Source organism: Scardinius erythrophthalmus (genome assembly GCF_964197995.2).
Source record: "Scardinius erythrophthalmus genome assembly, chromosome: 12".
NCBI lineage: Eukaryota > Metazoa > Chordata > Actinopteri > Cypriniformes > Leuciscidae > Scardinius > Scardinius erythrophthalmus.
Window position 1 is genome coordinate 14,324,316 of NC_138232.1, and position 72,089 is coordinate 14,396,404.

Here is a 72,089-nt window from a genome sequence, read left to right on the forward strand (position 1 = left end):
ACAATCGTACTGCATTGTGGGACATATAGGTGCCTGAAGTGTACATATGAAGTAGACTCGCTCCCTCGGTCAAAATCGAGGGAGCGAGGGTCTGTCCATATAAACTTCCCTCGTCCACTTCATGAAGTGGAACGCACTTCAAAATGGCGGCGGGATTCCCCCGAGGGGAAGTGCTTAGGGAAGTTCGCAAGTGCGTGTCTAAAAGTGGACTGGAACGCAGCATTAGTCCCAAGCAGTATTGAAATAGTACACTTACAAGTTTACTACAAGTACACATTGATATTAGTATACTTACTACATAAAGTACACTTAAAAATATACTTGAACATATACTTCATAAAATTAACTTGATGTATACTTCTTTTTCGGAAGGGCTAGGACGTACTTTTGCCTGAGACCATGTGCAGCGTCGGAACTCACAGCTCGAGTTCTTACATCTTTCTTACTTCTTACTCTTTTATATAATGATGAAATATATTTATGATGAAATATGTATAAAATTTCATCTTAACACGTTTACAGAACCACTCAGTGTATGTGATTCTTGCATAGGTGGATGAACGGTTAATGAATGAGACCCAATGTTTTGATTTGTCAAGTGTAGTATGTTGCTGTGTTTGGTAATTTTGAATTGAGTTTTATGCAGTCAGATCAAGGTGATTGGATTAGAGTTGTTTTTTGGCATCTCCATGTAGTCCTGTTTGGTATTGCACCTTAACTTGTCTAAAATGCAAAGAAGCTGTTTGCTGTTGCACTGTAGACATACTATGCACTGTGAATTCTGAAAAGTTTGTATCTCTAACATTTATTTTTATTTATTTTTTCATGGATGCTTTCATGGGTGTACCTAAATTTATGAATTTGGTTATAATTAAATAATCCTTAAATAATTTCCCTTCTGGGCTTCCATAGAAGAAAACGACTGACAGTTATGTTAGTAAAAGTTCTGAGCAGCAAATTCAGAAGCTTGCCACAAGTTTGACATTTTCTTTTAGTTCATAAATAGATAATAAAATGGTAGAGGTTTTGAGAGAGGACGGAGGTTGTAACACTACAATAGTTTATTATTACCTTTCCACTGTAAAAAAAACAACAACAAAAAAACACTAGCCATCATTGGAAATCTGTCCCAATATAATACCACAAAGCTGCAACGTAATAACCGTGAAATTCAATATTGTTCCTCCTGTCTCTAAAGTATCCAAAAAAAACCTGGTTAAGAGGTCAAAGAACAAAGTCTGGTGACCTTTCTTTATTTGGAATGATTCCTGTTATTGAGGTTGTGTTCACACTTGGCATGTTTGGTTCGATTAAAATGAACCCTGGTGTGATTGCTCTGTTCGTGTGGTTTATTTGAATAAGTATAAAGTAAACGCTGCCATCTGATCCCTGGTGCGCACTAAACAAGTGGACCTTGAATCTAACTTGAAATGGCCTGAAAACATGATGACTGTGGGGGGTTTTAGTGAGCAATCAGCTTGGGGAAATTAAAGGTACATCTTTGTGTCTCTGACCACTGTGTACAATCTTGAAGACGGCTGAAAATAAGATTATTTTCATTAAAAATCTATTAAAAAGAAAAGCAGAACCTTAGTTCACAAACCATATATTGTTTAAATTGTAACTGTAAATATTATTGGTTATTTAGTTAATTAATAATAGTTATTTAGTTAGTTTAGTTATTTAAAATAACTATTTATTATTTTGGAATAAATGTAAAAAATGTGTAAAAACATTTGCGTAATATGCAACATATATATATATATATATATATATATATATATATATATATATATATATATATATATATATATATATATATATATATATATATGCATACATATATACAAGACAGGCCTTAATAAGAGAGTTATAATGTCTGTTGAAGCAATTAATACTATTCTGAAAATAAAATCTCATTTTGCAGTTAAAAGGAATTAGATTGAGCATCATAAGCATCACTGTTTGGGTAACATTGACTTGAAATGGAAAGAGTAAACAAGCCATTGTGCCTTGGAGCCTAAGCCCCTTTTCTATATGAGCTGTTGTTGTACATGCTTCTGTTTTAATGTACCCCATGTGTACCAATAGTAATTTGATCATACATACGGTTGATCTGTTCTGCACCAAAGACCTCAACTTGGTTACTCTGCTCATTTCCCTGAAATGTTCCTCTGGCATTCAGTGACAATAGGCCTCCACAGACTGGAATGCTAAAAACTAGATAAGGAAATGCCAAGCATGGCAAATGATGTCTAAACGACTGTCTGACATAACTAATAATGAAGAAAACAGATGAACATCCTCTTCAGGAGTACTTCATCACAGAAACTCACATCAAGAATGCAACCTGCTCTGCAAAGATAACTGCAGCCAAGAGCTGCATCCCATTCACCAGCTTCTCCCTGAAACCTACAGCCAAAAGGAGGAGGAAAGGTGTATGTGATAGAGAGAGAGAGAGAGAGAGAGAGAGAGAGAGAGAGAGAGAGAGAGAGAGAGAGAGAGAGAGAGAGAGAGAGAGAGAGAGAGAGAGAGAGAGAGAGAGAGAGAGAGAGAGAGAGAGAGAGAGAGAGAGAGAGAGAGAGAGAGAGAGAGTGAGTGAGTGAGTGTTTGGGCAGCAGATATGAAAGGCGGTGCATAATGTACTCATCATTTTAGCACGCATGTTTAAGTAAATAACAACAACATCCCAATGGCACTCCACTAGTGTGCACCCACACTTTTGTTCGTTCTAATACAGAATAAAAGAGCAAAACATCAGAATAAGCTGTGTGTACTTGTACATAATGTTTATATTTAAATGCAAGAGAGAGCTAGTTGGCCCAGAAGGAATCTGCTGAATTTAAACATGTAAAATGTTAAATGGAGCTGAAACCTTCCAAAATATTTAATGAATGTACACACATAAGGTGAGGGATTTATAGAATCTTATGAATGACAGAAGTTCAGATTCTATGGAAATCTGCAAAAGTTTATTTGGCTGCAGATTACTTCTGGCCATAGCTATTAGGAAAATGTCAGTATTTGAGAAATATTTCTGAAATATTTTATATTTCTATGAAATATGTATTATCACACTGGAAACTAAACTCACATAGTGAACTTTTTTTCTGCAGACCAAAGCATGAATCCTTCTCCCATTCATATTGTCCAACAATAAAATGTACAACTGCCTAGAGAAGCAAAGCAGTACTTAAGATGTCATGTGCTTGTACTCTTGCCAGCAGCAGGACAGCATAGGCCACACCCGTCAAAGACAAAGCAAAAAGGAATAGAGCCATTTTGATTTTCCCAGTCAAAAGTAGAAATTTATGGAGGAACTCAATGAGCCTCGGCATCTAAACAACAGCAACCTCAGGCACTGCATCTCATCAATCATTTGACTCTAACATGCAGCTTGACAAAAAAAAACAAAAAAACCTTAGGACGGTGTAGGTGCTAAAGAGAATCTTAAATAGCTGTAGAAACATTAAAATTTATCTGCAAAACTGCAAAACATTACAATTGAACTGCAAAACTGCAAATAAATTTGGCAAGTTATGGTTTTAATTGGCTTACAGTACAACCAGTTGAGAACAACATTTTAAAACCCCTTTTTACAAGATGTAAAATAGGTATCTGATGTCCCCAGAGTGAGTATGTGAAGTTTTAGCTCAAAATACCCCACAGATCATTTTTTATAGCATGTTAAAATTGTCCCTTTTTGAGGATGAGCAAAAATGCATAGTTTTGTGTGTGTCGCTTTAAATGCAAATGAGCTGCTGCTTCTGGCACAGAGGGCGGAGCTACAACTGCTTATGTCCTTGCAGCAAGCACTAAAATGTCAGCAACTGTTCTGCCTTTTATGTTCAAACCGGAGTTGGACAATGATGGAGAGACTCAAGAAAAGTGAAAACATGCAGAATGCAACATGACGTTTCTGAATGGTTAGTTGATGAATTTATGTAGCTGATGTGGAGTTAACTATGATCAAGTCTTTTATTAGCATATTCTGTCATGATAATCTATAAATTGCTCGTTTTGGAACTGTTGTAAGATGCCTACAGAGTGACATGCTATTCCATTTTTATTACGTACTGTATTGCAAAAACTGTGAAAAGATGGATGCGACAGCTCTATTACAACAACTCCTCCTCTTCTAATGGACTCACCCCCTTTGTTGCTTTCCAGGGGCGGGGTTTATGTAAATGTTAGGGTTCATGATGTGACTAACCCGGGAGGAAGCTTGTATAGTCCCTATCAGTTGTTTCCTTAAAGGTCCCGTTATATGCCCCTTTTCACAAGATGTAAAATAAGTCTCTGATGTCCCCAGAGTGTGTATGTGAAGTTTGAGCTCAAAATACCCAACAGATCATTTTTTACAGCATGTTTAAATTGACATTTTTTGGGGCTCAGAAAAACAAGCTGTTTCAGTGTGTGCCCTTTAAATGCAAATGAGCTGCTGCTGGACGACACAGGGGGTGGAGCTTCATGAGCTCGCGCTCAGTCTCTCAGGACAATTTCATCTCACGGAATGATGATAATATCATAAACTCTCAGTAACGGTGTTCATTTCGAGTCGGACAATAATGCCTACAGAGTCAGAGTGCTGTATAGAGATGAAACAGGTATGGTTTAGTAGTTTAATTACGGTTATTATAACGTATTTGTCATCTGCTTGTATGTATCCATTATTTATTAACAGCCTACAAGTCTGCTGTTTCGGACCAGGACCGAATGATGATCAAACATGTACTGATGAGTTTAATAAAGTTTATTGTACATCACACAAAAGATGAAGCGTCGGTTTTACTTCAGAAAATCACCGTAAGAGCTGAGTAAACACAGTAGCCTAAGTTATAAGAAGTGCGCCAGTAGAGTTGAGGGAGCATTCCTGTGGGCGGAGGTTAGTCTAAACACGGTTCTGGTGATGTCACTAATGCAGGAAGTAGAGGGGTGTAGTCCAATCGAGCCGTTTTATGTAGTCAACTTCTGTTAAATAAAATATCTCGCTTGGCATTGAACTTTGAGCTTTATAATTTTACAGATATTATTTATACTCAAACAACAACATTACACACTAACTAAAGTTTGAAACATGGGATCACGTAGAACGGGACCTTTAAAAAGCGATTTCTGTAAAATAAAATATCTCTCTTTGCTTTGAGCTTTGAGCGTTGTAACTTTGCAGATGTTGTTTATGCTCAAACAGCGACATTAAACACTAACTAAAGTTAGAAAAGTGAAATCATAATCAACCACCCCTTTAAAAGTTTCTCGGTAACATTTTTTTATGCTGGCCGATATCACTCATCTTGAACTTATACCTGGTAGTGTGGATGCAGTGATATTTACAATTAAAAGTGCAGTAAGCATTTCTGAGAAATGCTGTTGATGTTTGAAATAAACCTAAACAGACACACCCCTTCCTTCATTGCTCCGTCCCCAAAATGCGAAGACGACGACCGAACAACAAGGAATAACAAAAAATGGACATACAACACACAAGAGTAAATACAAGCAAGAGTTTGGCAACACACCAGATCCAGACGAACAATGACACTCAAAACTGTACTGTTACTATAGCTAACATTACAACAACAGCATATCTTGGGCTAGTGAAGCATAGCAAAAACCTGTTACTCATGTATGGAGCAGAAGAAACGCAAGCTCTGCATACGTTTTCAGGCCTTCCTGCTTAGGTCTCTTCAGTGACTAACAAACATAACTAACATATGGTGAGGGGGTGTCTATGAAGGGTCAGATGCTTTCAGTTATGGATGCTACTTTAAAGATGCTTGGTTTGCAGCCATGATTAATTTATTCTAGACTGTGAGCATAAATTTCCAGTAATGAACTACATGAACAGAGCTTTTTTACATTCTTTCGTTTTTCCATTAATTAAGATCACCACCTGCATGTGATTGTTAACAAAAACAATCAAAACACTACACAAAATGGTTAGCCTACCATGTATGTATTTTGGCAGCAATTTGGTCAATTCATATTATTTATATAAATACAGGATATAAGTACAGGATAAAGACCAATAGTGAATTAGAATAAAAGCAAATTCAAAGTAGAGTCTGTATTCTTACAGATGTTTCTGTAATATAAGCACATTCAGCCTAGCCTGGTTCTACCAGACTCTTGTACATTTCATTTGTACAGAGAGTCTGGAATCTCTCCATTGAGAAACGTTTACTTCCTTGTAGGCGGGTTCTCTGTTAAAGTTCAAAACTATTGGATCTGCCCAGAGTCACTCAGGATCTGCCATAGCCAATCGCTAACGTGTGGTCGTGACGTATGTCATGCGCCGAAACCGGCCGGAAGCATTTACAAATTCAAAATGTATAAGGACAGTGATGTATTCAGTCAACTGTCGAAGCTGGGTCTAATCATTAACAATACGCCGCTGCGGTCGTTTCGGATCTGCCGCAAATGCTGTACAGTGATCACCAGGCTACTGCGCGATACGGAAACAACTTTTCTGCCTCCTTCACTTGGTCCTCCATTAGTGCAACAAGAGGGGAGACGACAACAACTATCGGCTTTGCATCCCTATCGTTCCCCTTAGCTAACTCATTCACCACTAGAACTGCCATGGCGGTCATTTTGACCGTTTTGAATTTTATATCTGCAATAACTTTGTTCAAAAAATAAATACAATCCTGCTGGTACCTGACTTTTCCTAAAAGTGTCTGTATTTTCATTTAAAATGTTTTTCATATAAATTACCTATGTAAATTACACATAAGGCAAAAAAACAAAACAAATGAACATATTTACCTATTTCGGCCATAAACGGTCATATTGACCGCACTGAATTTCGCGGTATTATTATACCAATATACGCAACAATAAAATGTGGTAAAAAATACACTAAACATATTCAACAACAAATAATTTAAATGTAATGATATTCAGAACAGAACAAGAATGAAAAAATAACTAAAGCCAAAATGAAATGCTTTATACGCGAAAGTGAAAGTAAGCGGCGTTGGGCTCACGTAACTCTCTAAATAGAATCAAAATGTTTCAACATTTGCGATGTATTTGGATGCTAAACTATTCTTTATCATATAGGCTTTGAACTTCACTCACGTTCCAATATCGACGGAAAAAATCATCCTCTTCACACGCATAAAATGGTACGAATTGTAGCCTACTAGTACTGAGAAACAGAGCAGTGGAATTTTTATATGTTAGGTTGACTATTTTATTATTATATTTTATTATGGCTATAATGAACAGGCTGCAATGCTGGAATATGGTGTGTGTGTCGGCGGGCGCGGGCGCGATCGAACAGTGGAAACATGAAAACATCTCCGTCATTTTGTTCAGGGCATCTACGAATATTATTTATTTATAAATTATAATTAAACTTGTTTAAATGTACAGTTTGGTGTTGTTTTGTTTTTAAAAGACATCCTAATACAATAAATGCATTAATCTCTCAATTGGGGATTTATCATTAAAGATAGAGTTTTGAATAGCGATCAAAATGACCGCTTGTGGCAGTTCTAGTAGTTATGGAATTCTGGCACTTCTAGTGCTGAGTGAGCTGGAAAATCAAACTTTTCCCGAACCCCGTGGGGAGGAGGGCCACAACATCATGGCCACCAACAAAACTTAGCAAACATTGTTCTTGCTCCAGCTTCTGTATATTCGGCAGTTTTGCAACAACGGACCGAATAGCTTTTCTCACATCTTTCTCCGCTGCCATTACTCCAACTCAAACTGACACACTACATCAACGTCATCGTTCTCAGCCACTCCTTCTGTTCGCTGATTGGTCCTCCAAAAAAATTGGTTTCTGGAAACCTAAGAATATACAGCAGTCCCAGACGTAGTACTGAAGGAAAATGAAATTGAGCGGAAGTACGTAGGAGGGCGGAGCCAGGCTACATTCAGCCTACATCCACATCTCAAATCAGAGTCAGTGCTTTACCACCACAGTCCGTTTCCATGAGAAAAAATATTATTAATGACTGCACTTATTTGTGAAATACAGTAGTAATATTGTTTGTGTCTACTCCCCCTCCAAAAATATCCCATTTAATGCATTAACTAACAATGAGCAGGGTTAAGCAACTGTTCATTGTTAGGTTCATGATATTAAATGGTTGAATTCTATAGAATGCGGTCTGTTATTTCCAGCCTGATCTCACGGCAATTCGTACGAATTCTACGAGGTGACTAATTCGTACGAATTCATATGACCTCACTCGTACGAATTAGTACGTTTTTTGCCCAATTCGTATAAATTCATACGAATGACCTACCCCTGACCCCGCCCCTAAACCTACCCATCACGTGGGTTTAGACATATTCATACTAGTGAGGTTGTACGAATTCGTACGAATTAGCCACCTTTTTATCACTCGTACGAATTCGTACGAATTGGTCGTGAGATAGCGTTGTTATTTCTTGATAACATACCACTGCTAAGTATAACACACCGTTGCCATGACAAACAGAGCATTGCTATGGACGCAGGATTCTAACCGTAGCAACAGACTATTTTCTTTAGCGGAAGCAATGCAATCGCTTTTAAATCAATAAACTCCTTTTTAAATCAATATTTTGTGTCAAATTATTGATTTATTTGATAGGTAGCCATGCAATAAGCAGGATAATGTAAAGCGAGGCAGCTGTTAAAGTGAATGCAACACCTTCAGGCTGATTCAAGACCCCTCCGCTTCGCGTCAGGGTCCTGATCAGTCTGTCGGGGTTGTATTCGCTATAACAACCGCCTCGCTCTACATTATCCCTTACTTAGCTCAGGCCCATTAACAGATACACACTTTTTATTTTAATAATGTATTAGTAAATGTTGCAGTTAACATTAACTAAGATTAACAAATGCAGATGTGTTTTTCATTGTTAGATCAGGTTAACTATTGCAGTTAGCTAACTAATATTAAAGGAGAACTCCGGTCAATTTTAACATTGAGCTAATTTTTTGGAAATTTGGAGTGCTGTTAATACAGAGAACAATGACAAAAATCTGTGTTGCCTACACCATGTTATCCTCTTTAAAAAATGTGCACCCTGTTGACTTCAATGGGGCAAGTTTTAAACCTGCTCTTAGCCTCTTAACATCCTTGATGTGTCATTACAAGTGCACAGCTAATGTGAGTGATTCCTTCAGAGTGAACACGGGTGAATCTGACTGCAGTCGATGTGAAAGATATTAATAAAAATGATGTAATTTCAGCCAGCGCACATACCTGTATTTTCTTCTTGTTTTCGGTCGAAGTCCATAGTAATCGATTGTCGAGTTCATGCGCGTGATCATAGGTAACTAAACCTATGCGTGTGAACTCGAAAATTGACCGGAGTTCTCCTTTAACAGATGGAACCTTATTGTAAAGTGTTACGCTACTTTGCATTAGGCCTATATAAACAACACATTCTCATACCTAAGGCGTCACTTTTTGTCACTTTCAACCATGCTTCAATATCTGACGCTCAAAGCACCCTTTAGCGTCCATATGTGACGCTTCGGTTATGGGTAGGTTTAGGCGTCATGTAACTGACGCTTTCGGAAGCGTCAATATCTGACGCTCAAAGCACCCTTTAGCGTCAATATGTGACGCTTCGGTTGGGTAGGTTTAGGTCTGTGGTAGGGTTATGCGTCTCATATGGACGCTAAAGGGTGCTTTGAGCGTCAGATATTGAAGCATGGTTGAAAGTGACGCCTTGGGTATGAGAACGGGTTGATATAAATGTAAAATAATTCCAAATGACACAATCATTTATGAATATGCATGTAAAAATATAGAGCTGCATTACTGTTTCAGATTAATTAAATGTTTAGTGTCACTGAATTTCTTTAACACAGGTAATGCATTCATTTTCATTGTGTTGTTCTGAGTGATTTTTTAAAAGCAAAAAAAGCACTTTTCATTTAATTTATAATCAATTTATAAATTGAAGCTCAACAGTTATGAAACATGATCAATGAGTAAAAAACAAAGTTAATGTGAAAACACTTGACGGCTGGTTAGCATGAGCCCCTGCTGATAGATATTACTACATGCACTGTGGGGAAATAAAACAAAGCAAACAAAAAAACATTTTATGCCCGTTAGAATGGATGGATGGATGGATGGATATGTGCATCTCTGTGTATATTTGTCCCTATACTTGTCTCTATCACTAAAGCCCTCCCCTACACATACTCCAATTCCTACACATTAAACACTTTATTCTCTCTATTAAATAATCTTTAGGCACTTTATTTCCACTTTTTGAATATTTTATATAATTTTTTTAATTTTAAATAAGTGCCTCTCCAAGTTGATTTGCAATGGGAAAAGAGAGAAGAATGAATTTGGAAAAAGGCGTATTTGAACTTGGGTCGGTCATGTCAAAAGCTAACGCCAACCACCTTACTCTCCAAGCCAATGCTCCAGTAACCAGCAGGACATAAACAAGATCGGAAACAAGGGAACTTAGGGGCTGTTTACACGACACTGGTTTCAACTAAAAACAGAATACTTTTTATGCGTTTTAGCCGTTTGTTTACACGACAACGGCATTTTGGGTGCCTGAAAAAGCAAACTTTTGAAAACGGGTTTCAAAGTGTAAGTTTTGAAAAAAGTTTATGTGTAAACAACAAAAATGCGAATCTGTGAAAACGATGACGTCATGCACATGCATATTACGTATTCAATCTATAGTGTTGCATCGCTATCTAATGGCCGGGCAGCAGAATACAACGTTTTTAGTCGTTTTCACGGATTCGTGTGAATGGGGATCGTTTTGACAATGGCGTCATCTGTAAAAAATATTACAGCAAACAAGGCAGGGAGAAATAGTGCAAATGGAAACAAAGTCCAAACTGAATGAAACTGTGACATTACGCCCCCTCCCGGAAAGGCGTGACCTCACACCGGCAGATAAGAGGAGGCTCAGGTGGAGGACGAGAGTCTGGGAGAGGAATCAAAGGGAAAGTCCAGGGTGGTGCAGGTGGTGTGATCCAGTGAATGGCCTTGAACAGGGACAGGCAGGTGGTGACTCATGCCACAGCCAGGACTGTGCTCCATGGTGGTGTCGCTGGAGGGAGGAACCATGGAGGATGGAGTCAGACGGTACCAATGGGATGACCGGAAGCTACGTAGGAGGTGGAGCCCACCACGCAGCCGTTGTAGCGTAGGGACACCGAAGACCTTGGCGGCCACGACAGAGCCACAGCGACAACCCCCTGCTTTAATGCTTCACACATGCAGGGAATATAAGACAGCTTGTAAGATGCAAAGACACACAATTCTTGCAAAGCAGTGACACTAAGAAAATGCATTTTACATGAACCTGTCTTAAAGAATTTGACATTTCATCTAACCCTGCATGAAAAATAACAGCTTACTTGCAAAAGCACGAAAGTTCAATCACATGTGTTGGTTTTAAGGACTAGGAGGGACACAGAATCACACAGACTTTGCCATTCCCTCAGTAGCTCTTTTTTTCTGGCCAAGCACAGCAGTCTACAGTGATGGCTGGGGGGGCCTAAGAACGCTCACTGTTTCCAAATCCCTTAAATATTTCACTCCTCTGACAGAGCTGAACACTGACTCCTCTGTTTGCCTTCTTTGTGCTGTGCATTTGCACCTGTTTCAGCTCTAAGTCATGATCTGTTCCTCTGTTCCTTCTCACTGCAGCGCTTTCTCCCTTTTTTTTTTAGAAAAAATCCTCGCCAGGCCAGCATTATGCTAATTTCCCCCACAATAGTTTAGGTGAAGAAAACATATTGTGTGCTATCCTAGCAAAGACTTCTCTCTCTCCATCTCACGTCCATGCTAATGTACCCTGCAGCTAAAGGCAACTTCTCCTGCTGTTTTGTGTTCCTTCCAGGGACATTTGTTCCTAATCAGGGGAAGGTATCATCAGCATTGTGTGCCATTAGGAATTAAATTAAGAATGCTATTCAGTCCCTGAATTTGAATTGAGGTAGCAGACAGGGTGCATTATAATTCACATTTATTCATTTAAAAAAAGTACAACTATGGAATGAGAATCAATAACTGCTCAAAATGTAGTTTTTACGCCCTTTTTTTGTTTCCCATATCAGTTCAATTTAAAACTTAATCGAGTTGGATACAATAAAGTGAACAGTTACAGATTGGGCATTATGTGACTGGACAGAGTCGGGGGTGATATGACAGACATGAAAATGGCACCCGATTTCAGTTACCTCATGAGCAGCTGTGGGCAATGGTCAATATTAGAAAATGTTCCATTTCTGTATTCCAGAGACGTATATTGAATAATACACAATCAAGAGATGCAAATGTATGTATACTTTTACATTTTCTTTATTATTTGAAAGCTATGTGGTGAACATTTTGGTGCTGTATTGTAAACCTAAAACTTGAACCTTTAAGAAAGCACTTTTATTTCTCATTTTAAAAATATGCCTAATTAGTTGAGAGAAAAAAAATGTTTTGCATATTAGTGAATAAATTTGTGTGACATTGTTGAATTGTAATTCACAAAATTTCTCTCCCTTCTCTTTCTTCTAATCATGTCTGTGCAGTTCTGTCCAAATCAATTGAATTTCTAACCCAGTGAAGGAAGCCAATTCCTAAATTCTGAATTTTGCCCAACCCTGATGCCCACTTACTCACGCTTGCACACACATTTGTATACAAGAATACATAGTGCACAGGGTAGAAAGATTTCTCTTCTTTCTAGAGCCGACTTTTTAAAAAATGTTGCAATAAAGATATTGTTGCACTTCAGCAAAGCTGGCAAGAGGTCATGAACCATAAACGAAATAAAGAGTTATAACAGTCACAAGTCATGCATGAAAGAAGTGTCCCTCCAGAGAAAGAAAGGGATTTGTATGTTTGTGTGTGCTTGAGAGAGAGAGAGACTGCAAGACAGAGAGGGGAGAAAAGAGATGCAAAAGGCACTGAAGGGTGTCAATATATTCTGAAATTGAATTAAAGAGTAATTAGGGAAATCATTACCTGACACTTCAGCATTGGGATTTGGTTAATTTACTGCGCCATCGTTCAGTGAATGAAGTATGTCCTATAAGACTTCTCCTTTTGCCAAAGGTGATAGGCACATTAGATAAAAGCTTAATTTAAATCAGCAGCCTTGACTTATGTCCTTGATGTTGCCACAGACACTATTCCAGGTTAAATTACTGCTATTGAACTGATAATGGTTACCAAGCCGTTTGTTTTATTGGGAACAGAACATACCAAATTTCTCAAACAACTTTGAGAGAAACTAAAGCAAGTAATCAGTAAATAAACAGTTTCATTGGCAGCAGCAAGACCTTGGCCCTGTTTCAGTAGGTCATTTGAACACTTCCTTGTTGACTCTGCCTTGGCTATTCCCCTTGAGTGAATCGAATCCCCACTGCTGTCCTAACTGCCATTCAATTACTCTGATATCTCGGGAAGTAAGTGAGATCAACCATTCGATTAAGGGAGAGTTAACAGAACTTCAAGAGTACAAACTGCCTTGAGACCGTTGTAAACATTTTTAATTACTTCTTTAAAAACAAAACTGACATAGTGGATGGATAAATGACAGATAATTTGCTTCTCCTCATAGATTAATTAGTAGTCCTTTCCTCTTTTAATAAATAAAAAAGATTGATGACAGCAAATTGTTAATTAGTACTGCAAAAGTAGCTGGAACTCACTATAGTTTACTCAAGGTTCAGCCTTTAAATTAAACGAAATATTCCAGGCTTAGTACACAATAAGCTAAATTGACAGCATTTGTTTCACGGTCATGTTTAGTTTCTGTCGTTTAGTGTTCAGTCTTAAGAAATTAAAGCTCTATAGTGTAAAGTTCCACCAGGAAGACTCAATGTTACGTCACTCATTATTTTCTGGTCTATCCAATTACTGTACTATCTAATACCTGGAGTATAAAAGATTGTTACTTACACATGTTTGAGTTTGCAGATGATGACGCAAACATTCACCTCCATCCTCCCCACCACCACCAGGTCCCTGTCCATACGTCCCAGGGGGTCAGCTGTGCCCCTGCCTTCATCTTCAGGCAGGATATGCAGAGTCCACTATACCCTCCAAATGTGAATTACAGATGGGGCCTGCGCCAAAGAACTTTACTATCCAATATTGTTGTTTTCATTTTCTGGTCTATTAATTAATAAATGTCATTGTGATATCATCTTGCTTTCAGAGTCTTTCTGGTAGAACTGTTTATGCAACACTATTTTCAACTAAAAATGGAAAACGTTTTATGCGTTTTGGTCGTTCATTTATGTTCGTTTTATTTTTGGGCCTGAAAACACAAACTTTTGAAAATAGGATTAAAAGTGCAAGTTTTTAACAACAATACAGTTATCATCTATAATTGCCAACTACTGGACTGGCGTAATACAGCATTTTTAATCAATTTCACGGATGCGTGTAAACAGGGATTGTTTTGACAACGTTGACGCCAGTATGCGAAAAACTTGATTTTACACTATCGTGTAAACGTACCCTCAGGTTTCACTGTCACCTTTTGCCTGAGTTCTAGTCCTTCATTTATTGTCATGGTTTCTGATTGGTTGCACACCTGTTCCCTGTTCCATTGATTATCTTCCTCAGTAAGCCCTCAGTTCTCCTCTGTTCATTGTCTCTCGTTATCATTATGTTGGTTCATCCAACGTATTCTCATCCTTGGGCGTCATATACTGATGCTTTTGACATTTCGTCTACATCGAACGCACATGGCACCCTTTAGCGTCAATATGACACGCACAGAGCTTTGTTCGGTTATGGGTAGGTCTCATATTGACGCTAAAGGGTGCCATGTGCGTTCGATGTCGACGAAATGTCAAAAGCGTCAATATATGACGCCTAAACTACAACCTGTGACAGTTTGTGGTATAATGTTGATTAACACTAGGGATAATTTTGACTTATCCCTTGTTTCTTAAAAAAAGTTAAGGTTACAGTGAGCACTAACAATGGAATTCAATTAGTGAAGAATTCAAAATCAAAATTGTGAAAATTATAATTTTATAAAAGCATTTGCATTATTTTTTTAAAAAATATTGGTAGCACTTTATTTTACAGTCCTGTTATCCATGTACATGTTATGCACTTATTATAGTAATTACAATAACTGGGTAATAACAAGGTACTAACCCTGAACCAACCCCTAAACCTAACTTTATATTACTTTATATTACCCATACTTTCTTAGGTAAGTACACTGTAAGTACACATAAGTGCACATACTGTAAAATAAAGTGCAACCAAAATATTTATTATTTCAACTATAAATCCGTTTAAATTATATATTTTTACACTCGCTTTAAGAGTTTACAGTGTTGCATTGTCAAGGTCTAAAACTGGATATAACTGTACACAGAAAATGCCTCGCAAAACATGTCTTGTGGCTATTGAAACTCTTTTTTAACATTTACAAATTGGCCCCATTAACCTTTGGTTAATCAGTATTAATCTATAAATACTGTTGATTGAGCTTAACTTGTACTAAACCCGGAAAATTCCAAACTCCCAACCCCTAATGTCCATACCTATGTTGTTGAACTTAATGATGAAGCATTTTGTGTTCCGAACTGTATTGTAACAAGTATGAGTGCTATCGGATCACTCGTAAAATATTGTTTGTTTTCTAGTCACAATATGCATAGTGCTAGTCTGTTAAGGACTTTTTTTTTTTTTTTTGGCTGCATGGTAAAGGATAGCGAGCCAAACCAAGAATGCTGCCAGTCTTTTCATTTACAGAGATTACTTAAAGACAGATGGCAAAGAAAGACGATGTTCAAACCAAGATCTTTATTAAACGGTCCTTTAATAACTGATCCTTTTTTTTTTGTCGAGATTTAACGATTGTTTGAGAAGATTATGGTGTTATTATTTTGATCTTTATTCCAAGAGAAACATTTAATCTGCAATTTAAGCAGGAAAAGCGATAATTATGTCACATTTATTATAGATTTAGATGTCAGTATTGTTTATCTTATTAAAATATATATCTGCACTAAACAAATATGCAAATAAATAAAGAACGGTTCTTACTTCAGTGTTCATAAAGCAATTCACTGACTTTTGCTCATGAAATTGCCACTTACTCGTTCTAGTGCAATGGTTCTTAACTGGTTTTGCTAAAAGACTTAGATTATACATTACAGATGACATTGTGACCCCACACAGTACCAAACCTCATAGCAATTAAACCCAAATGAACAGTAGCCAGGGTTATATTTTATTTATGTTGTGTAGTTTTATTCATTGTTTTGAGGATGAGAGCACAGTCAGACTGTGTGACACTGGAATCTGGAAGTGACAGATGATTATGGACCAAAAAACTGATTTCTGATTTGATTGAACAAACAACCTTTGATGTCAACAGTAAATGATGGCCAGAACTTTCTCCTTATGAGTCCATATGATTAGTTTCAGTTTAGTATTTTCATTTTTTCCTCTGTTGCACAAAACTCTGACCCAACAGTTGAGAACCACTGTTCTGTATATCCAGTCATACGTATCTCAATTTCTCTCTATTGTCATGCTAATAATGAATCTATGAACGTACCGTATAAAAAGGAAACTCTGGAGCTATTTGATATTTTCAGACTGATGTCCACGAGGCTAACCCTCTGGACTGTGCCATATATCAAGGAACTTCTACAATTCATTGTGCTGCGATATGCCATTTTCTATCAATGACCTGTACAATCAGTTCATTCCCCAGACAAATGCCACCAAGTCCTATTTAGTCCACCTTATTCAAGCAAAAAGTCACGCCGCAAGTAAGAAGGGAAAATTGCGTTGCCTCTCAACCATGACAGAATCTAATATCAAGATGGATCCATTTTGAGGGCAGAACATCACACAAATAATGCATCTATTTAGTGGTTTATTAAAAAAAATAAAAAATCCATTAGCAAATGACCTGAGGTCTGGAATGACAGTACTCTCCTTTTTATTCTTTCATCCATCTTTTTTTATTTTATATATTTATTTATTTTCCCAACAATAGGTTGACTTGTTTCATTTGAATTCTTTAGATTTTTTTTCTTTGATAATGCTTTCTATTGAGCTATCTTTTTTAACACACAGTTTGTCAGATATTGTATCATCTAGAGGGCAGATGGGACAAACATCATACAAAGCTAAAGTATTTGTGCATTACATGAAATGTAATTAAATTGTTCATCTACCACAATCTAAGGGGCAATATGATTGGATGCTTATGGAAAGTTTATATTTTACAAAGGTGCTATTTAGCATTAAAATATTAAAATATAAAATAATCTATGCAGTGATCTTTTTAAGCTTTTACTATAAAAGAAAAATCAAAAATAATACAGAGATTTAACCAGAATGAATAAGAAAATAGAATCATAACCCTGTATTTGTACACTGAGCTAACAGAATTAAGACTTTATGCTAGTTTTCTCCCCTTTTTTGAGGCATACTGGCATTTATAAACCAATTTTATCTTCAGGATTGTGATGTTTGCAAGCTACGTAGCTGTTAAACAAAACCACTTACAAACTTGCAACGTTGCGGATTGATTTATGGGCCTGCACATTGACCACCTGGCACTGAGAAGGGAGGGTTAATGTTTTTTTTTTTTCAGACATCATCATTAGACATTTCTAGCTGTAGCAATGGTGCTTGTTACTGTGAAACAAAGCTCATATGTCAGAGTCATTAGAGAAGGAGAGCATGACACTGGCTTGGCCTCATCACTATTCGGGTGATTCATACAGCCAGAAGAGACACTCTGACACTCCAGCTACACATGCAGCGACTGCGACTAAAGCTTCACACACTGCTTATGACAGTTAATAGCCTGTGATACCTCATGGTGCAAACATACTGCATTAATAAACATCACTTTTACCTGGTTGCACGTAGTTAATATGTAATGGGCATCTTCAAGCTAATTATCAGTATTTCATGTTTTCGTAGTAGGCTACTATTTACAGAAGCCATTATGGGGCAGAGTGAGGGAGAGAGAGAGATGAGCAAAGAAGTGAATAAGCATAATGCATTCAACGAGATATGCAAAAATACCCTGCCTCAGCTGTCAAGACGGTAGCTAATTAAAACATTATCTTTACTTTGCTTCCTTGATTACTCTTCACCAGCACATCACTGGCTCCATCAAGGCTGCATTTTAAGTGAATATTTACCTGTTGTAATGACTTCCTGTCTATGCATTGATAAATGTCCCTGCTTTGTCGTCTCAAACACTGCCACGATCCAGATCTCAACTCCGCCTTCAGCAGCCGACTGGTTTTAAAGAGTGCTGTCTCAGCTTTGTCAAACAGTTGTTTTCTGCACAATCCACTGATCTTCTGTTGGTCCTGTGGATGTCTTCACTATACGCATCATCTGCAAATATCTCTGCAAAAACGGTGCTGATATTTCTCTCACTCTCTCACTGTGAGGACTTGATTTGATTTTGTCTTTGATTTCTTCCCCTTCCTTTCCTCCCAAGATTGCTCATTTCCTCACACGGTCGATCACTGTGAATCAATTGGAAGCCAATGTCAGACTGTTTCTACTCATTCTTGTGTTTAAAAGAGATGTCAGCATTGTCAGTTTAGTGTACTCTTTTGATAGTCTGTTTTAATGGTAAACTTCTACTTATTACAAACATAATCATTGCCACTGTTTGAGATAATATACAACATTCATCTGTCTGGATAGAGGTTTTTCATTTTAATTGATCTGAATTTATCTGCTTTGTGCAACCTTATGGTTATAGTTTTGAAAAGATTGCAATTATTTATCTTGGAAATGTTGATTTGTGCATTGTGCATAATAGCCTAATCCAAAGAGACAAGCCACCATTGCATGATTTCTGTTTTTAAATACATAGCAAATGATATGTGATATTATATTATATACTATATTAAACCCACATATTTAATGTAAATCATGTTGGTTCATTTTGTTGCAATATCGCAATTGTATTTGTTTGTAAATTAGTTTTTCCAGTTTCCATTTTTTCCATGTCCCTCCATGAAAAAACTGGCAATTTATTCAGAAATATTCTATAGAATAAGAACCTATAGGTTCTTCTTAATTTTTTTCCATTGTCTCACCAAAAGTTTACAGTGAGACCATAATGAAAGCTAATCCCTCACATTATATACTGTGTATATATATATATATATATATCCTGAGAAAAAAATATTTTGTTATCACATTGTTTAGAGCAAAGGAAACAAATGGTAAAAAAAAAAAAACATTTTTGAAAAATGATATTTTATTAAAGCAACACTAAGGAACTTTTCCTCTTCGCTCGCCCTAAAGGTTGGAAGCGGAATTGTCCATTGCCGCTGCATCGTTTCGCTGCCCGCAGCTTACTGTCGCACGCACGCTCACTGTTTATCCAGCACCAGCTTTGGAATGAACGATGTCCAAAGACAAGGTAGAGTATGTTGCATGATTTCATGAAAGTATGATGTATTGCGACATCAGAAACGAAGAAAAACTAAATAATGACTATTGTAACGCTTGACGTAAAGCAAGTCTAATTTGAAGAAACGCGACCCGGTTTGGCAAACTTGCATAGTGTGGTTATATCAGATATAGGGACACAAAGCTAATCCAAAAGTGCCTTTCACCCTGTTATGACTTGATGAACCACTGATACGATTTTGGAAACATTATTTTAAGGTAAAAAAATGTCCTTAGTGTTGTGTTAATATGTTATGCTATGTCCTCTGTAGTGGACACCAGGACTCAGTTGTTTAAAAAAGAAAATGACATGACATTATATGTATAGGCAAAAACAATGGGATTTTTTTTTCAATCACCAATACATTTTGGGGTTTCAGGATTTATTTGAACTCAAATTTGTATAAAGATGATTCTCAACTATGTTATGAAAGATAACGGAATGAATTGAAACACCATTTTACTTTATGCAATATGTGGGTAAAATGGCCATAAATGAATATTTCCATTCAATGCAATGTATCTATTCACTGTATCTAATGTGCACATCAATGTGTTCTTGGAGCAACATTTAATGAAAAAATAAGTGTAATAATTGGAGCAATAATTAGCAACATTTTAATAATAATATATCATATTTCATAGGAATATTATGTATAATATATAATATTGATGTATAATTTATTTCCATATTCACTTGTTGTGTCTCCCAAAATGCCTGATAAATATGATTTAAGTCCTGATGTCCTCTACAGTGGGCATGTATGAAATCAATGCCCTGTTCTGTAATAGAAAGTCATTTTTTGTTTTGAAACCCCATAACGTTTTCCTGATATATTATCATATTTCCATAAGAGTGCTACATTTGATCACTAAATTAATGTCAGGCATTTTTAAAGACCAAAGATAAGTTGTTTTTCATGGTGAAACCTCCAAACATTTGGTATCTCTGAAAAGTCCTGAATGTGCTCTTTACAGGACACTCAGGTCGTGACATGTATGGACAAAAGTATATTCCTGGGTCCCAGGAGTACAGTAAGCCCAATAGGCCTAAATCTCAATTCAAGCAATTTTCTAATAGGCTATAGGCTAGTTTACGACTATCAGCTAGACTATGTGAGTAATGATGTGTAGAATTAATAATACAATATAAATCTTGCAGCTCGAGTAGGCTACTATTTGTATCATAAATATCCCATTCATAAATAAGCACAATATTATGTTCATAACAAGCACATAATGTTCAAACTCACTGTCACCCTGACAAAGTAGCGACATTCTCTCAGCAGTGAAACCCCGCCCCTCTTGCTCAGGAACAGCCAATGAGGAGTGGAGGAGGCTTGTCTCTGAAATAAATAGGATTTTTTCATGGTGTGTATGGGAACCGTCGAGTTTCAGCATCCGACATACGCGCAGTTGCTGTGGACCACTGGAGTCTGCATTTAAATAGTGCTTCTTGGGGACCGGGTTAAGTTACTATATCGAGGGGAAACAGTAGACTTTAATCGCGTCAGTCGTTAATGGTTATGGGATTGCTTCAGCGTAACTTCCAATTCATAAGAGACCCGTCTACTTGGAGAGAGAAGAGTGAAGACAGGGCGACCGCTTCTAATCACGATAGTTTTTTCCTTCTGTTCACCCGGATTATACGGCACAAGACGTTGGAAATATACACCATAGTGGAAGCAGAGAGTTGGATGCTGGGTTTCCAGGGCTCTTCTCGCATCGCGAAGGTGTTTAAAACAAGTTGAACTGAGCCAAATCTTTAAAGGTCACCCTCAACAATTTGCCTATGCTTTGCGTTTACAGTCATTTGCCTTTAATCGTAAAACTGCAGAGGTTGTTGACTTCAGTGGTTGAAACATCGGACAACTAGAAAAGGTAGGTTAAACTTACTATAACTATAGCCTAATCATTGAATTAAACAAGTTTAACTGTAATGAACTATTTCAACTCATTTTTATAATAATAATTGAAAATGCTCATTATAATTGCATGCATGATCTCTACATAATCCTTTTATTTGCATTAGAGAAAATGCTTGCGATTTAACATTATTAATGAGAAGGTTGTTTCTAAAACCCTGGTGGGATGGAAAATGGCAGAAAAGAATGACAATATAATGTATATTGTTACATGCCTGTGTATGGAATATATTTGAATAGCTTAATTCTATTTTAAGATACGTTAAGTCAAGGGTTTTCAATCTGGGACCCCCCAGCCAGATTCAGGGACCTCCATCTTAAAGAAGCTAGATTTTTTCAGTATCACTTTATAAAGGCTTTTAATAAGAACAGTGATTACCATTACTACATTATTTAATGCTTAAAAGAATGATAGTAAGAAAGATAAAAATTAGTTAATAGTTAGAAATGTCATAATAATTTAAACTTTATGTCTTAGGCCTATATAGTAAATTATATTAGTATATTATACATACATGTACCGGTATAGACTTATAATACTTTAGGGACCCCAGACTGAAAACCCTGGACTTTAACTGTCTTTACTACTGTGTTTGAAAAAAAAAGAGGTGTCAGGACACAGTTATACTTGAATTCACTGTATTGTCTTTGTTGTTTCAGAGGGCAAGGAAAGTTCGGAGAGAATGTCGAGTCGCAGGGTGAAGCATGAGCTGCCAGTGTACTGATTTTAGACTGGCGTATCTGATGAGTCTATGGGTGTGTGTTGTACTAAGCCTTCACTGCTGGGTTCTAGCCCCTGTGGCAGCCTCCCATGATGCCGCTGGTCCGTTTGGGTGGCTCCTTTCAGATAAAGGGCCTTTTCATCACTCACAGGAATTTGCAGAATTTGTGGAGCGTTATCAACAGGGCTTCACAACCAAATACAAGATTTACAGGTGAGTTGGATAATTACTTCTGTTGTTTATTGCCAGTGATGTTTAGAATGTGTTCCTATTAATGATATGCGAATATATGGTGCTTTTTCATTTTATTTGAACACATATTCCTGTTTAATAAAAAAGTTAACAAGATACTTTAATGGAGGCTGGCTCATTTTGCTTTCACATGGAATACAAAAGAAAAGAACCTTCCACATGCAAATTGCCACATGGTTGGACTTGTGGAAAACGCTATTGTAGATACAACTATGCAATATAAAGCAATATATATATATATATATATATATATATATATATATATATATATATATATATATATATATATTGAGAGAGAGAGAGAGAGAGAGAGAGAGAGAGAGAGAGAGATGTTGGGGAAACATCTGCACATGAGGAGTTACTTTACAGCTGTTTTCAAGTTTAAAGAGTAGTTAAAAACTTTTAATGCCAGATTATTAGTCGCAACTGATGTGAGGTGAGGTGTTGAGGGAAGTTGTGCTGAGTTAGAGCTGAGGATTAGATGAAGTGATAAACAGCCCAAAAGGGGAGGAGAGAAAAGCTGGAAAAGAGTTGGCTGTACTGAACCTGACTGACACGCTCATTTGGCAGGGCCGCTGGACCACGCTGCCAGGCGCAGATGGAGATGGCAACATTGGGGTTAGTCAGACACTCTCTCCTCGACATACGTGTGCATCTGTGAATGCTCCACTGGCTTTATTTTTTGCTAGAGACAGACTAGGAGTCAACAAAAGTACAGTTGTGCTTTCTCAATGTCAGATCTCCCCCTGCTGGTGGAAACCTGCAGCTTTGTCTGCGTATGTGTGTGTGAGTGCTGGAGTGCGCCTGTCTAAGCACATAGTTTTACTTTACATGCTAAGCAGGGCTCCTATCCCAACATCCCTTGTGCCTTCTGAATGACTTTTAAGTACTTTGCTCTCACACTGGCAGTACAGAGAGGGACCAGTTTGCATCTGCGTTGATCTGAGTTGAGAAAGAATCATTTCTGCTTCCTGGCCTCTTAACACTCTTTGCCTTGAATGAGACATTTGAGAAAAGATAATGATGTGTGACACTGGAACAGTTTTATAAGCCTTAATTATGTGTGTGTGCATGTGTCAGACATTCTGTCATCTTTTCTTTGAAAACAGAAATGCAGTGTGTGAGGAAAAACAAGTAGAAACAATTTTCACTCAAAATTGCTAGTAGATTTCACAAATAATTACAAAGAAATGCCAAGTAACACTTTGGATTATACATGACATTTTTAAGTAGAAAGAATGAAATAGTGTTCTTGTAAAATGAACTCCAGCAATGAGAATTTTGAATTTTTTTCATAGTCCAGTGCTACTTTATATTTGACGCAAAACCGTGTTCATTACACAATCGTTGTAAATAAAACTGCATAACTTGAGCTGCTGTCCCACCTGCGTGGTTGTAAAATCCGTCAGGATAATAAATCCCCACCAAAACATTCTCACCTCAAAATTGGACATCATCAGCATCCGCAGATTGCGGAAACACACCTAGCTTTTTACAAATTCATAACTTGCTTTTGGTAACGTAGGTTGGTGTGCGGTGACATAGATTAAAGGTAAATTTGTGGCATATGTTATATTCTCATTCTCCCCATTTACCTTCCGCCAAAGGTCGAACAGAGCCCAAGGGTACTGTAAAGACTTAGTAGTGTCTATCCTTCCTGTCAGATGCATGAAAGGGATCTCATAAAACACCAGACATATGCTGCTTGACAAGTGTATGATGGGAGGGTTCTGCACGGAAGGATGGGTGGGTGAGGCGGACAAGCCGATGGCAGCGGAAAAGGTTGCCGGAGCACACACTGTACGTGCTCGCTTGTTCCTCCCGGAGATGCTAATAGCGAATTTCCCCGAGCACAAGGTGACAGCAATTGTCGGCTTAGCCAGAGCTGTGTGAGCAACAATGAGGATAAGCAGTAATTATCCCACGCAAACACTGTCTTGCTTAAGTTTTCCTGCACTATGGAACGGAACTTAAAGTCAGCAGAGTCTGTGATGTTTTTCATTTTAGAATTCGACAGGACATGTGTACTTTCAGTCCTTTACTGGAATTAAAAGTATTAGGAATATTTAAATGCATACATTAAAAAAAAAAAATACAACAGAGATATTCTGCAACTTTCCAATGTATGGTTGTGTTTAAACTATTTGCTTTTTGTTTCAGATGCTAAATGAGCCCCTTATATTTAAATCAAATATTTTAATTATACATCCATAAGCAGGAGAGTTGAGCTGTAAGGGAAGCCTGACAATGCCTCCCTTAATGTGATCGTGTTGATGCACCACTTAATTACCCTTTGCTTAATTAGTTAGTCATTACTTCAGTATAAAAGTCTGTTAATGCTATATGTGGACTGTAAACAAAAGAAGATCATTTTTGTTCAAGATAATTAAGGGACTTAGTTAAATGGTAAAATCCATAAGGTTAGGTCTAACATTTTATTTAGATTAATGTAATTAATCTTAATTTGAAGGGAGATTTTGTAAAATCTTAAAATTAGAAACACATACAGCCATAGCATATACCCAGACTGCTGCTTTTTTTTCCATCAGAGGGTAAATCTTAGAATGAGGACAATGTTGAATAAATCAATATTTCCAATTAAGAAAGCTTCTGAAAGGGTTTAAGATGAATAAATATAATTGAATTATCATACATTCTTAAACATGTACAAGTCATAAGTGTTATTAATGCCTGAAGCATTAGAGGTCTATTAGCCTCCGGAATCTTCAGCGTTCCAAATAGCTTTAGACGGAAAATGTTTAGCCTAACGACAATAATGTCTGAACATTCTCCATAAAAGCCTCAGATCATTGATTGCTCAATTAGTGGCTCTACATTGTGCTATTTTAGAGAGATATTTAACTTAATGCAGTTGTGTGTGTGCTGTGTACAGGATGACAGCTGGGTTCTGTAGAAATACTTTGAACCACTCTTATCAAAGAATATCTCAGTGTTGTCCTGGAAATCAAACTGGGGCAAAGACTGTGATGTTCACCAGTGTGGAATTTCAAATTAAACACATGAAGGGGTTCCGGTATGGCATTCTTGACAATTTTTTATTTTTTTATTTTTTCATTCGTGGAAAGACATGGTTTCATTTCACACCTGTTGGATTTATTTTGCCCTTATTATATTTTCATTCGCCAGTTATATGTTATCAGGTAAACTCTTAAAAACAGTTCTTTATTGGCACCAATGGTTCCATGACGAACCATTAACATCCATGGAGACTTTCTACTTTCTTTAGATTATTCCAATGTTCTTCACTCTAAGAAGAAATGGTTCTTTAACTGTTAACTGGAAGGTTATATAATTACACAAAAAATATTATTCTATGGCAACACTGTAAAAAACTCCTTCTTATGGAACCTTTATTTTTAGGAGTGCAAAGGAGAATTTAGTTTCAATTCAAAAGCATGATTAGTGTGATATTGCTTTTATACAAAAGTTATTTGAACAAGAAATTAATTTTGAATGACTCACATTTTATACACAATATGGCCAGTTTATTTTTGCATCACCAAGGGAAGTAATAATAATAGTAATAATAACTTGGACTTATAAAGCGCCTTTCATGGTGCTTGACAAATAGGGGGGGAGTTAGGGGTCAGTATTTCTAAAAGTAATCAAATCAGCTTGCAACCTAGATCAACATTGGGTGAATTATGGTAATCTAGAGCATTGTTTTGCAGTTTTGACCTTTACAATTTACTTCCATTGTCACGCCCAAAACATTCCAACAAATAGGGTGTTATCACATGACAGCCCAGTTAGAATATGCTAAAGCTATCATAGACTTGCTTGTAATTGCGCAAGAGAGACTGGGTTTCCCAGAATCCTAATTCACCCTATATAAGAGAAAGTGAAAAGGTGGGTGGGAGTGAGAGAGGGAGAGAGAGATCGACAGAAGGAGAGGGAGAGAGAGATATCAGGCTAGTAGCGTCAGGCCCTAGCTAATCGTCTCATTATTTATGTTTCAAGACATGTATATCCCCTGAGTATGCTTGCACTTGCATTGGAAACACAATCAAGGACAAAACACCTACTGGCTGCTATGGTAGATTGTTTTCCTTGTTCAGTTTATCAGGGCCAGAGCTCGACTGAGAGAGATGAGCTGTTGGACTTCCCTTATGGGAATTGAATGATGGAAGTGCACAAAGGTGCGTAGTTTAAGCCATATCTCACAACTGGCAGGAGTGATGATGATTGGGGCTTTGATGGCTTAATATTTTAGTATGAAGAAATAATCTTTAAATAAAGAGCGAATGTCCTTTGTTGACCAATTAGCTCTAATTTTAGGTCCGGAAAGTTTCTCGAAGTCCTAAATGACTCATGCTGTAGAATGAGTGAGGCCCTAATGAGCGTGTTTACTTCAGATTAATGTTAGCATGAAGAAGTGTTTGATAAACACAACTAATGAGGTGTAGCAGCTTTCAATTTGCTTCAGGTTAGTCTTGAATTAAAAATCAAGTTAAGACCACAATACAAACACAGCTGGTAGTTGGCAATAAAGGGCATTTTATTGAAATATATATATAAAAAATGTCATTTGGCTTGTTTTATCACCATCTCATGCATATTTTAAAGGATCATGAAACAAGGAGACACTTTTAGGTGAAAGCAGTTTGTAATATATATATATATATATATATATATATATATATATATATATCAGTGACTTAACCGGATATGCTGGGTGGCACGTTATGTCAAAAAATGTGCCTGGTGCAGATACGTTGGAATAAGCAAGACGCTCGCGCTCGCTCTATACAGTGTTAACTACTCACTTGCTTCCTCTCATGACACATAGCAACACAGCTAAAAGTATTCCTAATATGTGGTATGGCGCATCTGCCTTAAAGGGTTAGTTCACCCAAAAATGCTAATTCTGTTAGTAATTACTCACCCTCATGTTGTTCCAACCCCGTAAGACTTTTTTTCATCTTCGGAACACAAATTAAGATATTTTTTATGAAATCTGAGAGCTGGCTCAATAGGCTGCTAGGTAATTGTATCTGCCGGTCCAGAAAAGTTAGTAAATACATTGTTAAAATAGTCCAAGTGACTACAGTGGCTCAACGTTAAGTTTATCAAGCAATGAGAATACTTTTTGTGCACAATTTATTTATTCAACTATTAATTTTGTTCTGTGTGGGCCTCTGACTGTCTGAGTTCACGAGAGCGCCACAGCGCATGCGCGAGAACTGAGAAGATGACGCAGATAGGTCTCAATGTAGTGTCTATAATGGTTCTGAAGTGTGCATTTCCTGGATGTCCGAATCGTGAGAAACCAACGAGAAAACGTAAAAGTGCTTTACCAATGCCGCAAAATGAATGGCTTACCTTTCACACTTTCCCATCTTCTCAGTTTTCACGCATGCGTCGTGCCGCTCTCATGAACTCACGTCAGAGGTCCATATATATTTCACATTTTTACTGTTTTTTTTACAGTATTTTTGATCAAATAAATGCAGCCTAGGTGGCCATAAGAGACTTCTTTCAAAAGCATTAAAAAAAAATCATATACATGTGTCAGCATTACCGCTCAATACTATTCATGAGAACACATGACTATTACCCTTTAACAGCAGTTCATCTGCCAATACCATTGTAACGCAGTTCAGATGTTATGGGAAGAAGGAGGTGGGAACCGGTGAACATTCAAGAACTTTAATACCAAAACAAATACTAAACGAAAAGTAAAGAAAGCAGCCCCTCACGGATGACTGCTGTCACAATAAAACAAAACACAACACAAGTTCAGGGCTGTGCTCTCTCGCTCTTCACTGTCGTCGCTCCTCCTTTATTCTTCCGCTCCTCCGTGAGATATACGAGACCGGTGCGTCGCGCAGGTGTCGCTCATCAGTAATCACGCCATCGTCCTGCTCGCCACAACCATCCATAGTCATGTGCAGTGCTCGAGGTGGGCCGGTACGCACAGGTACACAGTACCGGCACTTCTATTTTTTAATCAGTATGTACGTACCCTCACTTTTTCTTGCGTACTGCCACTTCTCACATGTTGCCGGTCCTCTGACCGCCCTGGAACATGATTTCAACCTTCAGGAGTACTGACACTTTTTCTTTACCCTTCGATTGTGTGTTGCAAGAAGTGTGCATCTACCTGGCTTCCTCCGTGAGTGCTGTCAAACCACCGAGCTTTCAATCAGAGACTGACACCATTTGACATGTTTGTGCAGCAAGCATTTATTACGTGAGTTTCAAGATTTATGGACTGTTTGAGTTATCAGCCTGACACTGATAGTCTTGGACACAAATGCCATCCATCCTGACTGTGAGAGTGTTAAATGATTAAACCCCTTATAGTATATTTGTGGGTCAACAGCGGAAAAACAGCCGCAAAAGTTATTAAAAATGCAAAAGAACCTGCAAATATATGTTCAATGCAGGGCACAAATGCAAATGGCATTACTTTACAAATGATACATGGTCTTTGTAATTAATGAATTGCAAACGTACAGAATATTACCAGGCAGAAGTTTGGGGTCGGTAAGATTTTGATCATGATCCTTAAGAATTTATTCTAATATGCTGATTTGCAGCTCAAGAAACATAATCAATGATGAAAACAGTTGTGCTACATACTATTTTTATGGAAACCATGATGATTTGATATATTTTTTGATGAATAGAAATTTCAAAAGAACAGCATTTTTTTAATCGAAATACGTTGTTGCATTATAAATGTGTCACTTTTGATACATTTAATACATCATTGCTAAATAAAAGTATTCTTTCAAAAAAAAAATCTTACTCTCTATTTATTTATTTATTTGCTTAATTTTTCAAAACTGTAGTGAGAAATTACCTGTGCCGTGTCAAAAATTATTAAACTTTTAAAAACTGGTCTCGAGACCCCTGTATTCTGTTCCGTTCTGTTGCTCTAAATCTTTTTGAACGCAAGAATGTGTTATGTGTTAACAGCTTTTTACTCATTCTGTTCTACCTGTTTTTATAAGTGTGGCTTAGCAAGGTGCAATGTTTTACAGAATTTATGTACAGGTAATTTTTTTTCATTAATTTTGCAGCCTACTTGAAACTAATTAATAATTGCTTAATAATTGAATGTAATGTAACCTATCCATAAATCTCACCATAGTGTATTGCATAATATTGCAAAAACGTTGCATAAATCTGACTCTTTCCTATTAACGAAGACTGAATGTAACAGTCACCCAGATGTTTCAAACATAGCACTGCTTCCGACAGCATAACAAGCTGGTCTCATTTGCTTGTACCGTGACACTCTCAGTCTCCCTTTGGCTTCAGACTTCTTCCTCTGGAGCGTGTTCTCACCGTTGACTCCATGTAGCCGTAGGTCTCTGTGGGGAAGCCTGGCAGGTAGTTTTTCAAAATGCCTTCTCCTGCTGTGAGGCTCTAGCGTGGGCCCAGTGGTGGATTAGCCTCCAACTCCATCCATAACTGTCTATCAAAAACTTTTGTTCTGACACAGTGTCGATCATTCTTTCTCTCTCCATTTTTTTCTCTTTCTCTCCCTCTCCCTCTACATTTGTCTTTCTTTGTCTCATTTTCCTTGCTGCTCTTCCTTTCTGCTGTCAATAAGTGTCATCTGTTATTATTTAGATACATACACACTTAGCAAGCCATTTATTGCAATATCATATATAGGGTATAATGAGGCAAGATGCCCTCTAGGGTATGCTGTCCTGAATTGTGACATTTGTGACAACATTTGTGACAACATTTGTGTGATTTATTCAGTTCAGTCTTTCAGTCAGTTTTGAGGTTTCTGATTTGTGTATTGGTATCAAAAGGTTTCTGTTGATGGGGAATCGTGGATACAGTAATTGATTTAGATTGGAATGGAACTCCTGATTACTGCTTATTAATAGTAAGGTTGTTGTAAAAGGTATAGTTCACCCAAAAATGAAAATTCTGTCATCATTTACTCATCCTCAAGTTGCTCCAAACCTGTGTTGTTGTTTTTTTCATTCTATGGAAGCCAATGGGGCCCATTAACTGTTTGGTTACCGACATTCTTCAAAATATCTTTTGTGTTCAGCAGAAAAAAAGAAATCATACAGCTTGAGGATGAGTAAATGATGACAGCGTTTTCATTTTTGGGTGAACTATCTCTTTAAGTTTAGGTATTGGGTTGGAATTGGGTTGGAATAAGGGATGTAGAATATGGTCATGCAAAATAAGGCATTAATATCTGCTTTATTAGTACTAATAAACAGCCAATATCCTAGTAACATGAATCCTATTAAGCAACTAGTTAATAGTGAGAATTGGACCCTGAACTATGTTCCCTTATTATTATATTGAGAATCATTCCTTCTGAATTTATAGTCTTTCATTATATTGTGACAGTAACCACAAATGACTGTAAATTCAGACTGAACAGATTATTCCGTGTTTTAAAGTAATAGGGAGAAGAACAGAGCGTAAAAGGAATAAATGGATCTTTCAGATCTATTTCTTTGATTTTGTGATTTTCCAGTCATTGTATTTTATTCAGTTTGAGTGAACGAAGTGTATCTGATTTTAAATAAAATCTTTGATTTCGTATTTTACATTACTGAAACTTTAATGTTTAACCATAGTAAAGTAAAAAATATAAATAAATAAAAACATACAAAAATCAGATAACAGCTGGAACAGGAGGTTGAAGGTCATTTTACCCCATTAGTTGGGCAAGATTTTTAGGATTATTTTCTATTTTGCATAGTAAATGTTTCTATTAACGTCCCCTGATAATATATTGAATAATAATATTTATGAATATGAATATGCATAAATATGCTTAAATGCACATTGTTATTAAATGTATTTCCCCAGCTTCCGTAATTTTAGTAAGGTATGTAGTGAAAAATATAGTGTATGAAATATAGTATTAAAGTTTTATATGAAAAGCTCTCGTTTTGTGTTTTGCAAACTGCATTTTACTTTTAGCTTAATACGGTGATGATCATACTCTTAAAGTATATCATAACTCAGTACAGCCATACAGTCTTGTTGCGTACTTTTTACGTTGCGTAAGTTTAGTTACAGCACTGAACGTTATATAAGGAACATTTTATTGTATTGTGCTGAGCAGCTGCTGCTGTAAATGAAAGACATAGTGGCAACTTATTTTGTCAAACGAAATTCCAACTGTTTTCCTTTGGCCTTTTATTTGTGAAAGAAAGAAGCTTGCCATTGTTGCTGATTACTCCCAGTCAGCCCTTCTTCAAAAGTCGGAAGAAAAAAAACTAAAACCAAATTGCACCATTATGTAGAGGACAACAGCTTTTAAAGCAGGCCAGAGCAATTCCTGAGGTGGGAAAAAATAAAGAGAATGCATAATATGATTTGAATTGCTGGCACGGGGTCATGCAGTCATCGCATTTTCTCCTCAGCAGGTCTTAACCGAATATGCGTTGTACTCAAGCTGCGTGAAGGTTTCTCAGACCTCTCTTTAAACTGCTTTTTTTTTCATTTGGGGAGTATATAGAGCACCAATTTCAGAGAAACTTTAACTGTAGTGGCTTACACTGAACCAGATTCTAAAACAAAGTCTCCCAGATGTTGAAAAAATGATTGTCAGGATTTTTCCCTCCTGTGTTCATTGTGGCTCAAATGAAGGACATTTCCAAATAGGGTGTATGTGTGTGTGTTTGTGCGTGACCTTGCAGAGAGTTTGGGCGCTGGAGGGTGAACAGCCTGGCTCTGGAGAGAGAGGACAATGGCGTGGCTCTACCCCTCGATCCAGAGTTTATGCAGACCATCAGACAGTTGGGCCGCAGACCCACCCTCGCTGCCATTACCGAGAACATCATCAGGAAATATGGCACTCACTTTCTGCTTTCAGCTACACTCGGAGGTACTTCAACAAAGATACCTGTTCATTTCTACAGAATGTCATCATTTCCATTGAGAAATTTTTTTTATGTCTCTTGGTACACAATGACATGAGATGCTAGTGTTCTAGTAAATTCTGGATCAACTTACAGTTTAAATCATTATAGTTCAATTGGGATAGAAATGTGAAAACGTATTCTACAAGTCTACAATAGCCAAAAATCTAAAACAATCATAAAAAATAGAGCACTAAGATAAATGTACTAAGTGATTCAGTCAGTTTTTGTAGAGAATAAATAAAAAAAAAAGATAGTAATACCTAGGGCTGACAAAATTAACATACTTTTTAATGCATTTATTCAATTGGACATTTTACATGCATCTACTCTTGAAAACTGTCTGCTCTTTAGACAACCCCATTTCTACAAATGTGAACACATGAAGGTATATGGCTGTGCATGCACCTGCTTCACTGATATTTGTGTGGTATTTAAAAACTTTTTTTGAATTATACATGAATTAGAAGTGCATCTGTTGCATAAATCTACTTTCTGGTGTATTTAATTATATATGTATATTTTCTCCAACATGCATCATCCACACAACCTGCCAAACTCAGTAATTACACAATGTTAGTTGCGATTAAATATTTTAATCGAATGAAAGCCGTATTTATAAGATTTAATTAAAAACTTTACCATGAAACGTTATCTTTAACTGACATACTGTTATGAATTCTGTTGCATAAATTTACTTTCTGGTGTATTTAATTATATATGTATATTTTCTCCAACATGCATCATCCACACAACCTGCAAAAACTCAGTAATTACACAATGTTAGTTGCGATCGAATGAATTTATAAGATTTAATTAAAAACTTTACCATGAAACGTTATCTTTAACTGACATACTGCTATGAATTCTGTTGCATAAATTTACTTTCTGGTGTCTTTATATATGTATATTTTCTTCTACATGCAACAACCACACAACATGTTGAACTTAATAATTACAGAACATAATTTGCAATTACATAATTTAATCAGTTAACAGCTGTATAATAAGATTTCATTAAAAACTTTAACATGAATGTTATCTTTAATTGATATACTTTCATATAAACCCATCTCATCATAAACAAGATCTGTTGAGCATTATGTAAAGTGTTAATGTTTTTTTAATGACAGAATAATTAATTTCTAAAATGTATTAAAAAAAAGAAATCTTTGATCAATTTTCCATCTTCTATTCTCTTCTTGTAGTCTGTGTTCCAGAGTTTCGCTGAATAGATAATTCCCTTGCTTCACTCTCACTCCTTACAACACAAAGAACATCCTTTATGAAGCTCTTTTCCTCAGCGTTCCTCACTCTTTTATGTTGCTTTGCCCTTGTTGCAGGTGAGGAGGCGTTGACTATATTTGTGGACAAGAGGAGGCTAAGCCGGACGGCTGACCTGACTGACTCAAATGGCACGGCTGTGACTCTGGAGGCTCTGCACCAGCTGGCTGCCTCCTACTTCATAGACAGAGAGAGTACTCTGCGAAAACTGCACCACCTCCAGATTGCCTCCACTGCCATCAAGGTAACCCTGTGGCCTAGATGCGCACAGACCTGGGGACCTGACCCCACGTTTGAGTGCTTATTTTTGGAAAGGAGTTTGACTTGAGCTCGGCTGTTTCTATTGTTTTGCAGCTGCATCATTTGGAGCTCAAAAGAAGTGGGTTAAATGTTAGAAAAGCACAGTAGTTTTCCTTCACTTTTGTTCTTGTGATTCTGGTTGTGTAGATATAAAGTATTAATGACTCAGGTGGGAACAAAATGATGTGTATACGCACAGAGAAGCTTTTGATTGAGTTAAATTTAGTTTGAAAGCCACTGTTTTTACACACATTCAGCTTTAAGCTCTTTGAGACATACATGATTTAATACATAGCAAGTTATCTGTAGCAAGCAATATGTGTCATGTCAGTGATTGTGCTAGAAACATCACCACCAAATGAGTTAAATACCGTCTTCAAGATGCACTGTGTCTACACACTTCTACTTTAAATGCATGTTATTGAAGTTAGAGTTGAAATGGTTATCTGGAAAACAGGGGATGGTTCATTAGGTGTACAGTATCTGTTATACATATTAATCTGTGTTGACTTGGGAGGATAGGAATTGTAAACAATTTTTCGATTAATGATTCCAGTTTGTTAATGGTTCGATTTAAGATTAATTTTTATGCTTATACTAAAGAAAAGAAATGTATTTGAAAGAAGTCTCTTATGCTCACCAAAGCTGCAAACACAGTAAAAACAGCAATGCTGTGAAATATTATTTTAAGTAAATGACATTTCATTTCTTATTATTATCAATATAAAAAACAGTTGTGCTGCTTAATATTTTTGTAGAGACTTTGATATTTTTTTAGGATTCTTTAATGAATAGAATGCATTTATTTGAAATAGGAGTGTTTTATAACATTATATTTATTATATTAATATATTAATAATTTCTTTAATGGCGCAATATGTAAGATTTTTAGATTCAAATATCCAAAAACCACAAGCTTTTCACGTGAGCTGATGCAGGAGCTTCTGACGTAGAACCTGTAAGTGCCGCACTGTGTTTACAACGTCAGAGACTGACACGGAAGAGAAGAAATTGCTGAATAACGTCGTTATTTTTGTATTTTGCGCACAAAAAATATTCCCGTCGCTTTACATTAAGGTTGAACCACTGTAGCCACATGGACTTTTTTAACAATGTCTTTACTACCATTACAATGTCTTGAAATTGTTAATAACGTAGCGAGGGCGCGGGGGGTGGGGTGGGGTGGGGTGGGGGGTAGGGGGGGTGTTACAGGGTACAAGACACATTGCCTACTGACAGCACGTGTCTAAGCTTTAGAGCTTGTAAGCTATCTTGATGGAAATAAGTAGATGGAGGTCCTTTTAGATGGCTTTATTTACCTGGCATTTTAGGTGATTGATGTGAAATATTCTCAGGATCAGCAGTCTTTAATTCAGCCCATGGATTTTTACCTCATGTGGATGAAGACGGATGTGAATAGAAAGGCTCTCTATACCAAATTGGTGATTCTCTCTGTGGCAAACATACGTATGAGAGAGAGTGGTTTGCTCAAATGGAAGAGATATCTTCTTGGGGGAGGGTATAGAAGGAATATAGCAAATAAATAAATATGAAAGTGCTGTTGGAATTATGCATCAGTGTGACAAATTATCTGTTCCATTTCAATAATTTCTTTGAGAGCCCAGCTCATTCGTCAGCCATTTTGAATATAAGTGAGGTGTCAGGCTCTAATGAATAAGAGACTTATGAGGAGGATTTTCTGCACCGCCAATAATAAATGCATCTTTAACCTCCATAGTCAGACACGACGGTGGACGGGAAATGCAGTGAGTGCCAGTTGACATCAGTCACAACATTTCATTTTGATTTACAGGAGGGAGGAGTGTTATGTGAGGTTTATAACAATAGGGCATGTTTAGATAGATAAGAATGGTTGGGGTAGTCAGGGCTGCGCATTTTAATGTCCGACTGCATGATGTGCCTGACATGCCTTCTGCAATCAAGGTGATATACTTGCAAGCCATCATGCTAAGCAGCCAGTATTTATAACTCTGAAGAGGCTTGGATGGACATCGGGCAATGGTTCAAGGACTCATTAGAACTTTGATTTTCTAATGAATGGGACTCAGTAAAAATATCAATTTTCTGATTAATCGTGATCTTCATTTGAACAATCCGATATCCTTTGATTGTTCATGCCCCCATCTGGCACAGACTCTGTTTCTCCTTACCACACGCGATCCTCTTGTATTCCTCATCCACATCAGTTTTGCAGGATTGAGCCTGCTCTAAATTCTGTGACTGTTTGCCCCTCTCATTAGACATAAATTATTTCATAGTGAGTCTCTTATTTGTGCAATAATTTCTTCACCATCATCCCCTCTCATTTTTTTTCTGTAATCTGTCCAGAGATATAAATGGTACAGATAAATCAAGTTAAGTCAGTGAAATCACAATATAAAATGTAACCAAATACTACTAGACTGATTTTATATGTGTTATAATCATTTTATAAATGGTAAGTGTTTAGTGATTTGATAAGTGTTTATTTTGTCTAATAATAATGATAGAAATAATGGTTATTATTATCATACCCTAATGTGTTAAAGGGATAGTCCACCCATAAATAAATATTCTGTCATTACTTACTCACCCAAATGTCGTTCCAAACCTGTACCAATAGTTTTGGTTCCCTTTGACTTTCATTGTATTTTTGTCCATTTAATGGAAGTCAGTGGTAACCAAAACTGTTTTCTCCTTTTTACTGTCACCTTTGGCTTGCTTAGTTGGGGACACATACTATTCAGCAATATTATTGACTTGACTGTAACTGACACCATTAGATGAGAACTGAACTGAGCTGAATGATGACATCACTGTTTTCTCCAGAGCTGCTTTATAGCTGAGTTGAACTCATTCCATAATTGATGAACTTTACACAGTTATTAAACCAAACTGAATCAACAATAATGACTGTTTACTATTGTCTTTCTAGAGCTGCTTTACAGTGAAATTTAATTCTGTCTGCGTCACTGAATCATTATTTTCCAGTTTATCACTATAAAGCTGCTATGAAACAATCTGTATTGTAAAAAGCGCTATATAAATAAAGGTGCTTTGACTTGACTAGTTACTGTACCAACATTTCTCAAAATATTTAATTTTATGTACATCAGAAGAAAGTAAGTAATACAGGTTTGGAACAACATGAGGGTGAGTAAATGATGACAGAATTTTCATTTTGGAGTAGACTAATGTGTTCAAAAATAATACACATAATTTTTTATAATACTCAATAATACGAAATGTTTCAGTTTTTTTAACATTTATATTCCCTTTCTCCTGTTTACTCAGTCACGTTCTTCTCTGTTAAGCAAGGGAAAACCTTTTGCATGCTATGAATACTCTCACTAACTCTGTGGTAGAGTATATGAACTGTGGAAAACGTTATGAAAAATTATGATTCAGAGAAAGAGTTGGGCATTTTCCCACTGGTAGTGCTTTGACGTTTGCCTGGGTCATCAGTCAAGCATCCCGAGCACAAGCTGGGAGGCATGAAAACTCTGCCAGCACCTCCACACCTCCCCCAGTCTCCCCCTCTTAACTGTCATAAACCAGAACGAGAACTTCCGAATCCTACTGCGAGGAGAAAAACGCTTGAAAAATCAAAAAGAATTTCCAGCTAATGCACGCAGATGAAGCTCTCTTGTAGAGAGCATGCCTTTGTGTTTCGTTCTAAGATTTCACTAGCTGAAGCTGAGAGCATTAACCGCTACTAGCCTCGCTGAGGATTCCCTGCTGCTTTCAATAAAGTCCCATTTTCTGTAGAGAAGGGTATAATTCCATTCTAATGCATACTTTCCTCCAATGATAAGCTTCCCACATAGCACACATTGAAGCGAGGGGTACACTAACCCACCGGAAAGGGACTTTTTATGAAAACAGCTGCTTGAATATCTCAAAGATTGTTTCAATGCAGTCTGAAAACATGCCTGATGCAAATAGGAAAATGCCTTTTGACTAATGCTCACTGATTAAATACAGCCCCATTCTATCTGGAACTTTGTGTAAAGCAATATTATAATAAGAGCCAATGCTCATGAAACATTAATGGCATTTCTAGCATATCAAAAAAGCTGGGATCGGTATCTTAAAATCCATTATTATTCAAATATGTGGTTACGCAGGCCCACTCATCCTGATATTTTCCGGAGTCTTTGTTGGATTAATCACAGGTGGGAATTACTGTCTGTTTTTACTCATTTACTGTGGGAGAAATGCAATGGATTGCTAATATTTATTTAGCAAATCATTTTAGTCACTTTGGATTTTTACAGTCTTACTGTCATGTTGCTCTGTACTTTTCTTCTGTGGAACACAAATGAGGATATGTAAAAAAAAAAAAAAATTAAGTGAGCTCTTTCTTTAAAGTGAGGCTTATGTTCTATAATTGTTATTACCCATTCTAAACTAGGCAGCGTTTTAGTCTCTTAGCATGACAGTAAGAGTCAAAAGAATGACACAATAACTATTTATAGAATGGTACATAAAGGATCATGGGCGCCAGGTCTTCTTTAATAAAGACAGAGGGGACAGTCTTATGAACTTCAGAGTGATTGAGAGGGAATGTTACAAGTCACAACTGACCCATTTCCTTTAATACAACCCTGAGCCACACTGAAAACAAACCTTACACCAGTCACTGATCTTTTTAAAGCCTGATGCTGGAAGTTCTGATGTAGTCAGCACAAATAAAACATTGCAGATAATTTGAAAAACCACAGTCTTCAGTCCACGTGGTTTGTACTCAGCATCTTTAATGGATGGCACATAGTGCACACTCAGGTAAATTCCGAATTTCCAATTCAGATGCACTAGCTGCAGCAACAGTTCTCTATTTTTGTCCGTTTCATTATAGAAAGCCCAAGTTCTGCACATGCTCCGCTCCGTCGAGCCCTTGTTGCGGACCGGCTCATTGCTATGCATAGAAAAAGCCATCTTTATACTTGCAATTGGTCAATTTTCCCTTTAAGTCGGACATCTGTCTTTGTTAGAAATTAATCTGCTGATCCCTGTAGAGGCTCCTTGGATTTTAATTAATTGCGTGGACGCGTCAATAAGAGGAATGGAAATGCCAGCGGTAGGCTTGCTGAACTTGTACTTTTCCTCCTGATTCCACTTTGGCTTGAAAGTTATTTCAACACTCTGAATGGAAATTAAATAAAGCAGCTCTCGATAATGGGGATTTGCTGCTTGTGTAACACATTAGAAATGCTTCCTTGGCTTTTCCAGGTCCTCAGTCATTTTCAGTGGTTCACTTGCATGACAACAACTGCGTTCTGCATGAAGGGTTCACTATAGTGTTTACTTTGTCTAGTTTTATCCGCTTCACCGTTTATCCGGTGACCCTCGAGTAGATGTCGAACAAAGGCAACTTTTCTTCCAACAAAGAAGAAGAAAAGTTAGTTTCGCCTGACGGAAATCTCAGGTCACCATTAATCTACAAACAAGACATGAAGACTTTTATTCACTCACCGGGGGAAATATTAAAGAAGACAATGCAGAACAGAGAACAATTTGTAAGTGACAGGTAGGGAGATATATTTGCCCACAGGCGGTTGGTTTTCTTCCTATGTGTCAGACGAGCCTTGATATACAATGACTTTTGTCAGGGAAAAATGTGAAGCTTTTGTCAGGAATGATTGAGCTGCAATTGTGCACCATTTTAACACAAATCTTGGATGGGAATAAAGATACCATGTTGATAGTTTTGTCAGTGAGATGTCAGTGATATGGTGGGTGATGTTCAACTCTTATATCTACCTATTTGTCTGCGCTGGAATATTGATCCATTTGCCTCACAACAACAGTGTACATCGTTTCTTCTAACAGTTCTTTGCATTTCTTTTCATTACTGTACCTTACAATAAAATACATAGCTCTTTTACCACAACTGCAGCCATGTTGGATTTGAAATATCTGTGTTAATATGTACCAAATTGATAGTAAAATTCAAGTCGCATTTGGTCATTTACTTCCACAACAGGTCCATTAACCTTCACTATTTACGTACAGTGAAAGTACATTACTTTCACCGTGAAATATTGCCCTTCACTACCTTACTGAATTTGGTCCAAATGATAGCTTTTTCAATAACAGTCATGTCCTTGGCGTAACGGTAGAATCGTTATGATATTTTGGACAGACACTTTTACAGCATACTAGTTATGCAACATTGTATAGTTCTTATATTCAACAGCAAACCTGTGTAGACTTCTACAAGATCAAAAAGGCATATTGTTAGACATGCATTTAAAAGAAGCACTGGATAAAACTATGTTACTCTGATTTCACTGGACAGTCATCTGCCTGCTCTGCATATTTAATGGCCTCAGTGTCATTTCTGCCTCTGTTTTGCTCAGAGTATTGTCATGTGTTTTCTCTTGTCTTCCCTTAAGGTGACCGAAACAAGGACAGGCCCTCTTGGATGCAGTAACTATGACAACCTCGATTCTGTCAGTTCCGTTTTGGTTCAGAGTCCTGAGAATAAGATTCATCTACAAGGTAGCGCATTCATTATTTAACTTTACCCCAGATTTCCCAATGATATTATCATTCTTTGAATTTTATTATTTTATTGGAAGCAGCTTGTTCACAGAAATATTCCACAACCATCTTTTGTTGTAAAAGCACATAATATGTTCCACTTAATTTTCCAAGATATTAGCTTGAAAAGGATGGAAATTTTTTTTATTTTAAAAGATTTACTTATCATTTTACTATACGCTACCATCCAAATGTTTGGGGTCAGTGTGATTTTTTTAAAATGTTTATAATAATTTCAAATCGAAATGACTGTTTTCTATTTTATCATATTTTATAATGTAATTTATTCCTGTGATGGCAAAGCTGAATTTTCAGCATCATTTCTCCAGCCTTTAGTGTCACATGATCCTTCAGAAATCATTCTAATAAGCTTATTTGGTGCTCAAGTAATATTTCTTATTATAATCAATGTTGACATACATGTATAAAAAAAATCAGGATCATTTGATTAATAGAAACATATATTTTTTTAGAACATAATGCATGTCTTTACTGTCACTTTTGATTAAGTTAATATGCTCTTGCTATTAATTTGTTTAAAAAAAATCTTACTGACCCTTATTTTTGTATGCATATTATGTATTTATATATAAACAATTTTGCATTCTTTTAGGGCTTCAGGCCATTCTGCCAGAATACCTAAGGAGCCGATTTGTGGAGGCAGCTCTCAGTTATATTGGCTGTCACTCCGAGGGTGAGTTTGTGTGCCGGGATAACGACTGCTGGTGCAAATGCAGTGTCGATTATCCCCAGTGCAACTGTCCCAGTGAAGACCTGAAGGCTATGCAGGACAGTCTGAAACTCATCAGAGAATCATGGACGCAAGCCAACCAAGAGTTTAAAGAGTCTGGTAAGATTCTGCAAATTTCAAGTTTACTAGTTGCTTTTAAAGAAACATTATGTATAGTTAAAATAAATTGTTCACCTACATTTTTAATTCCGTCATCATTTCTTCTGTAAAACACAAAAGAGACTTGTACTGATTTCTCTTTTCCATGCAAGTGGGGAGATTGAAACTTCTGATGTTGAAGCTTTGAACTGAAGCTTCTAAAAGGACATAAACATACCATAAATGTATCATAAAAGTGTTTTGAATCTATACAATAGCGTTTCTAATTGGCTTAAATGGGTATTCACTGAAAATATAGCGTTACATTGTCAAGTTCATGAGAGAAGTAGCAGTTTGTGAACATATCTCTTTTTTGAATCGGTCTGAACAGTCTTTTATCAGTGAATAATCATTTAAATTTCAGTCTCTTGTATGCTTTTGTATAACTTAATAACATATAGAGTCAAATGGACTACTTTTAAGATTCTTTTATTCCTTTTTGAATTGAAACCATTAGTCCCAATGGGGAGTAATTTCATGGAAAAGAACCACCAGCACAATTCTTAAATAATTATCCTTACAGTCATATGGGGGTGATTAAATCAGAATCACTTCGAGGTGAATTATTTCATTAAATGTTTCAAAAGCAAGCAATGGTTTTGTCTCGCAAGAAGTTTCATAGTTATGATTTTTTTTTTAATTAGTCAATTCAGAGAGGCCTGTGGCATGCCAGCACCAAATTATTTATGTTATGCCACTTAGATCTGTGAATATCCCTGACACATACAGTGATTGTTGTCACCTTGTTATATTTGATGGCTGACAAGGAAATAGTGGGAAGTGCTTCCTGGGATCTAGTGTCATTGTCATTGTGGTAAAGCAGCGTTTTGGACTTGGCAGGCTTACTTGTCCCTAAGCTGGGCACTGTGCCAGCACGGAGCAGGTTTTTGTGTGCATCACAGCCATGTTGGAGCTCTACCTCCTGCAGCAACAGCAGGGAGTGAAAAACCACTGCCTAATGACTGTAAACCAAATAAATAAACAACAATCATCTGCTGGAGCGAGATCATCTACTAGTTCGCTTCTCTATTCGGTCGGGACTCCACACAGTTTTTGTTTTGTAATGAAATTCAAAATCAAAACAAAACTTGGACTGATCAATGGATATCTAAAATGGAACTTGTAATATTTTCAATTACCTAATGTTTGATTGCATGAAAAATCCAATTCTGCACAGACGGGAATTGTCGGGTTATGATGAGGATCTGTGTTGTTAATTATAGCCACTGAGATCATTTCTTGTTAGATGTTAGGTAGAGCATTGATTTGGGCGTTGAGCACCGTAACACGGCTATCGATTTTTCTTGCCACAAACGAAAATGAACTTCCCTCTGCTTGAAGACATTTGTGTGGCCGAGGTGATTCTGCTTTGCTTTAACGACTTGCCATCCTGTCAGAACTTAATGTTTATTTTTTGGTGTTGTTGTTGAATTTGAACCACATGTGCTCCTTCAAAATCAGCCTGTCCTTCTTAGAAATGGCTTAGCGTTTCTTAGCAATTCATTGCAAATACCTTGCTGTCCTCGCCTATCAGTGTTCAATCACACAGGACAATTTTCAATTTTCATCAAAGGAATGAAAATAACGTTCCACCTGCTCACCTTCCACCCCCAGTTTCACTGTTGACTCATTTTATCGAACATGACTGATTTCTTTTCCCCCGACATGAGGCAAAGTAATTCCAGTAATTTATTCTCAACACTTGTCTGCCTTTCTAGAGGACTTCCAAAATTTTGTGAGGAGATTACCAACGTTCTATGCTCTGAACACATCTGCTGTGCAGTACTTTTGGAAGATGGACCCTGGCGTTCAGCAACGCTTTCAACTGTTGGAGACTAGCACTCAACAGCTGCTCAGCAAAGCACAGCGGATTGTCGGCAAACTCTTCAAACTCAGCAAAAGGTGTCGGACTCAACCCAAAATATCTGTGCCCAGGGAGAGGTAAGATATGCGCCATGTTCCTAATGGGTTATAAATGGAAATGTCCGTATTTATAATTGATTGTAATGTGATGAGAGCTAAAAATAGTTTGTCATTATTCTTAAAGGATTCAGGGTTGAACAGGCTTTTACAGTAAGGTTCCTTTTGTTAACATCAGTTAATTAGGTATCATGAACAAACAATTAGCAACAATCTTTTTACAACACTTTCTATGAAGACCATGAAGTATATCTCCATTTATACTTATTTATAAGTATTACTATTTTATAAATATAGGTATAAGACTCATTTAGACCTACAGTATACTGCATTATAAGAACAGTTATAGTTATATTTATATTATTTTTGCAATTACTAATAAGTCATGCATTTGCTTTTTCAATGCGCATGCTCATAATCCATTATACACTGATTTAGAAGTATAAATTAGTCAGTCGTATGGTTCAACATGAATAGTTTTTTTTTATATAATTATAAAAAAAATTAGTAGTTAATTAATGTGTGTTCATATAACCAATGTTTGTTTAAACAACTTGAAAAAATATCATTATATATTTCATTTTTGGGTGGACTATCCCATGATTAATTGTTATTATTAAAATGATGTAAAAGTATTGTTCATTGCTTGTTCTCAATACCTGATGTTGCCAATAACTGATGTTAACAGACCTTGTATTTTTTTCTTTCTTTCACAGAATGTTGATTCTTGCCACAAAAGATCAAAATGCATGTTCATATAAATGTCAAACCCTGAATTATCCTATAATGTCTGTATTAGTCACGATGTCACATACATACGTTGTAATGTTGCATTGGATATTTTTATTTTTAATTTTTTGGAACTGATTCCAAATGGATGTACTAATAGGAGATTTAAAATGTATGTCCTCCAAACTAATTAATTAAGAGATGCCTTTAACACACTACTCAGTCCATATCCGAGGGCAATTGTGGCAAGCATAATTGTGTTAAGTCTAGTGTCTTGGCTGAAGTCCCAGCCTTTCTGAAATGATAGAGACTGTTCCATCTAATCATTTCAAGAGTTAGTGGATGAATAGGTTTTATCTTCCCATCTATAGGCTAAAGTGCAGGATGCTTTTTAATGGAAGACACGAGAAACAGGTAATTTATGGGCTCTGCACTGGCATGATAGTGCAGTGCCTTTGGTAAGGGCTGTGGAAGGAGAAAGTTCACGACTGAGTGTTCAAAGATGGTAGAGGGTCAGGGCTGTGCAGAAATGAGAATTATGCAAACCACGCAGCCAGCCAATTCAAGTGGAAACTACTTGAGTCAGATGAGGTGAAAGCGAAGCCTAAAGCGATGATCAGCTTCACAGTTGAAATTCTTGGTTCATTAATATTCATATTGACTTCTCAAAGACATACTATTCAGATATCCCCATATTATCACTTAAACTAAAAGGGTGCATTGGGATGACATGCAATACATTTGTAGATGCCTCTGAAAATCTTCTACTACATCATTTTTTCCCTGGAAGGGGCAATGAGATTTTCAGATTTCTTCCTTCCAAATATCTAGTATACTGGAAAATTAGCATTATATTTTCTTGGCATATGGCAACAGTTATACAATTTATAGATCATATTGATTGGTAAAAAAAATCTGGTCAGTATAAAAATAAAATAATTGAAAAGAAATGAAAAAAGGCAGCATATGAGAACCACTTTTTTTATTTTTTTTATTTTACGAGCACATATTTTACCTGAAATAAAAAGTTTTGCAAGAGAATGCAACGTTTCTCAGGAGAACGCAAAAGTTTTGCTAGAGAACACAAAAGCTTTGAAAAATATTTTTTCCTCCCATCCCATATTGTGGGAACCCCAGTTTGGAAAACCCTGACATAATGTCATATTTAATGCAAATCATGTTGTTTATAACAAATAATGCAAAAGAGTGTATTTCTATTTGTATTTTCCTGTCAATATGGCACAAAATAATCTTATTCAAATCTACGTAACAAATGAGTTAGGTCAAAAGTAATCTAAAAGTGGTCAGAATACATTACCTTAAATTTGTAATCTACTAGATTATGTTACTAACTACATTTTTGTCATGTAATTTGTTATCAGACAACAGTTTGTAAGTAATCTAGCTACAACAACAACAACAACAACAACAACAACGTGTGAGTTGCTTCCTGGCTACATGCCCTTATTAATTATTGAAATAAATAATTACATGATTAATTAGGGTATTTTTAAGCATGCATAATTAATTATTATTTTAATATGATTCTAATTTATAAAGCTGTTAGTTAAAAAATGTGAAGTAAACACAAAAAGTGCTGTACTCGCCTTACTGTTGAAAACAAACATTTCCATATATGAGAATAACATCAGATCTCAAGTCCAAATATACAGTATACTAATACTTTCCAAAGTTTCCTATCTTGGGAATAAGGAGTCTAGGGCATGAGAACAATAACTTCATGTGTTTGAAATGCTTCTGCAATCTGCCTTGATCTATCTTCAAGAGCATCCTTCCTCTTTGATAACACATGATTCAAGCTGCAGCTAGAAAAATAAAGCAGGCAAATAGAAAAGACATTTTATTAGACTGCTTTTGAGTTCCTGATTTACTGTTTTGTTTTCTTTGTCACTTCATCATTCACACTTGATTCATTTGATGTTCACACTTCCTTGAAAGTACTTTTTTTTTTTTCATTCCTTTTGTCAGGCAGAATTTATCAACAGCTTGATCTATTTTTTCATAAAATGCATTCCCATATATTTGCTTTATGTTTGTTTTCATATCACTTTGTCTTTCACTATAGCTTTAAATAGAATCGGTGCTTTAAAATAATAGTCAAATATACATTAACTTTCTGAATCTGATTTTGAGAGATTATACTACCTGACAAATACATATTTCTTAATGATTATAAATTTCCTTGAGAGCAAAAACACTTATTTAAGCTATTGTTGTTCTTCCATCAGATGCTTTTTACTCTTTAAAATATGGAAATTGTCATGAAATTGTTTTCTCGTGGAATAAATGTGCATGAGCATGTTTTGTCTCTGGTGTGAATTTCCGTTTCGCTGTCAGTAAAATATGCTGACAGGCTGCTGAGATTTCTTCCATTGCCAACCACCTGCATACTGACTGTCTCTCAGGCAGCCTGGTGCCATGAATATTTATACATTCTGTTGCCATCACTTATGTTTTAATCCAGGGTAAACTGTTTTTCTCCGCGCAAGTGGAAATTCCATGGCAATGAAAATCTCCGGCTATCTCTCAGGAGAACATACAGTAACAAGGGGGCAATTTCTGAAATAGATTTTTGCACTACGAAAAGAAGTTACCATACATAACACAAGCCTCGGAAATAATGAGTTATAAGCCATTTCTGAGCAAAATTAAGAATTTAACCTTATTTAAACTTATGATATGTTATGATTTGTGTTTTTTAGCGAGGATTGAAATGACATTAAAATGCATCAAAAAATACATTCAATATGGCTTAAATATTTCATAGACTACATGGTACATGGATAAATACATCATTTACTATTTTTAAATTAGGCTTTATAAATGCTCTATGAGATTATTTTTACTCTATTATTGTTTTTGGAAAAACAAAATGAAATGGAAAAATGGGAAACAAGTACATTTTAGCTGATGTTTACAATTTGACTGATGTGACAGATCGTGCTGATCCACTCCACTGAGTTCATTTGCCAGTGGCTGCAGAGAGAATCATTACAGTGTCTGAATATGCATGTTATGTTAATTTTTGCAGGATGGCATTTTTTCATGCTCATAAAATGGATGAAATTATTTGGAAATAATTTAGTGACGGGTGTTGTTTTTTTTAAGTATTTATTTTTCCAATGTTTCTACTTGGGTTAAGTAATCTATTATGAGAAAAAAAATCTATTATGAGTCTGTACATTTCTATGAATAAAGTAATCTTAGTTTTAATCTTTCTTCATTGTTGACCAATTAAAAAATGTTTAGTAATATAAATTATTATAATGAAATAATTACTTTTGAGTAATTTTTTTTTTCAAGCTGCATTTAAATCGCAACTATTTCTTTATATTAAATTGGATGTTTTGCTCAATTCTTTTTTGGATAGTGTGAGAAACTACAACACATATATACGTATATTATATGTTTTATTTTGTTCAATATAAAGCATACAGTGCGTATGTGCTGTTACGCTGCAAGCTATTGGAGAATTCCCATGAGCTTCAAGTACCTTGATTAATTCTTGTGTCATCTTTAATATTGCCACTTACTTAATCTTTCGACTCTATCTAAGATGAAATACAATATTATTTAAGACTTTCAAGACAATCTGACTTATCACATTCCTTCTTTCCTTCCTTCCTTCTTTCCATCCTTCCTTCCTTCCTTCCTTCCTTCCTTCCTTCCTTCACCATAGGCCTCTCAGCTATTGGCTGAGGTATATCCTCTCCATCATGTACTGCAGTGAGAACAATCAGATAGGCTCCTACATGGAGGAAACTCGAACCTGCTCCTGTCATTATGAGCACCCGTCCTGCCAGGGTGTTATCCCGTGCTCCGTGGGCGACGGTCCTCACTGCGCCTCCTGCTCCTATGAGAACCGCTCTCGCTGTGCCAGCTGCAATCCCGGATACATGCTAAGCCAAGGGACCTGTAGGAATACCATACCGGATTCTACCGACAACTACATCGGTTTTGAGACCGACCTCCAGGACCTGGAGCTGCGCTACCTGCTGCAAAAGAAGGACGGGCGGATCAGTATTCACGCCATGTTCATAAGCAATGACGTCAGACTCAACAACTGGTTTGATCCCAGCTGGAGGAAGAGGATGTTGTTGACGCTGAAGAGCAACAAGTTCAAGTCTAGCCACGTTCACATGCTCCTAGGGATCTCCCTGCAGATATGCCTTACTAAAAACAGCACCCTGGAACCCATGCTGTCCGTCTACATCAACCCATTTGGAGGGAGTCATTCTGAGAGCTGGATCATGCCCATTGACCAGAACAGTTACCCTGACTGGGAAAGGACCAAGTTAGACATCCCACTTGACTGTTATAACTGGACCCTGACTCTAGGTAACAAGTGGAAGACCTTTTTTGAGACAGTACACATTTACCTGAGGAGCCGTGTCAAAACAGCATCAGCTCAGGGTAACGGCAGCGCCCATTTCGAACCATTGGAATACATGGATTCGTCCCGTAACCTGGGCTACATGAAAATCAACAGTATGCAGGTGTTCGGATACAGTATGCACTTTGATCCAGATGCCATTCAGGACTTGATCCTGCAGCTGGACTACCCGTACACGCAGGGCTCGCAGGACTCGGCCTTGCTCCAGCTACTGGAGATCCGAGACCGGGTCAACCGACTCTCTCCACCAGGCCAGCAACCTCTGGACCTGTTCGCCTGCTTATTACGCCACCGTCTCAAACTTTCTACCACTGATGTGGTCCGAATACAGACTGCTCTTCAGGCATTCAGCGCCAAGCAGCCCAACTCAATGGAGTATGAAACTACCAAACTATGTAGCTAATAAGGCACTGCAAGTTAGCAGTATATTTGTAGCTATTTCTGTAACTGTAGGTAAATGGCCTGGTATACTTTCGGGGGAAAAATAAAACATTGGACAGCTGCTAAGATACAGTGTTGATGCCACAGTTCTGGTGTTTGTTTGAACCACTGATGTAATGGGCACCTCAGAAGAATGGCCAAACTTTTGCCTTTTCTTTTCTTAACTGCATTGATGATTTACAATAACTCAAAGCGTGATGACCTCATTTCAGTTTCATGGTACACTGCAGAATTTAGCATCAGCTCCAGTCCTAATAAACAATGAAGGAGCAGTAGGACTTTTTTTTTTAAGTGACTTTTATTGTCTTTCAGCAAAACAGAGGCCATAAACACATGGTGAGCCCAACCTTGTTAGTGTAATCAGGTGTTCCCGCTGTGTCTGGGCAGAATTCTGACTTACTTTCAATTTGTTTCCCTTTTTTTATGCTGTCTGTCAACACTGTAACTCTCAAAAATATCAGTATCCTAATCAACAATAGGCGGTATTGTTGATGCTTCAAACTTTTTTTATGGTATTTGTTTGAATATGAATGTAGGAGGAAATCTGAAAAAAATAAAAATTACACATAAGCAAGGTACTTATATATGCTGTTTCATGTACATTTATTTTTATAAAATTAATTATTTGTGACAAGTTACAAAGGTAATATCCATAAAATGTATAGAACATGAATTTGTTAATACTCTAAATAAAAGTCATTTTTATGTGCCGTCTGTAAATATCTCCAATTGCTTGAAGTGCACATAATTTGTGTAATTTTATTTGGAGACTTTTGCTGTCTTAAGTTATAGTGAATATATGTATATTGATTTTAGTGTATACACACTCTAAGATCAAATCTGTGTGTACGTACGTTTTATAAATGAGGCCACTGATGACTTAGAATCACCTTGAGACGAAGTAAGCCACATCATTAGGGAACAAATAATGAAACTGCCACAAAAGAGAAAAGTTAGACAACTTTTTCACTCTAATAGATAAACCAAAAGTTAAATGAGTTATTGATTGGTTAGCCGTGATATATCTGAAGAAACGACCCAGCAAAAATATAAATTTAAAGGGGCAGCAGAAGGAGCCAGGCTAATGACCATTATAGGAAGTAATTATGGGGGACAGTTCTGAGATATGATGACTAAAAATTGGTGATAAACAACTGGGATATAAAGTGTTGCTCATCAGACACATCTGGGGAGACTTTGTTTTCTGCATAGAAAGTTATAAAAGAGAATAACTTCCGCCCAGCCGAATACTGAAATTGTCTGAAACATTTACACTAAACAAATGCATGTCAGCTGAGAGATCATTAGTTTTTTATGGCTTTCTTTAATTCATTTCAATGGGAATCCAATCAATGGCATTCTTGATTGCTCAGTATGACGTTATAAAAAGCAATGACTCCCAATTCTGTAATTTAATTGGTTCTTAAAGGATTAGTTCACCCACAGATGACAATTCTGTCACCAATTTAATAACCCTCACGTCTTTGCAAACCTTTATTGCTTTCTTTCATCCATGTACCACAAAAGAAAAAAGTTTGAATAATGTTCTGGTGCAATTACAATGAATGGGAACTAAAGCTCAATGATCCGATCACAACGGTTAACAGCCCACCGGGGTGGAAGATTATCCTAGCCTGGATGTCAGCCGAACTTAGCCCAGCCCACAACATTTGAGGTCGGGAAGTTCGGTCTGGACTTGATCTGTTGTGGAGCAACTATGCTTGAACCAGAGCTGTTCGGACCAATCAAATTGTCAGGGCGGGCTTTATACGATGATGGTCAGATGATCAACAGTAACGCAATCATCCACGTCACCACGTTACCAAAGAGCGTTTGGGTTGAATTCGTTTACAACAAAGATACCGCCATTGTGTCTGTTATAGAAGATATCGACAGCGCATTAATTTTAAAAGAGGAACAGAAAACCGCGATCAAGGCATTTGTCGATCAGAAAGATGTTTTTGCCGTCCTTCCTAAGGGATTTGGCAAAAGTTGAATTTATCAGCTGGCTCCGATGGTCGCTAAGAAGATGGGGCGCAATGAAAACCCTGTGGTCATTGTGGTTTCTCCATTGCTCTGATTTGTTGTAGGTATATCCAATTGAGTGCAGAGGCATTTTCTTTCCTGGTTCGGTTGAAACACGCCCCATAATCACAGCCCAATGGAGCAGTATATCAGACTCATATGGGCCACTTTTATGATTTATGATATGGTTATTTTTTTTGTCATTTTGGAGCTTGACAACTCAAGTTCTCATTCACTTTCATTAAATGTCAAAGACTAGCCAGGACATTCTTTGAATTCACCTTTTGTAGTCCTTTTTTACACAAAGGAAAGTCAAACTGGTTTGGAAATTCATGACATGAATTTTTATTTTGCAGTGAACTGTCCTTTTAAATTCTTGCATTTTATACAACAAACTGTAATTGGTGATTTTCAATTATTTGCAACTTTCATTGGAGCTATTTATATATGAGCACATTTAAAAGGGGTTTCAGAACAAAAGGTCAGTCTTGCTACATCACTTCTAAAGCAAATTGGTGTAAAATTCACAATGCAAAGAATTATATATGTTATATAATTATATGTTATACATTATAGTGTTAGTATTATGTATTACACACACTGCCTATAAACATATAAAATATAAAACCTTTTATCTTACTGAATTAAGATTTAATTTACTTATGTATGGTCTCGTCCGTTAGGTTTTATACCATTTATATGCATTCAGTATTATAGCATTTATTTACCAATATTATATACCAAAAATTTATGGAAGCGTAATTGTTTTAAAAGGGAACCCAAATACAACAACTCTACATTATGTCATTCCTATCGCAGGCTACAAACATCTACCGTCCGTGAACTGTCTATACTGTTTGTTTTTACTCCTATTGAAAACTCAATGTTCCCCAGAAGAGCCATTTTTGCAACCTCATTCAGTGTTCTTCATAGTTCATCACACAAGCACAATCAAGAAAAACTCCCATAGTGACACCATCGCCTTACTGAACCCCAGCCTATCCAAAAGGAATGTGTGCTCCCATATAAATGTAATGGTTGCTCTGAAAGATAATATGAAAGTGTAATAGCATAGGAAAGTTTTTTTTTAGTTGAAGGTGACACTAACACAAAAAAATTAAATCTACAAGAAAATCGTTTCCTCTGTAACTTTATCTTATCTAGCACAAGGTGCCCTAGCAGTATGTGGCTGTTTCTAGTGAGAAACCCCCCCCCTTAACTTCAAAATGGTCTAAAGTGCATCTATTTTATATGAGCTACAGTAGTGCGCTGGCTGCACATGGCAGGTAATTGACATTTGTGTGAGCTGCATATTTGTAGTGCAAATGTTTAGGGGCATAAATTATATTTATGCACATTACATTATGCTGCCTGAGGGGGTAAGTGAAACTAATTTAGTGGCAATAAAACTAAATTAATGGACTACAAGCATCTGAGCACATAAAGAAGTAATTCTGCCTGAAAGTTATATTAACACTGAGAGTATGTAATCGTGGAAAGGGCCTCATAAAAAGTAATGATTTTACATGCCAAAAATAAATGCGTGTCTCGCTGGAATTATCCAAGTTTCAATCAAAGCTCATCAGCTCTATTTGGATCAAGAAAGACATGGATCTGGCCCAGTGTTGAAACCGTTTCAGCATATTTAACGAACTGTAAGCAGGGCATTCAGATGTGGCTAATGGTGGCGATATAGGCTCTGGAGAAAATTGCTCAGGCATGTTGAAAGTCAAGAGTTTCCACATTGATCTACAACCCATGTTGGAGGGTTAATATACAGTATATACTGACAATTAGGTTATGTACTGTATCTAATTCATCTAAATAAGTAAAAACAAAAGATTGCCAAGTATACTCCGTTTAACATGCATAAGCTCAGAGCCTTGTATAAGTGCTGATCTTTCTGACAGAGTCATAATAACAGGACTATTAGGGGGGATTTTATATACACTTATTTTTACTGAACTGGAGTGCGTTTCCTGTATAACGACATCACTCGCTGCTTAACTACCATAGTGCAATGCATCGTTGAACAAATCAACTAGCTAGTCAAGACTGTTTCCCAAAACCATATTGTCGCAAACTCGTTCAACCACGTTGGTTAATGGTGTCACGCAGGTGTTGGAGTCATAACTTCTTTTAATGAATCTGTTTAAGATCAAATTAATGATAGATGCTTGCTTATTTGGCTCAAGATACGGATTTATTGAGTCCATGTCATGCAAACAAGAAACTATGGGTGCTTCTCAATATCCCTCCTCGTCTCCTGGCTCCTCTGTCCTCTATCCTATGACCCGGAAACCGATCGATTTCAGCCATCTTGAAGGACATCTCAATTCTCTAATTGCAGGAGGCTTCCTGAGGAGTTATGAGCAAGGATACACAGGTGTATCTTTTGCAGTTTGAATGTTTTGTTTGAAGGGGCGTGTCTGCTGTGAGACTTCAGTGTAAACGCCCACTGCTGTGATTGGCTGACATATTTGCATATGGAATAGCTAGTATTACATGTGGAACTCTCTCTAAAACTTTTACTACGTTTTTACTATTACAGCTATCGAGATTAAGGAATTGTGAAAAGAATTGATCATAATGATCTATTCCCATCACATGAAAGGTTGCAGTGATTAGCATTGAGCAGATGACAGTCTGTTGATCGCGTATCAAAAGATCTTATCATTGCAACGCAATTTCGGCACTCTCACGAATGCTTTCACCAGAGGTGTAAAGTCCAGGGGTCAGAAAGTAAAAGTCCTGCCATATATTTATTCCACCCATGAACTCAGCCAGCTGATTTCACTAATTAGTTCTTTCTCCTGGCTGAAAAACGGTGCTAATTAGCAAATCCAGGTGATTGGAACAATAGGAGGACTTTTACTTTCTGAACCTGGACTTTACACATCTGGCTTTCTCCTAATAACAATGCAAACACAATGTAAATATAATAAGAGCTTCATTGTACTGTACATTTTAACAGCGTCATGATTTTGTGATGATTGATTTCAACGAGTTTTGGCAAGTGTCCAGATAAACTCACGCTGTTTGATTGACAGCTTGGGAAATTGGAAAGGGAGCGTTCTTTGATCGCTTTCTTTATATAATTTAATCACAGTTTAAATAAGATTTTCATCTTACTAAGAGAAATGACGTGAAGTTGATTGTTTAGTCACTGGCTTGATTTACTGATGCATAAGCAGTATTGAACGATATTTTGAGAGATAATATGTCTGAACTTGAATAATTACATCAGAAATCACTGATAACAGATCAGGCATTAGAATAAACACTTACATGTTTGTGGCGTTGCTGGCAGATCCATATCGTAAAAGTCTGTTTGCAAAGCCTGTGCCGAAATTTACCAAATAATCCAGAGTGAAATTCACCGAATAGAAACAAATAATGCACTGCTGAGACATTCACATTGTTGGGGAAAAAAAAAACACTATCCTAGCCTTAGGATCATTTGGAAGGCAATGGTATTATTGATCCTGTATCGATCTTGTCACTGTTCACTAACGCTCCAGTGGACGGGGCCAAAGCTGCCCTGGGACGTCACAAGTCTCCACTTTTTAGATCCTGTCATTTGGTGGCCTTGGTTTCAATAAAAGCAGTTTTTGGAATAACAAGAAAGTTTTGAGTTTTGAAACTTATAGGGTATTTGTATAGTATAACGAACTCTTAACTGTCAAAGGATCAAGGAACATTTGAATTCTCAGTCTATGACCCCTTTAATGAAAAAAAAAAAAAAAAAAAAAAAAATTGGAAGCGTCAGCGTAAGTTCTACCAGAAAGACTCTATTGCCACGTCACTAATTGTAATTTCGCACCACCAATCACAGTTCAACATCAGATATAAAAGACTGACCTTACCTCCCCCTTTCGTTGCTGTAGGTGTCGTAGAAAAGTTTTCGCTTGTACACGCAGCTCAATATGTCCCAAATTGCAATCGTGGATTTCGATTCCTCCGATTCAGACGACAATCTACTACCACCTTCTCCTCAGTCAGTGCGAAGGAGCAGCCGTATTCAAACCCGGGATTCCCCCTGGGCTCAACTGACCTCCGAGAGAATCGTTGCTCTCCTGGAAGAAAGCGGGCTGCCGGTCAGTAACGATCTCTCACGTAACGACCTAATACTCTTGGCTTCAAACACTCTGGGCACCACCGTTGCCCCACCCGACGAGGATATTCCAGCCATCGCGGCTCCAGCCCCTCAACCCAAACCAGCAGGTAGAAAGCGCACTGCTAATTCTTCTCCACCAGTCCAAGCCAAAAAGGCTAAGTCATCTGCACCAACGCCATTATCTTCACCTAAATCAGGATCAGAAGGTTTCAACACTCAGCTCTTAAAATCTATCCAAGGTCTTACGGAGACAGTCAAAGGATTTGAATCAAGGCTAGGAGTATTCGAAACTGCTTTTGCCTCGAAAAATACTGGTTCAACTATGCCATCAACATCTTCAGATTTATTCTCTGCTTACCCCGCTTTTCCGGGTGTGGTAGATCAGCCTACGGGCCTCGCCACGTCAGCAGCTCAGGCCTTTTCCTCATCAAATCAACCGCCATTCCTGAACGCGGCCACGTCAGCATCTACACCGAGCTTCAGTCTTTCCACGGCTACTCCAGCTCAAAATTTCGGTAGGCGCTTCGTCCCTCCCGCTGCAGTCACCGTGTCTTCAAAAATGAGATCCGATATCATCTTAGGTAAGGATATTAATTTAGCTGCCTTACTGCTACCATCGCCTGCAGCTGATCGTCAAATGGTAGACTGCGGTGACGTGGCAGTCTTCCTGAAATCTTCTGATCCCAGACTGCAATGCAACCTATCATTTGGCGAATTCGTCATAGCGTTCGGCATTTTCAGAGACATATTATGCCAAGCTTTCCCTGACCGCAGGGAAGAATTAGATCTTTACATTGCCATGTTGGCCGATTTTAATCAAAGATACGGAGGCACGCTCTTTTACGAGTATCACAAATCCTTTTCCGCGAAATCAGCTTCTTTCACCACCCTGTTCAACACTAGACTGGACTGGTCTGTTGCCGACTCCGAACTTCTGGTTCGTCATTTCGCTGGTCAACGAGCTCTGGCTTGCGTTTTGTGCAGCTCGCACGGTCACTCGGCCGCCTTTTGCCCCAAAGGAATAACAACAAAGGAATCTGCTGCTGTCCATGGTGCTGATCCTGCACACGCGACTTTCGATGTAAAAGGCAGACCTATAATCGCTTTCAATGGCATTCCTCTATGCAATAACTTTAACGAATCCGTTTGTAATTATGCTAAATGTAAATTTTCGCATATTTGCAGTTTCTGCAGAGACCCACATCCAAAATCGGTCTGCCCACGACGCTTCAGACCAGCGGCCAGAGGAAGAGCGGCGCCTCAGAAAAAATTCTAAATGGTCACCCTTCTACACCTATCAACATCGCTTCACTCTCCAGCTACCTTTCTTCCCATCCCGATCACTCTTTCGTCGATTACTTAATTACTGGACTTTCTCAAGGATTTCGGGTCGGTGTTTGTTCTCCCCTCTCCACCTCCTACGTCGCAAAAAACCTTCAGTCTGCTTTAGCAGAACCCGAGACAGTTTCAAGCCTGCTAGACAAGGAGCTAAATAAAGGCTATTTAATCGGCCCTTTCAGTGCATCTCCTTTTTCCCTGTATCGTGTAAATTCTATAGGCATAGCGACACGCAAATACTCGGGACAAAAGCGCCTGATATTCGACATGTCTTCTCCCCATTCTGATAGCCTCGCGAGCGTTAACGAAAGCATTCCTTCAGAGCCTTTTTCTCTGTACTACGCTTCGGTCGACGACGCTATCCATCTAATCAAAATAGCAGGCTATGGTGCTTGGCTAGCCAAAGCAGACATTATCGATGCTTTCAAGATCATGCCTATCCACCCGTCTGACTGGCATCTTTTCGGCGTCAAATGGGAATCTCTGCTCTATTTTGCTGTAAGACTCACGTTCGGCTGTAAAAGTAGTCCTAATATTTTTAATTGTTTATCCGAGGCTTTGTGTTGGATCCTGTTGAACGTTTGCAAGCTTCCATTCGTATTACATTTACTCGACGATTTTTTACTAATAGATTTTCCCTCACCACACAGCTCAGCACTCGACTCGCTCAAATCATTATTCAGCGACGTAGGCGTGCCTCTTTCTATCGAGAAAACCATGGGTCCTGCTACTTCTCTCGAATTTCTGGGTATCGTTCTCGACTCAGTTCTAATGCAAGCCTCTCTTCCTAACGATAAACTTTCCAGAATAAGAGCGTTTCTGGAAACTTTTCTCGCAGCCCGCACGGTCTCTAAACGCGACATGCTCTCCCTACTCGGGCATCTCAATTTCGCCATGAGAATTATTCCCCAAGGTCGTTCCTTTATTTCTCGCCTCCTTACGCTCGCCCATTCCGTCGACCGCCTGCACGATGTAATCCTCCTAGATGACGGGTGCCGATCAGACCTTAGGTTTTGGTCTCACCTGCTTAACAATTGGAACGGCATCTCTTTTTTTTATAACGATCTTCCCGAATCATCCGTCGCACTCGAGCTATATACCGACGCAGCCCCTTCTAAAGGTTTTGGGGGATTTTTTCAAGGGCAGTGGTTCTCAGAAAAGTGGTCGGATGCTTTTCATTCATTTAGCGCGAATTCGTCCTCAATTGCTCTTCACGAATTATACCCCATCGTCGTAGCGTGCGTCCTCTGGGGCTCCGCTTGGTCCCGCAAACGTATAGAAATGAATTGCGACAACCAAGCCACAGTTGATATAATAAATAAAGGGCGTTCGAAATGCCCATCAATTATGTCTCTACTTCGACGCCTAACTTGGCAAGCCGTTACACACAACTTCATCCTTAAAGCCGTACATATACCAGGACAATCTAACATCATTGCTGATGCTCTCTCTCGCTCTCGCTTGCAGGCTTTCCGACGTCTTTGCCCAGCAGCAAACCAGAATCCTACACCATGTCCGGACCTAGCCGAGCTGATCCTAGACTAAACTCTCATTACGATAACCTATTAAATTCTGCCAGGTTCTATATCACCAAAGGAGTCTCATCATTAACACTTAAATCATATAATTCTGCGTGGTCCCGGTTTATCATCTTTTGTTTTTCGTTCGGCATCCCCGTTCTGCCTATCTTAATTTCGACTGTATGCGCGTTTCTAGTTCATTGCTCCGATTCTCGGCATCTTAAGATTGCCACAATTCGTAAATTGCTCGCTGGCATTCAGTTTCACGCACGATTTTATAATCCCAATTTCCCCAGTCTCTTTTCTACACCCACTATTCGGCTTTTACTGAAAGGCATAGAAAGATCTAATCAAAAGACTCCAGACAAACGCCTCCCCATTACTCTAACTCTTCTGCACAAGCTCGTCTCTTCATTACGCAATGGCCTATTTTGTGAATACATTAACACCCTTTTAGAAGCCGTGTTCTTAACCGCTTTTTACGGGTTTCTACGATTAGGTGAATTTGCGTCTGACTCAAATAATTTTAATTCTGCTCGTGGCTTGGCTATTTCCGATTTACGCTTTTATCCTACGTTTTTTAATCTATTTCTTAAGTTTTCGAAAACAGACTCTTCCGGATCGGGCGTTAGCATTTCTGTTTCTAAAATAAATAATTCATATTGTCCTTTTTCTTCTATGATTAGATATCTTAAAGCACGACCGCGCCTTCCACTAAATTCCCCTTTATTCATCTTACCTAACGGGTTTCCCATGACAAAGCCTTGGTTCAGAACTCATCTAGCTTCTGTCCTAAAGCAATGCGGACTTCCTCCACGGCTATACACCGGGCACTCCTTTCGCATCGGAGCAGCGACAACTGCAGCTGAATGCGGAGTTCCCGACTCCACTATCCAAATGCTTGCGTTCATTGAGTCTCTTATAGCAACGCAATATTCTCTAGCCTCCGCGGCTTCTATTTCGATATCAATTCATTTAAAATATCGAAGCACTGATATTGTTCCCGATGAGCAAAACTGCCTATTGAGACCCTATCGAACGAATTAATCGAATTGCAAATTCGTCCCGGCAGCAGTAAACGTAAGGTTATCACGAACCTGTTTCATCACATTCACATTGGTTCACGGCTTATCGTAGCCTTTATAGTAATGCTATCGAGATTCTGCATTTCGTTCATACACGATTATTCGGCCTATTGAGGCATTAATATTAGCGAGCGTACACGTAGTTCTATTAAGCTATACTTCACGCTGATCACGGGCACCAGTCACAAAGCAATTCTAGCTTTAAGAAATATCAATATTTCATTCTCCCATCTCTGCTTATCGAAGCGCCCGGGAACGTCACATTGACAGCAGATTAGTAACTTTTAAACAGAAGGTCATTACGGACCTACTTTTAACTTTCCCATCTATGGTTTAATTTTTCATAGCCAAACTAAGATATTAATACTCATGCTCGTTCTCGGCCTATCGAGGCATCGCACATGCTTGTTCTCGGCCTATCGAGGCATCGTACATGCTTGTTCTCGGCCTATCGAGGCATCGCACATGCTCGTTTCGGCCTATCGAGGCATCGCACATGCTTGTCCTCGGCCTATCGAGGCATCGCAATCTATCGAGATTTACGATTAAGCTTAAAGTTCTGAGGCCAACCGTGGCCGCCGACGTTAACGCTTAGGCTTATCAAAGATTCATGTCTGCCTTTATTTTATTTATTTATTTTTATTCATTTTTTTTTAATGCGCAGCTCCTCTATTCAAGCCTATCGAGGCTCGGATTAGTATCTTCACTTTCTTTTGCCAAAAGTTGCTCTGTTTAGGAGTTGTAACATACCGAAGCACGGTGCACTATTAACTGCATCTTTCACTCTCCCTATTAATTTCAAGGCTACATCATCGTTATAATCAAACGTTAGTTTTGTATTAAGCCTTATCTAGATGTTGTTTATCAGCTTTTCTTATGTTGTCTAATTACCCTGCATACTTTCCAGAGTCATCTTAGGTACGTAAGGAATCCATCATATATTCCTTATTTTGGGGGTTTAGGCTCCGCCCCTGTCCAGACCATCAGGCAGGACCTACCGGCTAACTCACCGACCCAGACGGAGGACAGAGCCCACGCCAAAGAACCGAGACGGAGCTTGTCGAGCATCAATTTTATTCCGTCTGTAATCTTTCACAAATAAATCTATTGCATTCAATAATTCTCTCCTGAGTCTTTTTGGTTGAAATGGAAGCGTCAGCGTAAGTTCTACCAGAAAGACTCTATTGCCACGTCACTAATTGTAATTTCGCACCACCAATCACAGTTCAACATCAGATATAAAAGACTGACCTTACCTCCCCCTTTCGTTGCTGTAGGTGTCGTAGAAAAGTTTTCCCCCATCCTCCCCACCACCACCAGGTTTAGGCTCCTGTCCAACCGTCAGGGGGTTTAGGCTCCGCCCCTGTCCAGACCATCAGGCAGGACCTACCGGCTAACTCACCGACCCAGACGGAGGACAGAGCCCACGCCAAAGAACCGAGACGGAGCTTGTCGAGCATCAATTTTATTCCGTCTGTAATCTTTCACAAATAAATCTATTGCATTCAATAATTCTCTCCTGAGTCTTTTTGGTAGAAGTGTAAATGTCCTCCAAGGCACCTTGGAGAAGAATAAGAGGTGGTTTGAAATGCAAACAATATGTGACTGGCTATACATAGACTTTACCATTCCCAATGTCAGAAGACCAAGGTTTGGAACTCTACAATACAAATGTGAATGAGCAATAACGACACATGAATGGAGCAACTGACTCAAAAACTCTCCGAATATATATCTCAGAAAAAAATATTGCACGAAAAATATCATAAAGAGCATCATCATGTCAGCACATATTTGAATATGGCACAGGAATATTTGATTGGATTCATGTTTTGCAGAGACACATTTACTGCATGTGTCCTAATGTTAATTGAATGTTCATATTGAATTGTACAACAGTCTGGTCTTTACTGTTTTTGATGTTCCAGATGCTCATGTAAGAAATCTCCCTGTGGAGTCTTTTTTTAAGTTAAAAAGTGTATTATCTTTTAAGGCCATGGGTCTAAAAGTGCTACAGAAGTAATTAGTGCAGCTCTCACTTCCCTGTCAGCTTTCTGTACAATGTGCTCCGGTGTGCACAGAAGGCAATTAAACAGGACGATCGCCATTAACTTTTTAAGAGCACAAGGATTTGTGCACATACCTCATTTGTAATCAGTCGCTTCCCTGAGACGTATTTAACTGTGTGGCTTTAAGGTTTATGTGTACTGCAATAATAAAGCTTATATATTCTGTATCACATTCTTAATAATTTGAAAATGTACTAGTATCTAATTCATTTCGGGGCCACAGTCTGCACTTTGCAGTCTTTTTTAGATGCCAGTTTTATGGATGTCCTGCAGAGGCAATAAACATTTAATTTGAGTGGGTACTTTGTCATTTGCTTTAAGGCTTCACATCATTGCACTAAGTTTGCCAAAACCTCAAATTCATAATGCATATACAGTATAGTTGCGCATCGGTTAAGCTGTACCGCCTGCGATAATTGCAGTGATTTTACGCACAATCGTCCCACAGAGACACACCGATGCTATACAGACACATCCTTGAAAATACAGAAAATTGCCTTTTTCCCTCCCTAGAGAATGTGTCAGACGAAATCAACAGGGTGGAAAAATAATTGTTTGTATTGCATGTCATCGTTTCTCCATACAGTAAACAAAATGAAAGGGAATTCTGAGGATGAATGGCGAACGTTATTGACACAAACTGTTCTCCAGTCTTTTTGTCCCCATCTAATTCCGATCATCGACGAGAGTGACATTATATGCTGATTGGCACATTGTGCTGAAAGGAAAGTCTGCGCCGTTGCCAGCGAAAATGAAGGCTCGTGGCTTGTCACTGTGCTTCCCCTGCAGTTAGTGCATGTAGGAGTGCTCTCATGGGCATTTTCTCATTTATGATTGCTTTTCGCTCTTGGCACTTCCTGGACTCCCAATCCCCTTCTTTCGCTCTCATATATATGTAGTTTGACTGGCGGGCAGTTCCTCATTATTTGCATTCTGATACCTGCCAGCACTAATGAGAGAAGGGACCGGTGCTGCCGTGACAGAGCTGGTGGATTAATGTCCGCGCAGTAGCGAGGCAAGTCAGGGAATAGTTCATTATGGCAGATTTTAACTCTGTGATGCTCTTTCTAATAATATGGCATCATAACAAACACCCGAGACCACGGAGACCCCACCTGAGGGACCGTTCTGCCTGTGGGGACCACATTGTGCATTTAAATATGTGTTCGCCTTCTGGTGCTTTATTAATAGAAAAAGAAGTGTGTTTGTTGCATCTTCTACTGGAGAATAATAGATTTTTGGCTCCAGAGCTGAAAAAATGTTTTAGGTGGAATATACCTCACTTATATCTTGCCATTCAGCTTAGAATGTGAGAGTATTGATTTTGCAATGCAAACACATGGGTTAGTTATGAGGACCTATTTGAACTGCATTGATCATTGTCGGCTAGCCCTATAATTTGGACCAGCATTGGACTGCAGGGAGAAGTTATATTTTATCACTATTGAGTCTCTACCTTAAAAAAAAAAAAAGAAGAGGAAGAAAGAAAAGGGGAAAAAGCAGTCAGCAAAAAAAAAAAAAAAAACAGTATAAAGAGAATTGAGTGCTAATTTAGTTATAATGTAAATGATTCAAAGAGGTGAGATGGCCCCAACCTTGGGCAAGAAACTTTTAAAGGAATGTATAAATGATTTTTGATATCATTCTTAGTAATATTTATATATTATTTAGTGTCATTAATCTAAAATACTAAATCAACTCTTCTATTAAAAATTGTGTTTTGACAGTTTAGTTGAATAATTGAAAAACTGACAAAGGGGGAAAAGATATTTTATGACTTTAATTGTGCATATTTTAATTGAAGATATAATATCAACTTTATAACAACAAATACAAATAACAACACTGCTAAAAAAAAAAAAACTGGGTTAGTATGAGGATCTGTTGGAATTGCATTGACCATTGTTGGCTAGCACTATTATTTGGACCAACACTGGACTGCAGAGAGAAGTAATATTTTATCACTATTGAGTCTACCTTTATAAAAAAAAAATAAAAAAAAAGGAAAGAAAATGAAAAAAAAAAAAAAAAAAAAAACAGTCAGCAAAAATCCCTCAACACTACAAAATGACTTGTGTATTTGGGGATAAAATATACAGCTGTTCTTCGGAAATATTTATTAAAAGTCAAATTGATGGTGTCAACGCTGCCAGCCTACAGCCTCCCAGTGCCACTGGTGCTGACGACGCACAGCCATCCCTCAAAAAGGGCCCTGTGGTTCTGCACAAAGACAAATTATCCTTTCATTTGAAACGGAGTGTTTCCTTAAATACCTGCTGTGCTAACGAGGCCCTCATGTTGTGTTTGAGTCTCACTCGCCGCTCTATTAGCGTCCGGGGCCCGAGCGCAGGGCTGATCTCACTGAGTGATTAACTAAACCTCGGGGCTGACAGGCCTGCGAGCCTCTACGGAGGGAGAAGCCGGACTAATGTGGGGCTCTGTTTAACAAGCCTGGTGCAGATAGGAAAGATAGGAATGAGGGGATGGAGGTGGGAGGGTGTGATGGTGTGATGGCTGCTCCACTACACGGGAGAGACTCCCAGGCTGACAGTAGTCAGGCGAGCCCCCTAATGAGCGGCTCCTGTCGGATGCCTGAAAGCTGGAGGAATGCAGCAACGCACTAAAGCTCTAAAAGCGCATGGCAGAACGTGTCATGAGTCTTCACAATCACATTGCTAAAAGGGCACTGCCTTCTGTCACAAATCATAATCAATTAGATGAACAGATAACCCAGTGTTTGTTTACACACTTAAAGATCATTTATCAGTTGACTACTACATTTACATTTTTTACATTTAGTCATTTAGCAGACGCTTTTATCCAAAGCGACTTACAGATTAGGACTAAGTTAAGCGAGTCATCATGAAGAGGCAAAAACAACGCAAGAAGTGCTCAAAATACGAAGTTCAGGCATTATTCAGAGTAGCATAAGCCGGGTAAGCGAGGTTTTTAAAGGGAAAGGGAAGGCTTTTTTTTTTTTTTTTTTTTTAAAGAGGTTAAGTGCTCACAGAAGAGATGGGTTTTCAGTTGTCTTTTGAATGTTGTCAGGGATTCTGCATTCCGGATGAGGGTGGGGAGAGTGTTCCACCAGCATGGAACTGTGTATGAGAATGTTCTGGAAAGAGATTTTGTGGCTTTCTGTGATGGAACCACGAGACGTCGCTCGTTGGCCGATCGTAGGCTTCTGGTAGGGATGTAGGCTCGTAGAAGCCTACATACTACTCGTAGAAGCCTCGTAGAAGGCTACATACTACTAGAATGTTGCATGTTTAATATTTACATACAATTTATATATAAAAAATGAAATTAATTAATTTATGATTATAGACATTTTTACATAACAATATGCAACATTACAGTAAAAAGCATACTTGATGTAAATGCTTTTTTTTTTGGAAAAAGGTTTTTTTTGGGGGGGGGGGGTCACTTTTTAAAAGATTTTTTTTTTGTATTCACCGAGAAACATTGAATTGATCAAAACGTACTTATAAGTACTTATACATTGTTAAATATGATACAGGGCCCTATCATACACCCAGCGCAATGCGGCGCCAGGCGTGACGCAAGTGTTTTCTGCTAGTTTCAGCCCGACGCAGTTATCATTTTCATGTCCTGCGCCACGTTGTTTAAATAGCAAATGCATTTGCGCCCATTTGTGAGCCCATGGGCGTGCTGGTCTGAAAATGGGGTGTGTTCAGGCGCATTTCTGGCGCATTGCTATTTTGAGGTAACTGAAATAGACTGCGCCATTGACCAACAAAAACCTGGTCTAAAGTCAATGGCGCAATCTTTTTTTGTTTTTTTTATTTAAAGAGCGTATTATTTAGTAATATGCGCCTATAGGCGGGTCTACAACGCGCGTACACTTTCCTTATTAAACACACAGGGACCCACAGCAGCACACAAACATGCCAAATATTACAAATAAAAGGATTACAATGTAAAAAATTATATTGTGTACATAAAGATATGGTGAAATCTGGCGTGTCCCGTAGATGGTATGCTTGCGCGCATTAACCTCGCACACGAACAGATCCGTTTCCTTTCTGGAGACGCTTTCAGTCTTTCTGCTTGAAAATTCTGCTGTGTAAATAGCGAATCTGCCATGGCACGAACGCAACTGGCTTTTAAAAGGAATGGGAAATTACACTCTGATTGGTTTATTGCATGTTACGCCCAAAACATTACTCATTCTCTTACTCATTAAGAGAATAGGGATATGCCTTTTAGACCATGCGCCTGGCGTGCCAACCCCGCCGTTAAAACTAGCAAAAGTGGATTCGGAATCGCCCTAAGTACACTTGTGCCGTGCGCTTTAGACCATGCGCTTAGATAGTTAAAATAGGGCCCATTGTGTAGCTAGAAAGTCACGTTTTGCTGGAGAAGGGATTTAAGGCACCAAAATAAAGAATATGACTTTCTTTTTGTAAGAGGGTAAGTTGTCATCTTTCTTTATGAAGATGGTGGAAGGAGACAGAAAGCAAGACTGGATCTCAACAATAGCATCACATGGTGTGATTATAGTTATTATAGTGGAAGTAAACTGACAACTATGCTGAAGTCCTAGAGGTATTGCAAATGACTTAATGTGATATGTATAGCTGACAGTCTCTCCTGAGGATATCAAGTTTGAAAACATCTTAATTAGCAGCAAGATCCGTTTATTGTTACAGAAGAAAGCTCTCTGGTGTTTATTTCCTCACACAGGTTTTAAAGCATCATGGTCAGGAGAGAAAATGAGTGACACTTTGTATAAAATTTCAATTGGAACACTAAACATAGCGCCTAAACAAATACAATTACAACCTGCAAAGTGTAAAAGTAACCAGTGTTTACTTTAACTTTCAATGACAAAACCACATTTGTATCAGTGTCAGGAAAGCGGGAATAAGGCCATGGTAGGTTCAGTCTGTTCCTCATTATCTCTTGGAAATGTATAAATATGGCGAAGAAACAAATCAGATGATAAAACCTGTAGCCGAGACCAGTTTCCATCAGTCAGCTTTGCACTGCGAAACCACCGCAGTTTCTTTGTGTGCTCAAGTCAGCATTTTTATTAGCCTATTAAAACTTTGTCACTGCAGAAAGCACCAAGTGCCCATTCCTCCGTTTCTGTGTGACATGCTCAGGAGCTTGCTGGGTATTTTGTTTGTAGGTATGAGGCAATGTCAGGATACTATAAAAATAAGAGGGCTCTGTGCTCTTAAACATGCCCAAAATCCTCATTATCTGTTTCTAAATTCTGAATTAACAATCTTTTTTTTTTTTTTTACTCAGTCTAAGTTCAGTTTTAGGGCTACACTTTTTATTTATAACACATCAGTTCAAGAGGACTTTGCCAAATTATATTAGTTTTCTCAAGAATATGTTTCACTAAAATCCAGGTTATGTATATTTTACAGAAATGTCAAAACAGGGGAAACATTTTCATGAATCAAACCATTATTGCAAACAAATTTAACACTGTTAATATATATATATATATATATATATATATATATATATATATATATATATATATATATATATATATATATATATATATATATATATATATATATATATATATAAAGATGTATGTGATAATTATAGGGATTTTCAAGTTACTACTTTGAGACTTGCTTTTGGTGTAAATATATATAAAATAAAGTCTAAGTGTACACACACACACATTGGGTTTCCATGTTTTTTGGGTATGGACATTCCATAGATATAATGATTTGTATTCTATACAACTATATTATATCCCCCTAACCCTTAACCTACGCATTTCTGCATTTTTACATTTAAAAATATATATATTATCTTATTTGATTTATAAGCTGTTTTCATCATGGGGACCAAAAATGTCCTCACAATACTGACATCTTTGTGGGGACATTTAGTCCTCATAACGGGTGTACCTGAACCACACAGGCACACATACACACACACACACACACTATGTGTTGGCCATCGTTGTACCAATTTTCTGTTTGTATTAAATACACATTATTACAAGATTTACAAGTAGAGCTACAGTTCACATTCAATTACTTTTCTTTTTTTATTTGTTTACCATGTCTTCAGTTTTTTTTCCAGGATGTCGCTACCGCTTACAATCATGCTTTGTTTTCACACTGACATCCCTCCAATTAAATAGAAAGAATAGACTTCTGCAGGAAAAAATAAATAAATAAACCTTTTGGACTCTTTAAAAGTGGCCAGTAGGATTAAAATATTGCAACCTGCCACTTTCTTTTGTCAGAACTTTCTGTACCTTGAGCTTTGAAGTCTCCTTAGAAGTGTTAAACCACAGTTAATTAGCATAATAGAAACGTTAACAGAGGAAAGCACACAAATCACTTCATGCAAACAGGGACAGCCACCAGGGGAAAAAGTTGCAGGTGTAGGCGTCTGAAAAACTAGATTATTCACCCACATTTTCTGCAATATCTCATATCAAGACATTAAATATGGATGCATACTTTATCAACACATTGAAGGTTCAAAAGAGTCTTCTTCCATGTCTCTTTCATGTCTTCATGTACATCACCGCTGCATCGCTTATCAGACCTGACACATATACCTCGTACAATGCAGCCAATTATTTCTTTTCCCTCAGAGAAACATGCTGGAATGTTGACGCTAAAGCAGACAAAGACTCCCAGGCTTGCTTTGAAGAGCGCTTACTTTTTCCTGTCAGGAGAACCTAAATTAGCAGTTGTATCCCCAACTTCATATGAGTGTTCTAGCAGCAAGAAATATTCCTCTTCCGCTTCTTTTTGATTTGATTTTCTGTGTTCTTTGATAGTGTTTCACTAGAGACTGATGTGTTAAATTCACTTAGGGAAAAAAATAATTAACTACAAAATAGAAGGGGCCATTCCATTGCCTCCTGCTTTCCCCAAACCAATCAACGCTTGAAGGGCATAAAGGGTAGAATATGCACGAAAACAAGATCACAGATTACTTGAAATCCATGGAATGGCAAAAGGCACTGACAGTAAGTTTGGATGGCGAACAGTTTGCATAATATTCCTGTGGGGGCCTGCAGATTGGTTACCAAAGCAAGACCCTTCAACCTTTTGTCCCCCTCTTCGAAACCGCCACTGCACGGCAAGTGAAAATGATTGCTTTTTGCCTTTTGGAAGAGATTGTGTGAGAGTTTTTTTTAATTTATTTAATGATTTGAAAGACACCGTACCTTTCAAAAGCTGCGTTCATTATGTGATTTGCACAAGTTGAGAGATATCAGTGTCACTTCAGGTGGTCTAGGCACATCTGAAGGCACTCTTTCTCCTCTCATCTCCTTTTGTTGCCCTGCTGCCTTTTGATGAAAACAAGATCACACGTACGGTTGTTTTCACTCAAGGAGCTCATATAATGACAGATACCTTAAAATTTGTCTTTTATTATAGGCTACCACTTGCTACATAAATACAGGATTGGCACTTGAAGACACCTTTTTGTGAAGGTCCGGTTCAAGAGACTAGTTTATGTTCTACGTTAATAGGTAACATTCAGCACACTTGTTGTAAAAATGTGAGTTTGAAGTACCGTACACGTCTCCAGCATGGTACAGGCAGAATAATTATAGGGTAAAAATACTTGATAATATTGCTTTGTGTTTTGCCTCACACAGCGTGAATCCTGTGGTAACCGCTTTAGACAGAGAAAATGTAAAATTTATGGGTTCTTAAATGAGCACTTTGGGGAGTGTGGATTTATGCCCTGCTGAGGTGTTTAAGAACACGCGAGTCTTAATCATGACAATGTCCGGGATTTTTTTCTTAAAGTCCTTGAATATTTATGATTTCATAGGAAAACATGAAACTCAAATGTAGGCCTATATCTCATAAATCCTGTCAAGAACATGCCCAGGTCATATTTTCACCCAAAATAATTTGTTATTTGTATACATATACAGTATTTGTTACATCATTTTCATGACAATTAAGCACATCCAGGCCATTACTATATTTAAAAAAAAAAAAAAAAAAAAAAGTATAGGCCTAGTTATCAATCTTGTTTGATGCCTCTTGGTCTCTTGACAGTTATCATCTGACACTGACTCTGACAGTGATTCAGAGAGCCAAATCTCATGGTACTGTGTATCTATAGCACAAGTTCTATGGAGCTAGAATTGTCTCTTTATTACTTGCGAGAAAATAAATGATCTGAGAGAAGAAAAAAAGTTTGAGAGAAAAAGTTATCACACTGATAGCAAAAGAGCATTTCATGAGAGAAAAAAGAATATTTGAGAGAAAAAGTTTTCATACCAATAGCAAAAAATTATATTTAAGACTAAAAAAAAAATTGAGAGAAAGTATTTTCTCATAGAACATAAAAAAATATACATTTGAAATTTTTTTAATTATTTCTGAGAAAAAAAATCTCTCTCAAAATACTCTGGAAAAAAACTCTCAAATATATATTTTTTGCTATCAGTGTGAAAACATTATCTCTAAAAAAAAAAGTGTTTCTCTCAAAACGCTTTTCTTTGCTCTCGATGCAATTTCTTGCTCTCGTGTCAGATTTTGCTTTCACTGAAAATTGTGTCATGGACGGGGCCACGTTCCTATTGGCCAGTCGGGTGAGCATCGTCTTGTCTTGGGAGTCGAACCCCTATGAGTCGAACTGAATCATTATATGTTCGGTTCACCGGCATAGATGCCGTCTCTGCCTTAGTTGAGCACGGACACTCCAATGTTTGGGTAAGATGATGACACACACAACTCGATGGGTAGCTGGCTGAGCAAGTTCAGCAGTACTCTTCAGGTGCTTTGAGGCTAGCAAGTGCAAAGGTAGAAACTAGCTCACTACTCACTAAATAAGGAGTAAAACTATCTAAATCAAAGCATTCATTTGGCATTTGATTTAAAAATAGTATAAACCAGGCGAGTTTGCAAGTTTACCTTGCATGACGGCTAATTAGCGATTAGCTTTACTAGCGATTAGAAAGCTAATAATATAATACACATTCATTCTTGAATATGAGTGCTATTTTTTAATGTTTAATCTTCAGTGATGCTGAACTTGCTCAGCCAGCTACCCATCGAGTTGTGTGTGTAGGGCTGTAGTCAAGACCACCTTTGTTGAGTCCAAGACCAGGACTAGTCAAGTCCAAGTCAAAACCAAGTCCAAAGAGGTTCGAGTCCGAGTCAAGACCGAGTCCAGGACAGGACAGGAAAAAAAGTCTTATGCATGACATTATCAAGACAATCATTTTGGGTTATTATTTGTTGATCTAAAAGCAAAAACAGTGTCACAACACCCAGGATTTTTAAGTATAGATATTCTCCTTGATATCATATAATCTTCTAATCTAAAGAAAACAGAATGATGACATATGGTGATACCTCATAATAGCAGTGTTAGAACTGATATACAAACACTAACCCACTACTATTACCACTGCTAGGTACTAGTACTGAGCATTTGAGCAACTAAAATGACAATAAACTTCACTCCAGTAAAATATATCTGTGATAACATAATATCAAACAATTTGATATTATGATCAGCAGTGAATAGACGGATCTGTTATTTCAGCTATGCGCCGGTATTGCAGTAGCAAATAGTAGAAAATAAATAACACACGCGCAGGTCGTCATCTACGGAGGTTTCTGCAGAAGTCTGCGGGAAGCATACTACAATAATACGTTATTACTGGGAACATAATAAAGAAACCTGGACTCGGTCGAGACCAAAAGCCATATTTGGCAAGACCAGTGGCTGAGACAAGTCCGGACTCGAGTACTGCAGCCCTCATCATCTTACCCAAACATTGGAGTGTCCATGCTTAACTAAGGCAGAGACGGCATCTATGCCGGTGAACCGAACATATAATGATTCAGTTCGACTCATAGGGGTTCGACTCCCAAGACAAGACGATGCTCACCCGACTGGCCAATAGGAACGTGGCCCCGCCAATGACGCAATTTTCACAGTGAAAGCAAAATCTGACTCGAGAGCAAGAAATTGCATCGAGAGCAAAGAAAAGCGTTTTGAGAGAAACACTTTTTTTTTTTGATAATGTTTTCACACTGATAGCAAAAATATATATTTGAGAGTTTGTTTCAAAGTATTTTGAGAGAGATTTTTTTTTTTTTTCAGAAATAATTTAAAAAATTTCAAATGTATATTTTTTATGTTCTATGAGAAAATATTTTCTCTCAAAACTTTTTTTAGTCTCAAATATTATTATTTTTTGCTATTGGTATGAAAACGTTTTCTCTCAAATATTATTTTTTCTCTCATGACATGCTTTTTCGCTATCAGTGTGATAACTTTTTCTCTCAAACTTTTTTTTTTCTCTCAGATCATTTATTTTCTCGCATGTAATAAAGAGACAATTCTAGCTTCATAATCATGCTTTCATTTTGCATGCTCTTTATATGCAGAAATGACCTTTACGTGCATCCGTGCATGATATGCACTTTTTGCGTGCATATGATACATTTAGTAAATTTTGCAGACCAGATGCACGTAAAAGATTACTTTTGCATATAATAGTAAAAACATGAACTTGTGCTATATATACACAGTGCCAGGATATCGTGTTGCATCTGCTACTGTTCCAGGTATGTTAGGCTGATCAAGACTAGCCTGGCTGTTATAGCTTACTTCAATGTTATGATGAAATAGCCTCTATTATTATTATTATTATTATCATCATTATTATAATGCCAGCTTATGCATATAAGAGTTATGCATATAAATTATGCACAATTTAGCCCTGATAAGATTGATATTTCATGAAATAAAACAAACTAATTAGGCTATAATTTCTTGGCAACAGTGCAAAATCCTAATACATTTTCAGATTCATTAGAATTTAAATTTTGTCTCCTGATGTTTTACCTATCCTAACATAACAGATCCATTTATTCATGGATTTTGATTCCAGTGGTGGCATGATTGTTTCCGATTCGTGTGATCATTTCCAATAACTCCAGAGCGTTGTAAAGTCCAAAAGTCAAAATGTATTGAAAAAAGAAAATGTAATCATTTCCAAAATTCACAACATGTTTTTATCAACTGAAATATTCTGCTTCAATCCATATTTGTTGGCATTTAGACTTTCAAAAACAACAGCGGTGAAAAAACTTTGGTCTCTCACTTGCCGGACACAAAGTGAGACACGCACCTTCGGCTGCTGTCTAGTAGCTCTTACACAAATATATTGCAAAAAGATTGATTTATGTAGGCCTAAAATATGACGACAGACATTCAAAA

The 72,089-nt window shown here is 37.6% G+C and overlaps 1 protein-coding gene across 1 annotated transcript; it reads left to right on the forward strand.

Annotated features, from left to right (window-relative positions):
• The first annotated feature begins 21,179 nt into the window (after positions 1–21,179).
• Positions 21,180–49,425, forward strand: brinp3a.1 (bone morphogenetic protein/retinoic acid inducible neural-specific 3a, tandem duplicate 1). The gene is made up of 8 exons (XM_081381637.1): positions 21,180–21,293; positions 21,998–22,272; positions 31,971–32,158; positions 33,536–33,720; positions 40,175–40,280; positions 40,936–41,172; positions 42,930–43,152; positions 47,561–49,425. The coding sequence occupies exons 2-8, from the start codon at positions 22,043–22,045 to the stop codon at positions 48,675–48,677; spliced, it is 2,286 nt and encodes a 761-aa protein (XP_081237763.1). The 5' UTR covers positions 21,180–21,293; positions 21,998–22,042; the 3' UTR covers positions 48,678–49,425.
• The last annotated feature ends 22,664 nt before the right edge of the window (positions 49,426–72,089 follow it).

Excerpts from the sequence above, each read along its gene's own strand:
- brinp3a.1 (XM_081381637.1), top strand. The coding sequence starts at position 22,043 with ATGAGCTGCCAGTGTACTGATTTTAGACTGGCGTATCTGATGAGTCTA. Across the intron at positions 22,273-31,970 it reads ACCAAATACAAGATTTACAG|AGAGTTTGGGCGCTGGAGGG; the intron begins GTGAGTTGGATA and ends GTGACCTTGCAG. Across the intron at positions 32,159-33,535 it reads GCTTTCAGCTACACTCGGAG|GTGAGGAGGCGTTGACTATA; the intron begins GTACTTCAACAA and ends CCCTTGTTGCAG.